The sequence below is a fragment of the Chanodichthys erythropterus genome, chromosome 9 (genome assembly GCF_024489055.1).
Source record: "Chanodichthys erythropterus isolate Z2021 chromosome 9, ASM2448905v1, whole genome shotgun sequence".
Classification (NCBI taxonomy): Eukaryota; Metazoa; Chordata; class Actinopteri; order Cypriniformes; family Xenocyprididae; genus Chanodichthys; species Chanodichthys erythropterus.
The window spans coordinates 33,676,782-33,748,870 of NC_090229.1; the positions used below are offsets into that span (position 1 = coordinate 33,676,782).

At 38.8% G+C, this 72,089-nt stretch overlaps 1 protein-coding gene across 1 annotated transcript; it reads right to left on the minus strand.

The window, feature by feature from the left end:
* Nucleotides 1-17,460: 17,460 nt before the first annotated feature.
* opn7d (opsin 7, group member d) lies at nt 17,461-32,654 on the minus strand. The gene is made up of 6 exons (XM_067394040.1): nt 32,552-32,654; nt 28,427-28,589; nt 27,241-27,368; nt 25,291-25,429; nt 20,986-21,181; nt 17,461-17,958 (listed from the first exon to the last, which is right to left on the minus strand). The coding sequence occupies exons 1-6, from the start codon at nt 32,637-32,639 to the stop codon at nt 17,461-17,463; spliced, it is 1,212 nt and encodes a 403-aa protein (XP_067250141.1). The 5' UTR covers nt 32,640-32,654.
* Between the last annotated feature and the right edge of the window lie 39,435 nt (nt 32,655-72,089).

Below are 72,089 nucleotides of genomic sequence, written 5' to 3' on the forward strand. Positions count from 1 at the left end.
ACAAGAAGCATTTTAAGATATGGATTTATAAATAAATAAATGGCCTATTGATAATTGAATGTATTGCATGTAAAGAAAGACCTCTTTATAAGAGCTTTACAGAAAATCCATTCAGTTCCAAATGTTTGCTAACCGGTGTAGAACATTGGTTCGTTTCACGAGCAGCATGCTGCTAAAGTAAAAGCAAAGCAGCGTGCTGAGCCAAAAGCCCAGAAAAGTGAAGCGGAAACAACTTTAATGAACCCTGAAAAGAAAAAAACTTAGATTGTGTGTAAATGTGAGTTCAAAGTTCAAGTCTTGTATTTACTCTGACATGTGCAATATTTTTGCACTAAATGGGTTTTTTTAATGGGTCAGTTTTTAATGGGTCAGTTTGAAATTTGTCATTAACATTTTCATTTGATTTATAGATGAAGGAGATGAAGATATTATTTGTATTGTGTGTACCAGGATTATTATAGTTAACTAACACTAAAACCGTAAAAAAAAAAAAAAAAACATTTGGCTACTTGAAATAAAATGAATGTTAACTGAAATAACTAAAACTAAATTGAATTAAAATTTAATAAAAAATATAGACATTTAAAAAAACAAAAAACAAGACAAAAACACAACAAAATTACTAAAACTAACCAAAATGACAATGACAAAAATAATACAAACTATAATAGTATCTCAGTGATACTAAAATAACACTGTGTGAACAGAATTAACTTTCATTTCTAAATGTTGCAGCTATATTTTGTATAATAAACTTTTATTTACAAATTGACTAGTGCATTCCAAAGCTTAATCATGATAATAGCCAGTGATTTGATCTTTATTGCAATCTTATTTACACAATATACACAATATATCACAGAATGTCAATGTGACCAGAAATTAAAGAGATAGTTCACCCCAAATTAAAATTCTGTCAACATTTTCAACCTTTCATGTTGTTGCAAAAACTGTCTTTCCGTTTTTCTTGTGTATATAATCATCAACATCAAACTGGCAAAATATGTCTTGTTGTGGCACGGGAGAAGATTTTCAGAAAATAAAATAATTTTTTGGAGCTCGACAGCCCTATTTACTTTCATCACATAAAAACAAGTTGCACAAATATTCTGCACAATATCTAAGTCGTACAGTTTTGGAATGACAAGAGGGTGAGTAAATGATGACAGGACTCTAAAATTTGTTGTAAAACTGTCCTTTTAACAGAAAGACTCAACAGAAAACAGGAAAGCTAAACCTATAGTGACCATGACACATTTTTGTTTAAACACGATATCAGCACAGCAGTGGAGACATGTACAGGTTTGAAATATACCATGCTTGACCCAGAAACGGTTGATCAGTACTGTAAGAGATAAATGTCATTCCGGGGTGATTTTGGGAGCAGATTAGCAATCCAGATGGAATGAGTGATGGGTTAAGGCTAGGTTTATGGACAGGCTTAGCATTTTACAAATATGCCCTCTGAGTAAAGATGACTCCACACATGCCAGTGTGACATTAGTCAGAAATGAAAGCTCACAGCCTGAAAATATACAGGTTTTAAATCAAGGGGCAAAATTCAGTGCAACTGCTGAAGGAGGATTTTCACAGATCCCGCAGGACGTAGCTGTTTTAAACCTGAACCCAGGCTAAGGATTATTCCATACTGAAATAAACAAGGAGTCATTTCAAATACTCGGCAAGGTCACTCTCATTTTCCCAGACACCCTCCAAGCTTGAGGGAATCACATGAGTGAAATCTCACAAAATCGGTCAAGAACATTTCCAGGTCATGTTTCACCCAAACATCAAATTAAATTAGGGATGCTCCGATCAGGATTTTGGCAGCCGATACCGAGTACCGATTTATTGTCATGGTGATCAGCCGATACTGAGTACCGATTTCAATGCTTCACTGATTTGTAAGCTCTTTGATCACCTTTTTTCCAGATAAAAAAATACTATAGATGTTGCCTTTTATTATATTTTTGTTCCATTTTTATGGTAATGTATGTAATGCAACTATAGTTTTAACAGGGCACTAAATCACAACAATTATTCATTATACAGTGAATATTTTAATATGCCTTTAAAATGGTGTTTCTGCACAGAAAAAAACAAACAAACAAAATGAAGCAGTCTGATGCAGCCCACAAGGTTTATTTAAAAATTGTACAATAGTAAAATGTTGATGACAAAATGAACATTTAATCTCCTAAAATGGAGAAGTCTGAATTAACTTAAACATTGTCCAATACCAGTCCTAGCAGGACAACATAACCAAGAAAAATACATTTAAAGTCCTAAAAGAACAAATCGGATAAGTGTGATGCAGCTCATTAGGTTTACTTAAAAACTGTCCCATAGTAAAATGTTGAGGACAAAATAAACATTTAATCTCCTAAAATGGAGTAGTCTGAATTAACTTAAAAACATTTAAACTCCTAAAATAACAAATTGGAGTAGTGTGATGCAGCTCATTGTGTTTACTTAAACATTGTCCAATAAGACTGAAGAGGAAAAAATAAATAGAAACATTTAAACTACTGAAAGAACAAAACGGAGTTTGATGCAACTCATGAGGAACTCAATGTTAAAGATTGTTCAATGTAAGAGTGAGAACAATGTAAAATAGAAACATTTAAACTCCAAAATGGATAAGTCTGATATAACTCATATGATTTTTGTCCACATCTTCCAATATAAGGAAAATTTAATTAATAGAATCATTTAAACTCCAAAAAGAACAAATGGAGTAGTTTGGTACAAAAAAATAACAGGAATATAATTAAGTGATTGTCAAGCTACAGAGTAGTCATTTGTCCCCTTTCTACTAAATTAGGTAAGGCAAGTTTTTTTAATAAATATAAGTTTTTCTGCATTTTGGGAAGACAGTCTATTCCTCTTCTCATTCAAAACGTGTGCGGCTGTGCTGAATAGCCGCTCACTATCGGCACTCGTCGATGGAGCACTAAGGTAGACTCGTGCTGCCTCTGCCAAAGTGGGAAACCGGCCTTTGTTCTTTTCCCAAAACACCAGCGGTTCAGCAGATCTTGGGATGACAGGCTCAGAGAGGTACAGATTCATCTCAGGTGCTGCCGAATCACTTTCGCTGTATGCATCACTGCCACTGGTGTCCTTGAGAATTTCCTCATGCATCTGCTGCAAAGAACTAGATGGAAGAGCTTTTGGTGTGGCCACAGTTCCTCCCATATTCTCTCCAGAGCGATGTCCCCGCCTCACTTGTACATCAAGCGCTTCACCGAGCAGTCTGTGTGCCTCTGGTTTGATTTGATCATCAAAATATCTATCCTTGTACCTGATTTTGAGGGGGAAAATAACCATCATTAGTAAATTATAGCCTTAAATTATACTATATTTAATTTAATACTTTCACATACTATAACACATTTGTCACACTCAAAGCCTTTTTTTTGTTTTAACTTGATGTACAATACCATAATTATATGTAACCCTGCCTGTGTAAACCCAGCTAAAGTCTTTGATTTACTGTTTTCTACATACAATCATCCTATATAATATATCAAAAACATTCTGTGAAAAATAACTTTGATATCTTTAATATTGACTGAGTAAGACCATTTCAAAGATTAAAATCGTAGGGAAATTAATTTAAAAAAAAAACTTTAATGCTGTTATCTCATGTGATCTCATTAGATTGAGATTTTATGATGGATTTCACAGACAGGGTCACATACTATATGAAATATAATCTAATATACATTATATCTACAAAATTAAATAAGACTTACCTAGGATCAAGGACCGTAGCCACAACATATACAGGTTCCCTGTCAATGTTGGAGAACCTTCTTACAACAGCTTCGAGAAGTGTTTGTTTCGACGTTTTTACTCCATGGTCCGAGTCGGAATCTTTCTCAAGGAGACGCTTCAGGGCACTGATGGATGGGATGACGTCAGCCGCGGATGATTTTAATGAGCTAATCTCTTTGGTCAACTCTTCAAAAGGTGCAAGGATGGAAACCATATTTTCAATTAATTTCCATTGTGTTGCATTGAGATTCGGGATGTCATAGTCAGCTGTGTATGCCATCAGAGCATGTTTTTGTTCCAGCAGAGAGTTGAGCATATAGTAAGAACTATTCCATCGTGTGTCGACGTCTTGCTGCAACCTTTTAGGAGACTGACCAAGTTGTTTTTGAATATCTCCTAAACGCGAGTAAGCTTGGGGCGAATGTTTAAAATGCCCAACAATGCGCCGGCCAATCGCCATAGCGTCACGTATAGCCCGCTGTGATAGAACTCCCTCATGAACCACTAAATGGAGAGTATGTGCCATGCACGGCACGCTGCGAAAACTGCAGTCCCTCATGGCCTTTGCTATATTCCTTGCATTATCGCGTAGCACGACATGCACCTTCTCTTCAGGTATGTCCCAAGCTTGCAACATGTCTTTGTATTTAGCGACTAAAGCCTCAGCAGTGTGTGCGCCAGGAAATTCTTGGGAGTGGAGAATCACTTGCTTCTTTTCAAACTCTGCAGTTATCCACTGCGCTGTCAAACTTAGCATTGACATAGGGGATACGCTAGAGCTCCAAATATCAGTTGTGAAACTCACCGCAGTCACATTTTCGTGAAGGAGACTGTGTATGTGGCTGTAGACAATTTGATATAACTCTGGAAGAGCAACGTCGGTAAAATATTTGCGCCGTGGCAGTTGATAATTGGGTTCAAGATGTGCTAAAAGGCGTTTAAACCCAATGTCTTCCGTTACTGACAATGGCTGGTTGTCAATGCAAACAAATTCCATTATCTTCTTGGTTATATCCTTAGCTCTCTTGCTGTCTGGTGTGTAAAGTTCATGTTTTTTCAGAATGTCTGTAATGGATGGCTGAGTGAGAGTCGTATTACTAGTTGTTACCGTTGCCTTTTTTGCAGTTGCCAGTTTTTCATATTCAGCATAAGTCTCGCGGTGGCTTGTTCTCAGGTGCCGAATCAGGTTCGTCGTATTGAACGTTTTGGACAATACTCCTCCACGAGAGATTTCTTTAGAACATACACGGCAAATCGCGAATTTTTCATTGTTTCTCGCAACGTCATAGAAATTCCACACAGGTGACGACATGACTGCAGCGCTATGTTCCCGCGCGTCCTCACACTCACTGACGTCATCAAATTGCGATCGGTTCGTGAGATCGGCCAAGTTAGTGAGTACCGATCGAGTCATAAAATATGATTATCGGCCGATACCGATCTCGGGCCGATCGATCGGAGCATCCCTAAATTAAATGATTAAGAAATTATCTTTTGTTTAAAGAAAATTAATGTGGCAAACAAGGCGAGGCCGAGAGCCATGGGAACGGAGCGAGTTTATTCTTATTTTATTATTAAAGTTATGTTTAATGTTTGCCGGTTCCCATCTCCTTTTTCCCATACCAACAAACCTTGCTACAATGAACATTAATTAAGTACGATGTTTGAAATTGTGATTTCATGACAGTTAAGCACCATACCCTGCCAATTATCATTACTGTAATGGGTAACACTTTATTTCGATGGTCCACTTTAGACATTCAATTAACTAAGTAAGATTGCAACATGAGTATTAGTAGTCCTGTCCTCTTAAAGGAGTAGTTCACTTCAGAATGAAAATTTCCTGATAATTTACTCACCCCCATGTCATCCAAGTTTTTTATGTCTTTCTTTCTTCAGTCGAAAAGAAATTAAGGTTTTTGAGGAAAATATTTCAGGATTTTTCTCCATATAGTGGACTTCAATGGGTACCAACAGGTTGAAGGTCCAAACTGCAGTTTCTATGCAGCTTTAAACGGCTTTAGACGATCCCAGACGAGGAATAAGGGTTTTATCTAGTGAAACAATCAGACATTTTCTTCAAAACATAAAAATTTATATACTTTTTAACCATAAATGCTGATCTTGCACTTCTCTGCGATGTGCCACGCATGACGTGATCACATTGGAAAGGAGAAAAATATGGAGAAAAATCCTGGAATGTTTCTCTCAAAAACCTATATATATATATATATATATATATATATATATATATATATATATATATATATATATATATATATATATTTTTTTTTTTTTTTTTTCAATGTCAAAATTATCAGGATATTTTAATTCTGAAGTGAACTTATCCTTTAATATCTGCTAACACTTTATTTTGATGCTCCCCAACAGATATTCTACTGATAAGTAACTTTGCAACTACATGTCAACATGTCTTCTAACTCTAACCCTAACACCTAACCCTAAACTAAATGTCTACTAACAGTCTAGTAGTCTACTAATACTCTGCTGAGAGTTAGTTGACATGTAATTGCAAAGTTACTTATAGTCTAAAGTTACCACTGATATTACGTCCCTTTATCATATGATTGTCGTATTGTCATGCAGTGTTCTTCCATAAATCAGAAGGAACATATGATTACTTTATAATATGTATAGTATACTGTTTTTGCCATTAACAGTAGATAAGTCTATGGGAGCTGGATTATCTTTTAGTGCAGCCTCATGATTTTTATTCAATTTTCTCAATAAATGTGTGTTTTTCACACATTTCATTTTCATTTCATCTTATCACTTCATTTTATCAGATATAAAATATGTGTCAAATATTTACCCATTGCAAATATAAATTACAAATCAGGCATTCGATTTTAAGAATACATTTTGAAATGCTTTTCAAATGCCGTCAGCTCTGATGGTGATGACAAATTAACCATATTTTGCATATTACATATTTTGCATTATATAAAGCCATTTTGTTTGTAGATTGATGTAGATTATTACTATTCTTAAAATGAGAGAAATTACAAAAAAAAAAAAAAAAAAAAAAAATTTCATTACAGTTTGTGAATTATGAGATATATACACACCGATCAGGCATAACATTATGACCACCTTCCTAATATTGTATTGGTCCCCCTTTTGCTGCCAAAACAGCCCTGACCCGTCGAGGCATGGACTCCACTAGACCCCTGAAGGTGTGCTGTGGTATCTGACACCAAGATGTTAGCAGCAGATCCTTTAAGTCCTGTAAGTTGCGAGGTGGAGCCTCCATGGATCGGACTTGTTTGTTCAGCACATCCCACAAGATTACCATGTGTTCCCCAGGTAAGAGACGCACACACACCCGGCCATCCACGTGATGTAAAAGAAAATGTGATTCTTCAGACTAGGTCACCTTCTTCCATTGTTCTGATGCTCACGTGTCCATTGTTGGCACTTTCGGCGGTGGACAGGGGTCAGCATGGGCACCCTGACTGGTCTGCGGCTATGTAGCCCCATACACAACAAACTGTGATGCACTGTGTATTCTGACACCTTTCTATCAAAACCAGCATTAACTTCTTGAGCAATTTGAGCTTCAGTAGCTCATCTGCTGGATCGGACCAGTCTTCGCTCCCCACGTGCATGAGTGAGCCTAGGATGCCCATGACCCTGTCGCCGGTTCACCACAGAAAAAAATTTTCACTTGCTGCCTAATATATCTGTTGGCGCTGCCATCTCAATTAGAGCTAGGTAACCGGTAACATGACGAAGGATTAACTTACAACTCAGACATTATCTGGCGTTTAGCCTGCACACTCGCACAAGAGAGCAGCGGCCTTTTTATTAATGATTGCACACCTGTGTATATTACTCCTCCCACTTCATTAAAACAGATCACAGTCAATTAAAGAACACATACAATTACATATGTCAACACCCCCATTTGTTCTTAAATTGACAGAATATAACAGTGCATCACATACATACATTTCCAAATTACAATTAATTCTTCACACTCCAAATAAAAAACACACAAATTTATCCATCCTAGCCTTAGACACAGATTTTGTTAAAATGTCTGCCACCATATCAACTGTAGGACAATAATGAAGAATTATTTTGCCGTCATTCAGTACAGATCGAACAAAATGATACCTTATGTCGATATGCTTACACCTTTGTCGACACACCGGATTCTTTGAAAGTGCAATAGCACCCTAATTGTCCTCAAAAATAGTCACTGGTGCATATTCAAGTACATTGTCCATTCCATTGATTAGATTGGTCAGATACAAACTTTCTTGTGCAGTAGCTGATAAAGCCATATATTCAGCTTCACATGAGGATAAAGCAACAGTTTGTTGTTTCTTAGATTTCCAAGAAATAACAGGCCCATTCTTGGACAAACTGAAACAGTAGCCAGTAATACTATGCCTGTCATTCAAATCTGCTGCCCAGTCTGCACGCTATAAGCCACAAGTTTCAGATCTACATCACTTCTCTTATAACATAATTCCAAGTCTGCTGTACCTTTCAAATACCTCAACACATGTTTAGCAGCCACCCAATGTTGTTCTTTTGGTGCCCTTAGATATTGTGACAATTTACTAACAATGAAGCTCAAATCTGAGCGAGTACTTGTCATCATATAGATTAAACTGCCAATCACTTCTCGATACCTCTTTAGGTCAACAGGTTCACCATCATTGTCAAATTTTACTTTGATTTCACATGGGGTTGACCTTGGTTTGCAGTGAGTCATATCAAATCTCTCCAAAATTTTTAAAATGTATCTTTCCTGATTCATTTTTACTTTACCATGTTCTTGCGTAAAGTCAATGCCTAAGAAATGTCGAAGTTTTCCCAGATCTTTAACTTTAAATTTAATTCCCAACATTTCCTTCACATCTCTGAGTATTTGATCATTACTCGCTGCAATGATGAGATCATCAACCCAAATAATCAGTATGACTCTTTTTTTGTCATTTTGTTTACTGTAAACACAATAATCTGCTGAATTTTGAACAAAATCATTTTCAATTAAGAAATCATGCAGCATCTTGTTCCAATTTCGTCCTGATTGTTTCAGACCATACAGTGATTTATTGAGCTTACATACCAATTCTTCTCCTGTTTTTAACTCAACTTCAAATCCTTCAGGTTGCTTCATATAAATTTCACAATCTATAGGAGCATGCAGATATGCAGTTTTAACATCCATCTGATGTAACTTCAAATCATGTTGTGCTGCAAGCTGCATTAACACACGTACTGAAGTTACATCAGCAGTCGGTGAAAATGTCTCGTTATAATCAATACCTGCCACTTGACTATAACCCTTTGCCACATACCTGGCTTTATATATTCTCCCATCAGGATTTTCCTTTATAGCATAAACCCATCTTCCCCCTACTGCCCGTTTACCTTCTGGTAGGGTTGTTAATGTGAAAGTATCATTCTCTTTCAGAGAGTTCATCTCATCTTCCATAGCTTCAACCCACTGCTCTGAATTTAAAGAGCCTAAGGCTTCCTTCAATGTCTGGGGAACATCACATGCAACACGATAGCAATAGTCAATAGTCAATGGCTGATCTACATCATCTTTAACCTCATAATCATAGTCTGCAAAGTACTGGGGGGTCTTCTTTCTCTTTTTGGATATCTAGTACCTAGATCACTCTCTTTTTCACCCTTTGTACTGACTTCACCCTCAACTTTCATTTCTTGTGGAATCACTTTAGACCTATCTAGTTTTGGTACTAAGGTTTCAACCTCCCTCCTGTATTCCAAATATTCATCCACATCCTCCATTGTCTGAGTATCCCTTTCATTTGTACTCTTTGTGACAAACTTCACCAGTCTACTCTTGAGCACTCTCCCTGTGTCTGGATAGAAAACAAGATAAGCAGGGCTATTTTTGTCATAACCAACAAATATACCCTTTTCACATCGCTCATCCAACTTTTCTTGTCATACTTGTATGCATAACACTCTAACCCAAACATTCTCATTTTGGATAGATCAGGTTTTTTTCCAGTTATCAGATAGTATGGAGTTTGTCCCAGACGTCTATTATAACATCGGTTTCTAATTATAGCAGCGGTCTGTACTGCATATGTCCACAATTCTTTTGGTAATTTACTCTCAATTAGCATACATCTTGCCATTTCAAACAAAGTCCTCCAAGCTCTTTCAGCTGTCCCATTTTGATGGGGTGAATAAGGAGCTGAGGTTTCATGTCTAATAGCATTTTTGCTGAGCAATGACTGAAATACAGAAGATGTAAACTCCGTTCCATTATCTGATCTAATACATTTGATTTTACCATATGGTGCAACATCAGCAATGAATTTCTCAGTAGCCTTGGCAGTGTCACTTTTGTTCTTCAAAAAATAGGTAAACACAGCTCCTGAATAGTCATCTGTGAATGCTAAGGCAAATCTGAACCCATCTTTCCCTGCTGGTTCTATAGGACCAGCCAGATCTGCATGAACAAGTGCAAATACTTCTTTTGCTTTCTCATCTAGATCTCTATTTCTGTTCTGAGCAAATTTGCCTTTTACACACACTTCACATTTCAAATTGGATCTGTCAATTTTACCTCTAATTTTCATCCCATCTGTAACATTCTCCAACTTTAACACATCATCATAATTACAATGACCCAGTATTTCATGCCATGTCTGAATATCATAGCAGGCGTTACACTCATCAATCTCATTAGCAACAGTACTCAAATAAAACAGTCTGTCATACATATGAATATCAAAAGTTGTACCATTTTTGTGAATGAGTCGATTCTGTCCCTCTTTGAAGATTACTGTCGCTCCGTGTGAAATTGCCGCTTTGACGGAAAAGATGTCTTGAGAAAATGATGGCACATAAAGTGCCTCCGTCAACATCATGTCCACAATGCGGCCATTGCTATTTCTCAAACGCAATTTAGCGGTACCTTTCTTCAGCGCGATACCACTGGCCCGCTCTCCATCAGCCAGCTCCAAAATGTGGCTCTGAGGCTTGAAACTTAAGTCGAAATCCACGAATTTCTCAATGTCCGTAACGATGTGTTTAGTAGCTCCAGAATCCACCATGAGGCCTTTCATTTCCACTCCATCAATCGGAACTTTATTCACCTGCTCCACCATAAACGCAAATGTGTGATCCTCCTCTTCATCCACCGTTTGCTTTACTTTATCCCGCTTTCTTCGACGACAGTGCACGTCTTTATGTGAGGTGCTTTTACAGAAACTACACCATTGTCTCCGTTCCCCGCGCTCCCCAGCAACCACCGTGCACTCCGCGGCTTTGTGACCTTTCTGGCCACAGTTGTAACAGGTGAGTCTCGTACTCCAATGGTCCCTTCCTTTAACTTTCATTACGCTGTCCTCTCCCGAACCAGCAATGCCAAACTTCTCTGTGCTTTCATAGCTCCTCAGTTTTACTTTAAAGTCGGCAAATGTTAGTTTTTCATCACTCTGCGTAATAAAAATAGAGAATGGTTTGAAAGTATCGGGCAAACCCTTTAGAATCATGGCAGTCAATAAATCATCGCTCAAAGTCTCTCCCGCATTCCGCAATGCTGTGATGGCAGTCTCTGCGCGAATGATATAATCTGTAACGGTTTCATTTACACCTTTCTGAAGAGATGTCAACTCCGTATACAAACTTATCACACGTGGCTTCCCCTTTCCAGCGTAGTGATCTCTCAAAATCTGTAACGCCTTTTTGCCATCATCCGCAGCCTCTCTCATCACAAGCGACATACTCTTATCATCTAATAATTGGATCAGAACTGCATATGCCTCTTCATTTTTACTGTCGTCTTCCTCCTCCGCGCCCTCATCGTCCACGGCAGAGGCTTCACCCAATATGGTGGATTTCAAACCCAGAAGACGCAAATGTGCCAGAAACTTTGTTTCCCACAGTTCATAATTCTTTTCATCTCCGTCGAAACATAAACGGTTCCATCGGTTCCCAAACTCTTTACTGGGCCCATAACCTGTTGGCGCTGCCATCTCAATTAGAGCTAGGTAACCGGTAACATGACGAAGGATTAACTTACAACTCAGACATTATCTGGCGTTTAGCCTGCACACTCGCACAAGAGAGCAGCGGCCTTTTTATTAATGATTGCACACCTGTGTATATTACTCCTCCCACTTCATTAAAACAGATCACAGTCAATTAAAGAACACATACAATTACATATGTCAACAATATCCCACCCACTAACAGGTGCCGTGACGAAAAAACAATCAGTATTATTCACTTCACCTGTCAGTGCTCATAATGTTATGCCTCATAACATTATGATCATCTCTGATTAATTTAACTTGTTATATTTTCAAAACGAATGGCAGATTAGAATCAGTGAGCTAGTTTTGCTGTAGTCTATCATAGCTCACTGTGGTTTACTAATGAAAACAGTGATAAATGCTGCATTGTTACAGAATGTCATGTGATGTAATATTCCCACATCCAGAAATGTCTTTTAGTTCTTGAAATGATCATCTGATTTTTAATTTTTTTTAAAATTATTATTATTTGCAGCTGCTTTTTGAATACTGCATGCAAGTTTTAAATCATGTTTTTTGCATAACTGTTTGTCATTTTTAACAACAATATACACAGAGTATATATAAAAGTGCATTGTGAAACTCACAGATATTTTTGTGAGGATGTTGATGTCAGTACAGTATATAGATGGTCTGAAACCCTCCCCAGGGGGTTTACTCCTCTAGCTGACCTTTGTCTTGCTTTCATCTGCTCATTCTTTCTCCATAGAGAAGTTGGTGTTCTGGAAAAGGTTATAAAGTAAAAGCAAACAAGAATCTCCTCTTCTTCTTTGTCACTGCTTTATTGAAAGATTAATGATTCACCTTCCTCTAATGTCACAAGATCTGATCATAGCTCTGCTATTAGTTAAACAAAGTCAGTCACTGTTTCTTGTTATGTTGGTGATGGTGGCAAAGCCATGGTTAACTAAAACGAGCTAAGAAGAGTTTCACACAAACAAATTTTGCGATCTCTAATGGATTTCAGTGGATAGTAAAATGGAGTAGTTAAACTCTTACGAACCTCAGAATCTCCTGAATTGACCCTTTGCTAAGCTCCGCCCCCTTAGTTACTGTTGCTCTCTCAGACCAATGAGATTTAATATCTGGAGAAAGCTAATCATTAGCATTCCCATTTATCTCAATTACAGTTGCACAGCTGTGCAAGTATGTGATTTAAATTAAGTGATTTTCAGCGAACACTGCTTATAGGCACTCAGTTGTGGATATAAGTTTTTTTTTTTTAGTCACCTGAGCCATAAAAACCATGTGACTAACCGTTCTGGAGCAGCAAGAAGATGATGTCATGAAAATGCTGGTTGGCTGATGACTTCACAGCCTGTGCTGATAATTTGGGTAGGTTTATTATAAGTGAGATGCTCGCATTCACTCAGATTGTTGAGTTGTAAACTCAGCTGTTTACTTATACACATAGCATTACAGCTAAAAGTAATCCCTGTAAGTAGCCTACTTTTATCTGTCGAGACATGCCTTCACTAGCACCCATGTAAGAGCTGGGGCATGTTCAAGCTCAAACTGGTGTGCAGCTTTTTGCTACGGTTTCTGGGTTGAACATTATGTTTCCTAGAAAAGGTGTGCAACGGGTTTGAGATACTTTTTCTCTTGTTTGGTGGGTGTCAGCCCAATCAGTAACAATATTTATATGAACCACGCAGTATTAAAGAGACAGCTCGCACAATGGGTATGAATGTAACATAAAAGTACTATACATATATATTTTGCTATTGTATTTTGGAGGAAAAATAATAAGGTCACAGATCATAACACAGTCTCGGAGGTAAGAAGTGGATTATCCTTCACCTGAAATGTTTGTCTTTTCATCATGAAATGCAAGGCAAATGTTGGAACACAATAATTAGAAGTTTGGGATGTTCTCTTTTATTCTCAGTGTATTTTGCAGTATTAAACACATACAGTAGGTACGGAAAGTATTCAGACCCCCTTACATTTTTCACTCATTGTTATATTGCAGCCATTTGCTAAAATCATTTAAGTTCATTTTTTTCCTCATTAATGTACACACAGCACCCCATATAAACAGAAAAATACAGAATTGTTGACATTTTTGCAGATTTATTAAAAAAGAAAAACTGAAATATCACATGGTCCTAAGTAAGACCCTTTGCTGTGACACTCATATATATTTAACTCAGGTGCTGTCCATTTCTTCTGATCATCCTTGAGATGGTTCTACACCTTCATTTGAGTCCAGCTGTGTTTGATTATACTGATTGGACTTGATTAGGAAAGCCACACACCTGTCTATATAAGACCTTACAGCTCACAGTGCATGTCAGAGCAAATGAGAATCATGAGGTCAAAGGAACTGCTTGAAGAGCTCAGAGACAGAATTGTGGCAAGACACAGATCTGGCCATGGTTACAAAAAAAAAATCTGCTGCACTTAAGGTTCCTAAGAGTACAGTGGCCTCCATAATCCTTAAATGGAAGACGTTTGGGACGACCAGAATTCTTCCTAGAGCTGGATGTCCGGCCAAACTGAGCTATCGGGGGAGAAGAGCCTTGGTGAGAGAGGTAAAGAAGAACCCAAAGATCACTGTGGCTGAGCTCCAGAGATGCAGTCGGGAGATGGGAGAAAGTTGTAGAAAGTCAACCTTCACTGCAGCCCTCCACCAGTCGGGGCTTTATGGCAGAGTGGCCCGACGGAAGCCTCTCCTCAGTGCAAGACACATGAAAGCCTGCATGGAGTTTGCCAAGATGGTGAGAAATAAGATTCTCTGGTCTGATGAGACCAAGATAGAACTTTTTGGCCTTTTTGAAAACCAGGCACTGCTCATCACCTGTCCAATACAGTCCCAACAGTGAAGCATGGTGGTGGCAGCATCATGCTGTGGGGGTGTTTTTCAGCTGCAGGGACAGGACGACTGGTTGCAAATGAGGGAAAGATGAATGTGGCCAAGTACAGGGATATCCTGGATGAAAACCTTCTTCAGAGTGCTCAGGACCTCAGACTGGGCCGTAGGTTTACCTTCCAACAAGAAAATGACCCTAAGCACACAGCTAAAATAACGAAGGAGTGGCTTCATAACAACTCTGTGACTGTTCTTGAATGGCCCAGCCAGAGCCCTGACTTAAACCCAATTGAGCATCTCTGGAGAGACCTAAAAATGGCTGTCCACCAACGTTTACCATCCAACCTGACAGAACTGGAGAGGATCTGCAAGGAGGAATGGCAGAGGATCCCCAAATCCAGGTGTGAAAAACTTGTTGCATCTTTCCCAAAAAGACTCATGGCTGTATTAGATCAAAAGGGTGCTTCTACTAAATACTGAGCAAAGGATCTGAATACTTAGGACCATGCGATATTTTAGTTTTTCTTTTTTAATAAATCTGCAAAAATGTCAACAATTCTGTGTTTTTCTGTCGATATGGGGTGCTGTGTGTACATTAATGAGGAAAAAATGAACTTAAATGATTTTAACTTAAATGCTGAACGCAGCCCTGATGATTGAGTTGCGGGGAGGAGATACACTTGAAAAGGAGATTTGAAAATATGCTTTATTTTTGTAATTCTACTAGATGCCACTAGTTTAAAAGAGACTACTTTTAAGGTGAGGGCAAGAGTGTCAGATTAATCCTTTCTGATTTTATTTTGGGGCACCAGCTTAATAATTTCACCCTAACAGTAAAATACAATCAACAAGGAATGTTGAATAAACAAAAAGTATGTAAATTAAAGGGAATTTGTCAGCTGACTAATCTGAAGGATTTGCGAGAGCCTCTTGCTGTATTTTATTTATTAACAAAAAGATAAACAAGTAATGAACTCAACTACTAAATCCTAGATTGTTCTGTTAAGGTGAAATTCCTTAGCTTGTGCTCCACGATAAAAGGCGGGAAGGCCTGTCTGACACTCTCAAACTCACCTTAAAGGGATAGTTCACTCAAAATGAAATTTCTGTCATTAATTACTCACCCTCATGTCGTTCCACACCCGTAAGACCTTCGTTCATCTTCAGAACACAAATTAAGATCAAATCCGAGGGTTTCTGAACCAACGTCATTGCACCTTTTGAGGTCCAGAAAGGTAGTTAAAAACATCATTAAAATAGACCATGTGAATACAGTGGTTCATCCTTAATGTTATGAAGAATATTTTTTGTCAGCAAAAACAAAACAAAAATAATGACTTTACAATTAATAACAATTTGAACTGTTGTCATACGAGGTCGATGTAGTGAATGTAGTGAATTCCATGTTTATGACCGAACACCGGCTCATTATTGGCCAAAGCTGCACACGTGAGCAGACGCTTGTGTCAGGAGCTGGCCAATAATGAGCCGGAGTTCGGATGTAAACACAGAAGCACTGCACTGTGTTCACTATGTCAACTGTGTATGAAAACAGTTCAAATGTTCTATAGGAAAAAAAATGCTCAGTTTAATCACTGATTCCATCCTGCTTATAATTGCCACTATGACACATCTAGTCTTGACTTATTTTTAGGATTCGATTAATCGATTAATCGCGATTAATCGCATACAAAATAAAAGTTTGAGTTTGCCTAATATATGTGGGTGTACTGTGTGTAATTATTATGTATATATAAATACACACAAATTAATGTATATATTTAAGAGAAATATGTTATTTATGTACAAAATATTTTTATTTATATATAATATAAATTATATAAAAATATAAATAAATACATATACTTGTAAATATTTCTCAAATATATACCCAAATAAATGTGTTTGTATTTATATATACATAATAATAACTTTTACTTTGTATGCGATTAATCGTGATTAATCGTTTGACAGCCCTAATATTTTCACATATCATACGGAATGTTTTTAATCATTTGTAGGGCTTGTGTTGTTTGTTTTATGGATGTCTTGGTTAATCTGGCCAATAAAAGACTATTAAATACAACTCTTTCTTTTTATTATACAAATTTGTAATTTATTATACAAATTAGTTATTATAAGTATATTAAGTTATGATATTTTAAATAAACATTACAATGTCAAAAATATGTTTTAAAACATGAAACACATGCATGGATGGATTATTCACAATAACATAAATTACATGCATTTAGAAAATAGAAAATAAATAGGTGTAGTTTCATTTCATACCGAAATGTGGTTTATTCAACCGTATACTTAACTTTCAACAAATTCTTAATATTTACTATTTAGATGTACTTTCTGAGACAGGTTGATATAACTTAAAATGGAAGTTTGAGTCTACTTTTCAAAAATTAGTTGGCACAGCTATCTACGGAACTTGATAAAACTAAAAAATGCTTTGCTTCTTTTTTATTTCATTTATTTTTTTTATTTTATTTTTTTACAGTGAATGAATTGCAGATTTCTCTGAACAGATTTTCAGTGAAAGAGCTTAAGCTAGTCTTATAAAATGGCAGACGCCAGCAGTTGCTACGGTAGGATTGGTCAGTAACCTTTTTAAGGCGGGACTTAGATCAGGGTCAATTGTTTTGCAGTTCTAATACATGACATCCGTATCAGTGTTTTCTGACCACAGCTTGTCTGACAAGCTTATCTCTAGTGGCCAGAACTTTCATTTTGAGGCTGCCCATCCATCTATTCCTCGCATTCATCCTCATGCTGGCATGAGAAGAGCCTACAGGGCCTTCACAGAAGGTCAGCTTGCATCTTCTCTGGCATCTGACTCACAGTCACCTCGCTGTAGGATGTACCGATCAGCACACAGGCAGTTCTTTGAGGTGTGGTTTGTTGACAACGAGGGTCCGCCTCGATGCAATGAAGACAAGCCCCGTGGCTGTCTGCCAGGCCATTGGAGAGTCGAGTGGAGTTGCTAGCATCCTTGTTGCAGCGTATAGATGTTTGCCGATGAAGATCCTTCTCTCCAGGCACAGGGCTTCCTTTACATGGACTGGAACAAATTCGTCTGCGAATCTGAGCTGTGTCCCTGCTCAGAGATTTACGAAAGTTAGGCTTAAATACCAGGTACACCACAGGGTTGTAGATGGTGGAGGATTTTGCAAAGATAGCTGCCAAAGCAAAGGCAATGGGTGGGACATTATTGGACTCTCCAAATGCAGCCCACATTGCTACAACAGCATAAGGGCTCCACGCAGTCAGAAAACCAATGCATACTGCCACAGAGAGCTAAAAGAGAAACAAAAAATAACTTGTGAGAACATTTCCACATGTTCTGGAGAAAACATCTAAATGGGTCATTCTATATTTGTGGTGACAGATGGTGTCCCTTATCTTTGCTACAGTAGAAATACATTTTAATTGTCAATAAAACATACAGTCAAACATATTTAACATGTCTGTAGTGTTTCCATAATGGAAATTGACACTTTAAGTAAACAGGGAAATATATTTGGAGTACTTCTGACGGTTGCTCTTCTTTCTTAATAATTTCCATATATTTTGCTAGTTTTTTGACAATATCATGTTTCAAACTTTATTACAGTCTGTGGTGCTTGCATATTTGTAATATTTAGAATCAAAATTATGATATAGTATATAATGTTATTAATACTTCCAAAATACCCAATGACCTTGAAACTAGCACAATGGTAGCATCCATTTTATTTACCTTGAAGACAGTAAGACTACAAATAAAAACACTAAAATGATTTGTCAACAGGATTTCATTCAAATTGCTTGAAAATTTAATTGTCATTAAGCTTTTATTTTTGATCTGCCATGTGGAAACTATTTAAAAAAAGCATATCCATAAATTATATTATTATGTAAGAATGACACATAGTTTGACTAATTTCTGCCTCTCATTTGTCACTCCAAATAAAGAACGACCTAATATACACACAGCTTAAAGATCTTCTCTGACTCTGCATGTGTAATGACGTGTGGAATTTTTCCCTACCCTTAAGGTAGGGACCAACGCCAAAGAACTAGCGCTGATGAAAGCCGACTGTGGCGTCGCCTCGCGTCGCCTGTGTCGGGGCAAAAACACTGCACAGACTACAGCTGACGGCCAACTAGCACGTACATTCTGTGCCTGCGTGAGAGGACATGACTCTTCATTACCAGCAGGTTGCAGTAGTCTGTGTTCGGCATTCAAAAAGGGAAACCGGAAGAGCTAGAACTGTGGATTAGAGATGCGTGGATCAGCTCTAACATCACCCAAATCCGCTGTTAAAAATAAATCATTCACCTGCCACCCAACTGAATGTATGGGTGTACTCACATTAGGCGCTCTGAACCGTGCCCGAGCACGTTTGACCCCCAAAGCCTGGTTCTTTTGACAAGTGTGATCACTCCGTTTCGTGCCCGGGTGCAGTTCATTTATCTGGCCCTGGCCCTCCTGGAAGAGGTGGGCCAGAGCACGGTTCGGTTGGGCTCAAGTGCGGTTCGCATGCAGTGTGACAGCTGCTAATTTGTGTGCGTTACTGTCATCATTATGATGGCAAACATCTTTATTACTACTCTGATAGTATACTTATCAGTTCATATAATTAATTATAACGGGTCTGATTCTCACCTATGATGAACAGGAATTGTAGTTTGCGAGTAAAGCTGCAAATTCCTCCATTAATGTCAGCTGCCTTTGTAATCCTCTGATATGTGCAAGAGAAAATCGCTGTGCGGCATAAATGACAATACATTAGGCAGTATCTTAGCGAAAGTGCATTTCTTCCTGTTTTCTTCCATTCAGAAAGTTACATCGTATATGACGTAAGCGTGCTCCGGCCCGAAACGTTAAGGGGAAGTGGGGGCAATCGCGCTCGGGCTCGGATCAAGGCAACCGTGCCTAGTGTGAGTACATCCTATGATTTAGATATCCGCACTCGATTGTCACATTACAATCATTCTAATTCTCTGTGATAAGCATAATGAATAAATATATGAGTAATTTGGATGTAAAATGGACCTTCCAGAAAACTCTCCTACGGATTCAGAAATGCTCCGTAAACATCAGATTTACACAAAAATCCATTCTGCTCATGTTTCATGAATGAGGCCCAGTATTTTTCTTTCCTTCCATTTGTTTTTAATTCTCCTTTTTGAAATTTCTCTAGGATCTGTTTTTCCTCCATTGCTGCTTAATTATGTAACTGCGTAGCTTAATGAGATTCTGCAAATTAAGAAGAAGAAGCTTTAAACTTTAAGCTTTAAACACAATAATATTTCCATCAATATGTTTGAAAACACTTTTAGCAGAATAATTTCTGTTAAGCTTGTGTATATTTTTAGTTAAAGCTGTTAAGTTATTAAGCAATATCTCATGTAGGTTTTTAACTTTGTGGCACGGTTTCACAGACAGGATTAGGCCTTAGTTCAATTAGGGCATTTAAGCAGCTTTTATAAACTTTCACTAGAAGAAAACATTACTGGTGTGCATCTTAAGACAAAACAATGGCACTGTCATATTTTAAGATCTGTCAGTCCAAGTTACTTTCAGTTAAATCAGCTCAAACATGCATTTTAGTCTAGCTTAAGACTTGTCTGTGAAACCGGTGGTGTGTTTTATATAATAACAACTAGGCATATTCTCTAGGCATGTTTTCCTTGATTGATTCTCCCTGAAGATACATTGTTGTTGAAAACGAAATTAAAACGTGAAAGTGAAAATGTTTGTTGCATTTAACTGTGAAATGAGAGTTCCGTGTCTTTATTAAAATCAACACATTATTGATTTATCTCACGTGCGATCTGCCTGTAATTAATTGGAATGTTATTTTTTATTACTTGGGCCGTCTTACCCACAGATTATCTGCAGTGTCCATGGATATAACCGCAATTCGCGCATCACTACTGTGGATATACAAAGCAAGCAGCGCTTTACACCAGTCTTGCTCATAACAGACGGATTCGTATAGCTTTTTCAATTATGTCTGTTAAGTTGTCACTGACATTGTCAGCCCTTGGTTATTATTAAAATAATCCACTGTTCAAATGACAACAATGACAAGTGTCTGTAGTGTGTTCCCTCTTTGCTTTTGTCAGTTCCATTTTTTGATTCGTTAAGCTGAACAGCCAATCTTTCTCATCAATGAGCTTCACCGGCGATTCGACATGCAGAATCGGTGCAGAACACACCAAAAAACCTAAGCCGACCGATGCTCAAACAAGAACTGAGACATTGCCTAACGGCCGACCGTTGGCTTGGTGTGTCCCAGGCTTTTAGTATTGTCCTGTGATGTTTTACCCTCTCACCTTCACGATGAGGATGTGTGCATTTGTTGTCTTGGTCTGTGGTGACACGTGTTGCTGTACTGCCTGCCGTGACCCTCGTACGGTGATGAGGATCAGGATGTAGGAGAGTAGGATGACGGTAAGAGGCAGGGCATAGCAGAAGAGGAACAGGCAGATAATATAGGACATGGACAGAGCGTCCTCGCCTGGTGCATACCTGAAAGTTGAATAGAGAACAGGACATATCATAGTGATGGTAAACAGGTGCACTGCACCCCAACTTTAACCACATTTAACAGTACATTAGCAACATGCTAACGAAAGATTTAGAAAGACAATTTACAAATATCACTAAAAATATCATGATATCATGGATCATGTCAGTTATTATTGCTCCATCTGCCATTTTTTGCTATTCTCCTTGCTCGCTTACCTAGTCTGATGATTCAGCTGTGCACATCCTGATGTCCTGCCCTTGTCTAATGCCTTGAACATGGGCAGGTATATGCAAATATTGGGGGCGTACATATTAATGATCCTGACTGTTATGTTGGTGTTATGTTGAGATTCACCTGTTCTTCGGAGATCTTTTAAATAAATGAGATTTATATAAGGAGGAGGAAACAATGGTGTTTGAGACTCACTATATGTCATTTCCATGTACTGAACTCTTGTTATTCAACTATGCCCAGGTAAATTCAATTTTCCATTCTACGGCACCTTTAAGGTGAGCAGAATGGCACAGTGAAAGAGTGCTAGGCCCATAACCCAGAAATCATCATCTGCTTTGGATCCTTTCTTACAAAGAGGCCCAACCCATAAATATGGAGTGAATTCCATGGTCCAGGCATAAAAAACAAAACCTGGACCTGGAACTTATGCAATACTGCATGAATGTTCTGAGAAGCTGTTCATCTAGATCATATGTGTCAAACTTCACTCCTGGAGGGCCACTGTCCTGCAGATTGTAGCTCCAACCAGCTCCAAAACACCTGCCTGGAAGTTTCTAGTAACACAAAGACCTTGATTAGCTGGTTCATGTGTGTTAAATTAGGGTTGGAGCTAAAGTCTGAAGGACAGTGGTCCTCCAGGAACTGAGTTTGACACTCCTGATCTAGATTATTAAGTTTGTTGGCTTTGTTTAAATGCCTAGCATGTTGGTATCACTAGACCACCAGAACGAGACGGAGAATTATAGGGGTAAAAATAGGCATTATCCTTAAACCAGGGTTCAATTCTTATCTGGGGTGTGTTTAAGCAGTGTTGTGGCCTAATCTATGAAAAGCAGTTAATGTGGGTTCTGAACTCACATGTTGTTTTGAAGACACATGGGAATGGGAGCTTTTGCGGCAAGCAGAATGGAGCAGTGGAAGCATGCTGGAACTATAGGTTGCTTCTCATTTCTTATTTGTGCATCCTCGTTTCCTTTCTTCACGTCTTAGCTCCACCCCCTTAGGGTATGAGGGAAGTATACACCTATGTATCCACACTCATGACTCCTCAGGAAGCTTCCTCGCTCCTTGTCTCCTCACGGTGCAATAAGAGAATTGAGATGCCTCAAGATGCCTGAGTTCGATTGGTTTCCAGGTCACAAGATGGAGGACGTAGGAGCAAGGAAACAAGGAAGCATCAATTTGAGTATTGAGAAGCACCCATAGAGTGCTGCAGGGATGAAGTTTCTAGGCCAACCTTTAAGTTAGCATTACCCTGGTTCCCTTGACAAAAAAAGTATCTGCTTTAAAGTATAAACACAATGGGCCTCATCCCTGAAACACAAATTATGTTTGTGTGGCCGGCAGACGTCCGTGAGGGTATTTGTTTATTTTGAATTAAAGTTATGTTTATTCGCCGGTTCCCGCCTCCTCCTTCCTTTTCTACGAACTTTGTAACATTGGTGCCTAAACCCGGGAGGAAGAAGGGAAATGATGTCGAAGAGCCCTCGCTGCTTAGGGGGATCGCGGTGCTGCAGAGGTCGGGCAGCGCGGGAGTGAAGCCCATGAGTGGCTGCCCGAGGTGGTGGTGCTGGAGCCTAGTGACAGGTGGGACGGAGAGTTCGATGCCGTGCTCCTGGGACGAGGTGGGGTGGCTGCCATTTAGGAGGGAGCAGAGGAGTCGCTGTCGTCCGCCGTGGGCCGGAGCCTGCTACTGTCCGCCATGAAGAGGAAGAGCCTCTCGGCCGGCTGAGGACCGAGCGGCAGTTTGTCTGGGAACCAGACCAAGAATATTTTTTTCTCTCTTTTTCCTTCCTTCCCTTTTTCGTTCTGTCGCTCCCTGTGCTTTCGTCTCCTTTCTCTCGTCTCGTCTGTCCTTACCCCCAGGTGCTGCGGCCACCGAGACAGGCCCCGGGGGGAGTAGAGCGCAGTCTCGGGAGCACCCCCCGGCCTGCGAGGGGCGATGGGGGTATGTGGCAAGCAGGGCGGGCGAGAGCCGTGAGGGAACGGCGCAAGATAATGAGCTCCACCTGCGAGGCGCACCGGCCTTGAGTCTCTCACAGAGGAGCTCCGGAAGCATAAAAGGAGGAGCGCCGACAGTGAAGTACGAGAGAGGACCAGGCCTGGATATTATTTTATGTTTTATTATGTTTGTGTGGCCGAGAGTTCAACTTTAAGTAAAATGCAGCAGTGGTCGTTACTGTCATTTTTTATCCAGCCGTCACAGTCACAATCACAGTGGAGCAGGAGGCGGGACAAATACTACACCGACCAACCAACGAAGTTAATATTGCTGGTTATTTCATTTTTATATTAAGTAATATTCTTCAAAATGAGCATGCCCTAATTACGAATGATTGGAATGTCTCATACACCCTTTGTTGTACCATTTAGCCACTTGTAAGCGACCACCTTTTTCATGACATAAAATTTACATAAAAGTTTACAAAAAATCATACGTTTCTGTTAACCACAGACCTTATTTCAGGCATTAAACCAAAACCTATGAATACAGACCCATTGATTTTGGGATGATGATGGATGAAGGATGAAGTGCAAAAATGCTTACACACTTCCGGATTTTTAGAACTCGTTCTTGCGGCACTCTATTCAACAGTTTAGAAAACACAAAGACTCTTTGTCTTGGAACTATAGCAATACTGCATGAATGTTCTGAGAAGCTGTTGAAGTAGCCATTCACCTAGATGACAAGTTTGCTGGCCTTTTTCGTATGTCTAGCTTGTTGGTTTCACTGGGCCATCTGACCAATTCTGCTCCTGGAGGACCAACATCCTGAAGAGTTTAGCTCCAACCTGACCTAACACACTTGTCTGGAATTTCTAATAATCCTGAAAACATTCATTAGCTGTTTCAGTCATGTTTAATTAGGGTTGAAGCTGAACTCTGCAGGATAGAGTTTATCCAGGAGGAGGTTTGGACATTCCTTCTATAGCCACTGTTTATAGAAGAGGTGCCCAATTCTGTTCCTGGAGTGCTACCTTCCTGTAGAATTCGGTTCCAACCCTACTCCAACACTCCTGTTTGTAATTATCAAGTGTTCCTGACATCTTAATTAGCTGGTTTAGGTGTGTTTGATAGGTCTGGAGCTGAATTTTGCAGGAACCTTCAGATCTCAAGGAACAGCATTGGTATATAGAATTAACGTTCTGAGAAGCTGTTAAACTACTTATTCACTGAGATGACTGTGTTTGTAGGCCTTGTTCAAATGCACAGCATTTGTCACTGCGCCACCTGACTGAGACTTAGAATTATTGGGGACAAATAATACACAGATTGTTTTTCCTGTCTACACTCCACTATCCTATACACAAATGCAACAAAATCTAAAAATAAAATCCTAAAGAAAAAATGTAGTTATTTTGTTAGAGTGCAGCCATGTGAGCTCAATAGAACATGCAGTGCATTAGATTACTTTAATAAGTGTGATATTTTTTGATGTTAAAATACTTTATCCTCTCCCAGTTTAATTTGCAACTATAAATAAGCCATTTGTAGGCTGACTTTCTGTGGCACTATAAAAACTGTCAAAGTGATCACATTTAAATTTTTCCCTTGGCAGATGATAACAGGCAACAACAAAAAAAAATTCAATATACTTGCATTTACAGAGGAACCTGAGCCATAAAAAGAACAGAATATAAGTCTCTAGATAAGAACAGGGCTCTTTTGATTTGGGTAAGTAACCACCCAAACACACCTAAGAAAATACTCAGAACACCTAAATAACTACAATGCCCTTTGCCCAGGCAATTACACAGAACACTTTAGCATTGAGGCAGCAAGTGATGATGCCACTAATTACACACATCACCTTTAGGCTGACTGTTTCTGAGAATCCTTTAGTGTTTCCATTAACATCCTTCCAGGCACTTACCAGTCTATGCAGCATGCTGTCCCATAGGGTTCAGGGCCATATTGACCCCAATTTGCCAAGGGACCTATAGCAAACACCATGGCATAGCACCACACCCCCACAATCATCAGACAGGCATGAGAGTAGGAGAATTTGTTTCCTGTTAAAGGAAAGCAAATACATAGAAGCATTAATTTAGCACAAAGTATCGATCACTTTCAAATGTTTTAATGCTGTGTTGGAGAACATTACAGTACTTTTAATCTATAGATTAGAAACAGAAATCGAAAATTGAAACATTTTGAAACCAAACTTTTAGAATTGCACCACTTCCTGTTGCCCTAATCCATTTATTTCTTACATGCTCTTATGAGGGCATGTATTCTGTAACAAGAAAGCTATGCTTTGGTAAGATGAGTTATCTAACATCAGTCCTCCTTATTCTTGCAATGTTGTCAAAAGTACACAAATAAATTCTTAGAATAACAGTTCTTTTTTATTTTAAATGCTTACCTTTTGGAAAGGAGACCATAGAACATCAAAGTCATAAACAATAGTGGGTAAAACTTTATAATAACTACATGCTATGAAGCATTACTTAAAAGGGACATATAATGCCCCTTTTACAAGATGTAATTAAGTTCTCTGGCATTTTCGCGTGTGTCCCTTTAAATGCAAATGAGCTGCTTTCCAAAAGAGGGCAGCGCTTTAACAGCTCAGGCTTCGGTTGCTCAACAACAACAAAGCTGGAGAATCTCACACAGCCAAAATGAGGATTGTCAGTAACGGTGTTCAGCCTTACATTGTTCAAACTAGAGTTGACACAGATGGAGAGACTCAGACAGATGTTACAGAATGAAACTGGACGTTTCTGAATGGTTAGTGGATACATTTGTAGTTGCTGTAGACTAGCACTAACAACTCTTCCTCTTCTCTAAAGCAGCCCAACATGACCTTGCCCCTTTGTTGCATGTTCTCAGGGGCAGGGTTTATGTAAATTTTAGAAGAAGCTTATTGTAGTCCCTACCAGCCATGTGCTCCAGTCCGAATTCTTTAAAAGAAAATATCTCACTCAAACAGCAGCAAGTTAAAACAAAATCATGATCAACCACCCCGTTAAGCATTATTAAATAGTTAATTCATCATTTATAAAGCATTAATAGGCATTAATAAGCTGTTTATAAATACAGTTATAAATGCTTTGTTCTTGATTTATAAGCATATCCATAATGTTTAATAATTGTATTTTCATACTTTATTAGTGATCAATTTATCATTTCTAAATTAAGTATTATTATCTACAAACCAGTTATTTAGGAGTTGTCAGTGGTTCATAAGATCATTTTGAAAATGTAAGTAAATGATTAATCGAAATGTACATTTATAAGTCTTATTGAGACGAATGGGAATGTGCTACTTGGTTACACCCAACAGTATACTAGCTTATAATACATACTATATTACTCTCTCACATCTCTCAGGTGCAGAGTTAAAGAACCACAACTTATCTGGCAATATGCCCTCTAAAATCTTTCGCTGCATCCCAAATGTGTTTGCTTCTCTTCCACCCATAGAATCCATCTGTTGTCCACCTGCTGTCCTTTTTGCCATCGTAATCTCTGTTCTCAAGCTGCTGATAAACTGCTCAATTTGAATTATCTCCTCTCTCCCACACACACCTTCATCTTTTCAAGTCAATCAAAAGTTGAAACTCTAATGAGGCCAACAGCTCCTGTCCATACGTATTGACCAGAAGTCGAACAAACACTGGGCATCTAGACCCTGATGAAAATGAGAATATCCAGTGAATACACTGGAGAAAGCCATAAGGTAATGAATTTTCCTTTAGGGTGCATCACGGCAGGACAGAAGGGTTGCATGCAGCTGCATCCGATTCTTAATTAAGATACGGAGGAGGGCTAGGGAGGAAGACAAACGTATTCTGGTGTGAAAGGTGTCGAGGAAGAATACCGTAGTTCGGGAAGCAGACTTTGAGGCAGCAGACGGACGACAGAGCAGTGAGATTTGTCAGGCTGGATAAGCCGAAGAGGACGCCACATACAGCATAGCATAAACATGTCAGCTCTCCAAACAACCACCTGAGAGAATGAGAGAGATTTGCATTTACATTTATGCATTTGGCAGACTGAGAGAGGCAAGTAAAAGTACAATGATGATTGTGTTTGCTACGAAGTCCCTAGGGACATGGTGGTGGAAAAAAAATATGAGATGGGAGGAAAAATTATAGGTCAATATGTCAAATGTTTTGCTTTCCCCCAAGAAACTTTGTGTTTGCTCGAAAAATGTTTGAGTTCCCCTGAGAAATCTTTCTTTGAAATCGTTCTTTGAAATATTTTTTCTCCCATCTCATATTTTCCCATCACCATGTCCCTTTAGGGGCTCCTTAGGTTTCACTATAGCCATCTTAACATTAATGTGGCACAGTAACCAAATCTGAAATGGTGTAAAATCTTTACCAGAGAGTTTTGAATGTCACACAGAGACAACATATATGTTAAACAGCTGAGTAACATGGAAAACAATGAATCATATGCACATTGTTATAGGAGCTTGTTAAAAAGGTACTAATTGAAAATTTGAACATTTAATAATTTAAATAATTTAAATTGAATAATTTCATATTTAATAATTGATACTATTTCTTGTCATTTTATTTCTCGAAATTCAATTTATCACACATTGTGACTTCATATCACAATTAAAACAAATTTTTTCTCATAATTTCAAATTGATTTCTTGAAATTGTGTATCTCACAATTACAACTTTATTTCTAAAAATTGCGATTTTGATATGGAAAAAGGTTTTCAAGTATTGCAGATTCTAGTACTAGCACAAAAAAACAAGACATATTCTGATTGTCATGATAACAGCAAAGTCTAGCACTGTGTCTCAACTGTCTGCAACACAATAAAATGACAAGCGAGTCACTGTGCTGTTGGTTATTAGGAGATGTTCCTACTCAACTGCAGTGTCCAACTGTATAAGGTTTGTCATGTTGTGGCACAGTGTTAGGCAGTTCTGCTGCAGCTTTAGACCTGTGTCAATGGAATGGCACATCGTAGCTGCCTTAGACTTTGTCTCTGATACTATGGGGTTGGCATATTTTAGCACAGATTTCTTGAAGCATCTGCCTACTTGTGAGCAAACGCTGATGGAATCGCCAAGGGAAAGAGTGTAACTGTCATTCCAAGGTCACTGATAGATAAATTTATTATGAAGAACTCTGCGGGCTTCAGAGACGATCTCTTACGATACGCAACAAGGAGCAGGATGCCATTTCCCAAAAGCGACAGAATACCTGAAAAGAGAAAGAAATGCATTAAGTAAACAGTCACTACCACAAGCAGTTTGTTTATCCTTGTTCTAACCCCTAGCTTCCTTTTTACTGTTTGCTCTGACAGCTTGGCAAGAAGTAAAACTGCAATGTTTTATTCTTGCACTTTACGATTCGAAGCCGCTCTTTAAACTGCCGATCTCTGAATGATTGATCCTTGATAATTTAATGTTTGCAATACAGTATTGTGAACATGAAAGTATCCTCCCCCTCTTCAAGGTGACTCCTGGTGCCATAACCGTATTATGAGGGTTAGAGTCTTGACCAGCAGAGGGACAGATGTCCAGGGTGAAGCAGATGGAGAAGGACAGACATGTTCACAAGTCCCTAAAGGCCAAGTCCAAGTCAGGTCTCAAAACTTTGAGGTCCAGGGCTGCGTTCCAGTTCGGTTTTTAAATGCCCTTCCCTCGCTAACTTCACTCGGTCTCGTTGACTCGGATGTACGTCATTGCTTACATTGCACGAGTGCCCACTTCTGGCGGAACCTTTGTATGGGCTGAACTGGAACGTCCTAAGCCCTTGATCACTTGGAATCCGCAATGGAGCTGATTTATTATTTATTTGTTCCCCTTACAAAATTGTTTAATACAGCATTCTATATGTATATATGTGTGTTTTAAATGTTTAAAAAATAATTAATATATCACAGAGTTGTTTGTGGTGGGGTTAATTAAACGCGATATGCGGTGACATCACAATCGTGTTGCATTGTGGGTTATGGAGCTGCCTGAAGTGTACATATGAAGTAGACTCGCTCCCTCTGTCAAAATCAAGGGAGCGAGGGTCTGTCCATATAAACTTCCCTCGTCCACTTCACGAAGTGGAACGCACTTCAAAATGGCGGCAGGGATTCCCCCGAGGGGAAGTGTGTAGGGAAGTTCGCGAGTGCGTGTCTAAAACCGAACTGGAACACAGCCCAGGTCAAGTCTCAAGCCTTTGATGTCTAGGTCAAGTCTCAAGTCTTTGAGGTCCAAGTCAATCTCAGGTCTCTGCTCTATTTTTAGTGATAGTTCTTCCAGCACAAGCACAATAAAGTCCACAAAAGTATTACTTAAATCATTAATTTAATTTTTATATTTATATCAATGTTTTTGTCCGGAGACAGGAGTAACAACTGCAGATTATGAGTTACCTGCGGTTAGTCCGACATAATGAATCCACTAACACGATACAGCGTATTCCGGTGGTAAACACTTGTGTTCCAATACTCGTGGCACGAGTTTTGGGAGGCATTCCCCTTGAAAGGAGGGGGAGGTTGTTCTTACGCATGCGCTCATTTCAAAAACTCAGTAACAGTCTTTGGTTTCTCAGTTGACGAAAATATCCTCTTTATCACCTTTAAGTGTGACTCAAGTCCAAGTCGCAGACTTGAGTTTCCACCTCTGGAGCAGGATACCACCAGGATGGAGCATATGGTGCAGGAGACCACCAGGGTGAAGCAGAAGGAGCAGGAGACCACCAGTGCGGAGAAAGAGACCACCAGAGCAGAACAGAAGGAGCAGGAGACCACCAGGGTGGAGCAGAAGGAGCAATAGACCACCAGGGCAGAGCAGAAGGAGCAGGAGACCACCAGGTTGGAGCAGACAGAACAACAGACCACTAGAAAGGATTATGGATCTTGCAGCGGAATTTACTGCCTTCGCCCATGAAGGGCTTCCTGTTTTGGAATATAATGTTCGCTTTTGCCAGCTCACCCAGGGCTCTCATTTTGATGATAAGACTCTCAAATCATTATACTGGGTTGATGCAAATTATTATAACCCGTTGGACTTACCTGAAATTAGTAAAGGAACATGGAGAGAACCCTTACTTAAGTGTCTGGAATGCACGTACCCCCTGTTGATTTTGTCCAATACTGCCAATACTGATAACGAGCCTGATCCCAATGCAGACCAAGAGACCCAGAAAATGTATGCCATGGACCCTGTGCCTGAGCCAGTGCCTGCAATGGAGCCAGAGCCTGCAGCCTCATCCATCCCTGAAACAAAACCTGCTGTCCAGTTTGACCAGGTGTGTGAGCTGGTTTATAATCTCTGTCAGTGGGAGTTTTAGTGGATCTGGATGACGAAGAGTGGCTTATTGACTTGGATTCAGAAGAGCCATTTCCCTCTCTTGTCCCCACCCAAGAACCTCTTCCTCTTCTGGTGATCCAGTTCAGTCTCCAGTCTTCTTCTTCATTGCCGCTGGTCTTGCCAAGCTCCAAGTCTTCTTTCCTTTTAATTCGTCTCCACTGGCCCTGCCCTGCTTCAAGTCTTCATTGTCACTGATGGTCCCACCCAGTCTCCCATTTCCCTCCTCCTCCAAGTAAGCCATCCACTTCTTTGATGTTGGCAATGCTGGTCTCATATGGCTCCTCGGCTCCTCCACTGACCAGACCATTGATGTTACAATGCCTTAAGCCTCCCGGTCTTCAGCTCTGCCGTCGTGTATGGATCCCCTGGCTCCGCCTCAAACCTCCGAGCCCACAGCTCATCGGCAAGTCTGATCCACTTTCGCTCCCTTGGGTCCACCTGGCACCATCATCCTTCTTGCTCCACATGGCTTCCTCATTCCTCCGCCTCCACCTTGGTCAGTCGTTGCTCTACCTCTGCCACAGACTTTAAGGCCATAGGTCAACATCAACATCATTGTCACTATTTTCCTCCTTATCATTGGTTGTCATGGTTATTCAATGATTCATTGATTATCTCACAACTGTTTCATATTCAGTTAATTATCTTGAGTATATATTCTCAGTTCTTTCAGTTCTTTATCTAGTGTTGTTTGTGTTTTACGCATAATGTTTAATTTGTTTCTGTATTGGATATCTTTCTGTTGTTTTATTTAATAATTGTTTATGCTGCTAAAGGTCTGCTATGCCTCACGTCATTATCTTCTTCATCATGTAAGGGTTAGTAGAATAAATTGACATGTACTTGCAAATTTACTTATAGTCATTAGAATGTCTGTTGGGGAGCATCAAATGTGTTAGCAGATATTAAACAGACAGTCTACTAATACTCTAATGACTGGTGCTTGACTACCTAAATAAAGTGTTACCTAAAATTTTAGTTCAATTCCAGAGTTTGAATTCAGGTAGCTGGCAGAATTTACTTTAATAATACTTTAAACTTAAATTTAAGGAAGTTGAATGAAACACAACTGTTTAATTGTGACGTCAATTGCCATGGGTTCCCTAAGAAATTCCATGTGGTTTTTTAGAATAATGGTTTTGGTTTTATGATTTTGATTTATTAATGTGCAGTTCATCAAGCATGTAACCTCACACCCTGGTAGCTGTAATGCTTATTTAGCAATGCTATAATGTGATTAAGCCTCTGTCAATACCTTGGGATGGTTCATGTAATGATTGCATGCTATTTAGATATTTCAAGGTCATCCCCAAGAGCAAATCACAGCTAACCATTCAAGGAATGGCAGTTTAGCAGCAATATGAGAGACCATCAGACTAATGATTAAGGTTATACTTTCAAACCTGAGTGCTATTCTAATGTGAAGAACATTTTGCTTTCTGGGTCAATGGCATTTTTTGTCCTATCTATTAATTTATTCAAACATACATTAAATACATACAGACTGTGTTAAGGTCAATTCTCTTAAAGTATCAGATAAAAAAAAGTAAAAAATGTTTATTTTAATTTATTTCTTTTTAGAATAATGATTAGGATGGCTACACATGCATTCAAATTGTAAGGCAAACATAGTTTTTTACTTTGTGGCAACACCATTTAGAGTCATTATAGAGTCAAACTTTTGTTGAAAATGGTAGCGTTTTTCAAAAACATATGAAACCAATATGAACAAATCATCCCATTATTTCTCTCTCTCCCTCAAATTTCCCGTCATTCCTAACCACTCTATAAACAAAGTCTAAAAAGTCTATAAATAATATAAAAACAGTATCACTTGTAAGTGAGTGGACTCACAAAAAGTTGTGTATAAGGAACCCATGAAGACATCGTGTTCCTTAGGGATTTTGGAAACAAAAAGAGTAGTTTCCGAGGTATTTCCCATCTGCAAAGAAGACAAGACAAGAAGTTTAGATAAACAGTGGAAAAAGGATGAAGCTGAAACCATGGTGTGAGCTGAGGGTTTTCAGGGCTTAATCAGGGGACTTTGTGGTTCAATGAGCGTTTTGGTGAGACCATTACAATTGAGATTAGCAGCTCATCTCTCTGTGAAAAGAGACAGATTCCCACTCACAGCTAATGCCAACACAAAAATGTCCAGTCCTTTTGTTTTATGGAACATGTAAAGGAGGGAAAGGGATTCTTAATACTGTAGCTTTGAGTACTTTTAGAAAATAAACTCTCCTAAAACACAATGTTTTCACATAAAGTAAGAAGGCTTTGAATTATGCACTCAAAATATATGGACTACATTTATAATTCAACTTTTTTTTTATTGTTCAACAGTCAAAAATTCCAAAGAAAAATCACCACAGCATTCAATAATCATCTTTGCAATAACACATTCAGCCACTAGTCACCATCAGTAGAATACAATCATTTCAAAATCACATGGAAATTAAACAGTTATTAATCAGTCCTACTTATTAAAACCATTTTTATATGTTGCCAAAAATGATCCCATGTTTTTATCATTTTCCCCTCACTATGCAGTCTCATAGACGTGGTTCCACAGGTAAATTAGATCCCATCCACTCTTCCATTACTCACAGAATTTTGCACCAGAATGGGTGAACTAAGGAACATTCCCAAATTATATGTAAATAAGTACCCTCTTCTTCCTTACATTTCCAGCATAGATTATTTCTAGCTATACCCATTCTGTAAAGCCTAAATGGTGTATATAATAATATCTATGTACTACTTTGTAATGAATGAATTTCCCCCTAGTTTCCCTTATATTCTTACCCATATTAGAAATTATGTACAGCCAGTCGTTTTCATGGATATCTATCCCCAAATCCTTCTGCCATATAGTTTTCAGGTTATTACAGGTATCTCCAACTACATTAAGCATTGATTTGTAACACATAGAAGCAGTCTGAGCTTCATGTGGCAACTGAAGATAGGCATAAACAGGGTTATCACTTGCACTGAATTTGTTAATATTACATGTTATAAACCTGATGTGACTGCCTATGTACAATACAAATTAATCTCATGTTATCGTGCATGTAATCAAATACGTTGGGTGACTGCCCTCTATTGGGCAATGGCATATTAAACCATTATGTACATTTATTCATATTTAACAAATGACATTTGAACATTTCAAACACCAAAACTACCTTCTGCAAAATTCCAGCAAAAAAATAACAAACTATAAAACCCCCTACCCAAAACTTAACAACAGAAAAAATAAGAACAAGTAACAACAAAAAAGAACGGTCATACCAAACAAAGAGGACCGTCTTAGTTCAAACACCTCAAAATTGCGATCCGTGAAGTGCCAAATCAGCTATCCAGCCTTGCCTTGGCTGTCAAAACTGTTCCGAGACAGCACAGTTATCCAACTCACCTGCCCACCCACCGCACCTGACCCATATGCTCCACTTTGGCGATCTTGCAAAGAATTTTTGGTCCCGTCATTCTGTTGCCCCGCAATGTTCTTTGATGAACTGCTCTGCATCCGCACTCTATGTACTCTTCCCTTGCCATGTAAAATGAAGTGAGGCTGGATATGCCAGCGTTGATTTCACATTGACGCTTCTCAGCATCCTCCGCGAAGCGGTGAATTCCCTCCGTTTTCTGGCCAAGTCTCTTGACATGTCGGGGAAGAAGGAAATCCTACATCCCTCCCAATCGGTCATTCTCTTTTCTCTGGGCGACTGTAATACTTTCCTCTGGCTGCTTGTAATACTTTCCTCCTGGCTGACAAATGCAGAAACTTGATCAAAGCTATTCTCGGTGGCTGATCTGCACTGGGCCTGGCAGTGAGAGAGCAATGTGCCCTCTCAATCTTGAACTTTCCATCCGGATCAATACCCAGTCATTTTGATAAGATTTTATACACGCACTTGATCATTCCACCTGCCTCCAGCCCTTCTCTCAGACCGATCATCCTCATGTTGTTGTGGCGGCTCCTGTTTTCTAAAGCTTCGATTCGGTTCCACATAACTTCCAGGCGTTTATCATGCCGCTCGCCATCACTGACGAGCTTTGAGGTGACATCTTCCATATTAGAGACGCGGCCCTCTGCTACGTCCAGCCTTTCTTGGATTGCATTTATCGAGTTTTTAAGGTCAGTAACAACCTCTTTTATTGATGACACATCCGTCACTACTCCTTGTAAGGTACACAGCAAAATCAACTCTGCTCAGAGAACATTTGGTCCCTCTCTACATAGAGTTAAAATAACACTGAAGCAGAGTTAAATTTATTGAGATAGCATGCTGTTTGTGGAGTTGTTTAATCAGATCTTGAGAGATTTTATGTCTTTTATCTTCAGTTGATTTCATCTAAGGCTGTGGCTGAAGTCAGTTGTAGTTCTTGTGTTTCTCTTCAGTGATTGTGCTTGTTAACATCAGGTGTTCATCACTAATGCTCAATCATATCTTAATAAATCGCTTAATTATCTCATTAACTTTAACTCTGTTTCAGTGTTACTTTAACACTAAGTAGAGAAGGACCATATGTAATCTGAGCAGAGCTGATTTAACTCTGGGGATTTTGCTGTGTAGAGCTCATTTTGCTTATTTTGGATAATAAGTTTTCCATCTCTGAACCTTGTTCAGTCGGCTGGGATGATGGCATCTCTTGTGCTGGTGAAGTCTGTCTGGTTGCCATGCAGCTCGTCGTTGTCCCCTTAAAATATTTAGATATGGAGGTCAACATTTGTGATCTATATCACTTTTTTTGTTCCACAAGTGTTTAATCTCACCAGGGACACTAGTTTTGAGAGATGAATGTGGAGTAAATATGCTCGGCTACATTGAAAATATTGGTGGGCCTACGGAGCTACATAACTATGCTACCATCTTCCTCGGCGGTCCCACGTGACTCCTGGACTACATTTACGATTTTTCCCTAAATAAACTCCTAATTTACTGCTTATTAATAGTTAGTAAGTTAGTTGTTGGCTGGCTCTTTTCAAGTTTATGTATTGGGTAAGATTAATAATGTAGAACAAGGTCATGCAGAATAAGGCATTAATATGTTAATATTAAGTACTAATAAATAGCCAATATTCAAGAAATATGAATGCTAATAAGCAACTAGCTAAAAGACCCTAAAATAAAGTGTTACCATAATAAATAAATAACAATAATAGTTTGACAACCACTGCCTTGCAAAAGCTAATACATTTAGAAAGTAGCTCAGTACTACAGTACTATTATTATTATTATTATTATTAACCTTTATTTAACCAGGTGAGTCAATTGAGAACCAGTTCTCATTTACAATGATGACCTGGCCAAGAGGCAGCATAAAAAGCCAGTACAATACGAAAAACATAAGAGATACAAGTAACACATAAACAGTGACATATAAAAACAAACAAAAAACTAAAAACAAGTACAATGACCCTGAATTATTGACTGAACTGAATTTTTAAAGGAAGAAAGTGATATTAATGAGCTAAGCTTTAGAGTCTGCTGCAGATGATTCCAACCATATGCAGCAGAAAACTGAAAAGAGCAACGACTAAAGGAGGTACGGACTTTGTATGCAGAGAGTAAAGAAACTGCTAGAGTGCAGATAACGACTTGTATTATAAACAGTTAAAAGGGACTGTAAGTATAATGGAGTTTTACCAATAAGAGTTTTATAAATAAACAGAAGCCAATGAATTTGTCTACACGAATGGAGAGAAGACCAATTCAGTAAAGAATACAGATGGCAATGGTGAGTGTTAAATGAGGCTCCAGTCACAAAGCGGATTGCAGCATGGTAAATAACATCCAATTTATGAAGGAGAGTTTTTGAAGCAGACCTGTAAACTATATCACCATAATCCAAAATCGGAAGCACTGTCGTTTTAACCAAGACCTGTTTAAAAGAACGTGTAAGATTTATTATGATAAAGAAAACCAATGCGAGATTTAACCTTGCCGAGCAGTACATTTATGTGCGTTTCGAATGATAACTTGCTGTCAAGCCAGATACCAAGGTACAAACCCGATTCCAAAAAAGTTGGGACATGCATTAATGCACAAAGGAATGCATTAATTTACAAATCTCATAAAGTTATATTTGATTCACAATAAAATATAGATAACATATCAAATGTTGAAAGTGAGACATTTTGAAATGTCATGCCAAATATTGGCTCGTTTTGGATTTCATGAGAGCTACACATTCCAAAAAAATAGCAATAAGACAGGTAGCAATAAGAGGCCGGAAAAGTTAAATGTACATATAAGAAACAGCTGGAGGACCAATTTGCAACTTATTAGGTCAATTGGCAACATGATTGGGTATAAAAAGAGCCTCTCAGAGTGGCAGTGTCTCTCAGAAGTCAAGATGGGCAGAGTATCACCAATTCCCCCAATGCTGCAGCGAAAAATAGTGGAGAAATATCAGAAAGGAGTTTCTCAGAGAAAAATTGCAAAGAGTTTGAAGTTATCATCATCTACAGTGCATAATATCATCCAAAGATTCAGAGAATCTGGAACAATCTCTTTGCGTAAGGGTCAAGGCCGGAAAACCATACTGGATGCCCGTGATCTTCGGGCCCTTAGACGGCACTGCATCACATACAGGAATGCTACTGTAATAGAAATCACAACATGGGCTCAGGAATACTTCCAGAAAACATTGTCGGTGAACACAATCCACCGTGCCATTCGCCGTTGCCAGCTAAAACTCTATAGGTCAAAAAAGAAGCCATATCTGTAACGAAGCGGGACTGAGGCAGAGATCCATTCGCAAGCTTTTATTCAAGTGAGAGTGGTCGTACAGGCAGGGTCAATCAGGAGCGAACAGGAACAGCAAGGAACAGGCAGAATCGTGGTTAGGGAACAGGCAATGATCAGGACAGGCAGATATCACTCACAGGTCGGTATACAAAGCAAGGGTCAGGACAGGCAGCAAATGGTCAATAAACAGGAAACAGGCAGGATCGGTAACAATTAACAGACAGGCAATAAACACAGGGAAACGCTCGGAATTGTCACACAGGGTAAACAAGACTTCGCCAACTGGTGGTGTGAGTGAGTCCTTTATAGTCCTGATAATGAGCTGCAGCTGAGTGTGGTGATCAGTATGGTGTGCTAGGGTGGATGTGGCAACAGGTGATTGGTGGAGTGAGTGCATGTGATTGACAGGGGGGGGGGTGATGGGAAATGTAGTCCGGAACTAACAGGATTCGTGACAGAATGTCCCCCTCCCGGAAGGCGCGTCCTCGCGCCGTAGATGGCACAACTGGGGAGGGGGGGTGGGTGCCCTGGAGACCTACAGGCAGGAGATACTGGATGTGCAGGCGGGTATGGAGGTCTCCAGGGCAGGTCCAGGAACTCAAGTGGCCACGGTGGGTCATGAGCCTCGGGCGGCCACGGCGGGTCAGGAGCCTCGGGCGGCCACGGCGGTTCAGGAGCCTCGGGTGGCAACGGCGGGTCAGGCGGCTCGGGCGGCTACGGCGGGTCAGGCGCCACGGGTAACCATGGCGGGTCAGGTGTTACGGGCAGCCAGTGCAGGTCAGGAGTACCATAACTCCACGGCGGGTCAGGTGCTACGGGCAGCCAGTGCAGGTCAGGAGTACCATAACTCCTCGGCGGGTCAGGTGGTTCGGGCAACCACGGCGGGTCAGGGGGTTCGGGCAACCACAGCAGGTCAGGTGGCTTGGGTAACCACGGCAGGTTAGGGTCCATAAATGGCCATAATTGTTCAAAGGCCAATGACGGCAGTGGCCAGGCAGGGTGCCCACCCACAAGCTCCCCACCTGCAAGCTCCCCACCCTCATGTATACTGCCCCCCCCAAAAAAATTCTTGGGGATTTCAACAGGGTCTGTTGCGGCCTCGTGGGCAAGGAGTTTGGGTGGTTCCCACAGGACCAGATGCCTGGGTGGCGCCGGCAGGGCAAGGCACTTGGGCGGAGCAGGAGAGACCTCTGGAATAGTCTCCAGGCCCACAGCGGCCTCTTAAGGGGGGCAGGTGTCTTGAGGAGAGGAGGACGCCTTCTTCCTCCTCCTCCTCCTCCTCCTCTTCTGAGGGTGAGGTGATGGTTCACTGGTTGGATCGGGTTCTGGAGCGGACTCAGTGGCTGGAACGCCCCCTGCATCCTTACGCACCGCAGGGGCGGCCATCTTGCCCGTGGGCACTTGCAAAGCAGCCCTTTTGTCCATCGCGTCCAGGGCGTTTGAGTGCGTCGCAACCGGTGAACTAGAGAGCGTTCCAATAGACGAACTAGAGAGCGTTGCAATAGACGGACTTGAGAGCGTTGAAACAGATGAAGTTGAGAGCGAAGCGGCCACCGGGCCTGAGAGCGAAGCGGCCACCGGGCCTGAGTGCGAAGCGGCCGGCTGACTTGAGAGCGAAGCGGCTGGTGGATGCTTGGGAATACCAGCCGCTCGTGTTGAAATCAGCGGTGGATCAGCCACACTGGAACGGAATCCTAGCCGCTTTCTGACTGATCCAGAGACGTGACGATGCTCTGGGCAATCAGCGAAGGCGTGACGTGGCTCTGGGCGATCAGCGGAGATGTGACTTGGCTCTGGGCGATCAGCGGAGACGTTACTTGGTTCAAGGTAATCAGTGCTGACCTGACTTGGTGTTGTTATTGTGGTGACCGCCATTTTGTGAGTGTCATCTGGCGCGGCGGCCATTACACAACCAGACAAGGAATCGCGTTCCTCCGCAACACCCACCGTAAACGGAAAGCCAACAGTCAATAGAGCATAATCCAGAAAATGACTAAGTGAAGAACGGGGTCCCTCACAAATCAACTGTGACTTGAGTGGCTGATTAACGCCTTCACAGAAAAAGTCTATGAGCACACAGTCCGGCAGGTCTGAACAAAATGCAATGTCCAAGTACTCCTCAATGTAATTCTCCAGCGATCGTGAGCCCTGCTTGAGCTCTAACAACAAAAATGCAAAGTTCCTACCAGACCAGTGTTCATCAGAAAAGCTGCTGGATTGTTGTTGCGGCGAAGTCTTCAGCAACGGGTCAATAAACAGGAAACAGGCAGGATTGGTAACAATTAACAGACAGGCAATAAACACAGGGAAACGCTCGGAATTGTCACACAGGGTAAACAAGACTTCACCAACTGGTGGTGTGAGTGAGTCCTATATGAGCTGCAGCTGGGTGTGGTGATCAGTGTGGTGTGCTAGGGTGGATGTGGCAACAGGTGATAGGTGAGTGAGTGCATGTGATTGACAGGGGGGGATGATGGGAAATGTACTCCGGAACTGACAGGATTTGTGACAATATCTAAACATGATCTAGAAGCACAGGCGTTTTCTCTGGGCTAAGGCTTATTTAAAATGGACTGTGGTAAAGTGGAAAACTGTTCTGTGGTCATACGAATCAAAATTTGAAGTTCTTTTTGGAAAACTGGGATGCCATGTCATCCGGACTAAAGAGGACAAGGACAAACCAAGTTGTTATCAGCGCTCAGTTCAGAAGCCTGCATCTTTGATGGTATGGGGTTGCATGAGTGCGTGTGGCATGGGCAGCTTACACATCTGGAAAGGCACCATCAATGCTGAAAAGTATATCCAAGTTCTAGAACAACATATGCTCCCATCCAGACGTCGTCTCTTTCAGGGAAGACCTTGCATTTTCCAACATGAAAATGCCAGACCTCATACTGCATCAATTACAACATCATGGCTGCGTAGAAGAAGGATCCGGGTACTGAAATGGCCAGCCTGCAGTCCAGATCTTTCACCCATAGAAAACATTTGGCGCATCATAAAGAGGAAGATGCGACAAAGAAGACCTAAGACAGTTGAGCAACTAGAAGCCTGTATTGTACAAGAATGGGACAACATTCCTATTCCTAAACTTGAGTAACTTGTCTCCTCAGTCCCCAGACGTTTGCAGACTGTTATAAAAAGAAGAGGGGATGCCACACAGTGGTAAACATGGCCTTTTCCCAACTTTTTTGAGATGTGTTGATGCCATTAAATTTAAAATCAACTTATTTTTCCCTTGATACATTTTCTCAGTTTAAACATTTGATATGTCATCTATGTTGTACTCTGAATAAAATATTGAAATTTGAAACTTCCACATTATTGCATTCTGTTTTTATTCACAATTTGTACAGTGTCCCAACTTTTTTGGAATCGGGTTTGTATTTGTAGCAATCAACATAATCAATTTCAGAACCATCCAATGAAAGAATTTTAGGCAGATGTTCAACATTTGGTAAATTTCTATTAAAAACAATACATTTTGTTTTATTTGTGTTTAAAACTAGATGAAGACTAGAGAAAGCATGTTAGATGCGAGTAAAACTGGCCTGCAGTAAAGACAGTGCAATAGTCAAGGAAGAATTAAATGAATAAATAATAGTGTCATCAGCATATAAATCTACGTGAGAATTGCCTGCAGCAAAAGCGATATCGTTAACATAAATATTAAAAAGTATAGGCCCCAGTACGCTTCCTTGTGGGACCCCTTTAAATAGAGGCAGGGGATCTGACCAAAACCCCTCCACCCTTACTGACTGTGAGCGACCAGTGCAGTAACTCTTGAACCAAGTTAGACAGCTCTCGGAGAGTCCAATACCTCGTAGTTTATCCAGCAATATTTCATGGTCTACGGAGCCTTTGCCAGGTCAATGAATGCAGCTACACAATATTCCTTGTTGTCAATGGCACATAGTTTATCACCATAATACATTATACATTTGAAAGTAGTATAAATTAATTATGAAGGTATTGTAAAAAGTTGGCAAGTCAGTTTATTATATAAAATGCAGTAACTTTTGTGTAACAAAAACAAAAGTTTTATTAGTTAATATTTAATTTGTTCTTATAAAAATCAACCCCTGAGACATGAATACCAATAGATAAATACTGAAATAGGGAAAAGCATGAAACTAAAAACAGCAAATAGGAAACTGTTTGCCTGGGGAAATAGTTAATGCGGTTTAGTGGTCATAAAACCAAACATTTGACCGCGGAATACCACAATTGTCCAATCAGAATAAAGTATGAGCTCCACTGAGCTGCCTTTTTCTTCTCAAAAGATAACACATTGTTTTGCTTCTGCTGCCTTTTTTCAACTCGAAGCTCACAAACACTTTCTTTGTCTCCTGTCCTTAAATTCTCCATAAAACACACACATGCAAGCCATTTGTGTGTGTGAATAGTTTATTCAGGATAGAGACATAAAGATGTTCGTACACTGATATCCCCGGAAAGCCTCTTATACTATCTATACACAACTGGAGGAGTCAATGACCAAATTGTGCAAATGGCCTACTTTCTGGAGGCTGATAGATGTCAGCTCAGCTGTTATGAAAGAGTGATGCTTCAGCCTGTGCCTGAGGTTTAGGAACACAGCTTGCCTCTCTGTCTGTATAATGAGTCATCTTTATACAACTGCCATACAATACAGATACAAATAACAACCACAGTGCAATCAGCATGAAATATATAATCAGAGATGGGAAGTAACGAAGTACAAATACTATTACAGTTTTTTTTTATTCGCTTTGGTGCAGTTTTCACAAGCAACTGGTAAATTTTCAAAACTCTTAGAACTAATGTCATAACAGATCATCAAAAGTGCACTTTTTTCAAACATTTCAGCATATTTTCAATTGTGTTAGTACAATGCACAAAATCAGAAAGTATCGTTTTTCACTTCTCAAAATATAATAATGTTTCATTCACAGTAACTGCCTTTCATAATGCTATTACTATCAAACTTTTGATTTGCATCTCTTCTCATTCAGTTTAAAACATTTATCTATTATTTAACTGGACTTAATGGTTAATCAATGAATCATTTGGTACACCTATAGATTTCTATACATATTGATTCTGTAGGCATAGTTGCTATAGAACTTGTTTGCATTTTCCGATATGGATAACTAAATGTAATGAATTCTTTTTACATTATATCCAATTTATATTAAACGATGACCACAATTGTCAGAGTGAGTGTGTGGGGTCATGGTAAACCCAGCGCTGTGAACCAAATGTCCCCACTGGTTCTAAATTTACTGGTATTACCATCCTTTTGGTTTGAACATTTGGTTCACAACGCAGGGTGTACAATGACTTTTTTTTTTTTTGGTCCCCATGAGGAAAACAGCTTATAAATCATACAAAATTATATTTTTATAAAATGTAAAAATGCAGAATTTGAGAACAGAGCAGGATAGAGTGACTGTATAACTGACTGTAAGGATTAAATGTATAACTTCAGACTTACAGTTTTTTTTTAAATTATTATTATTCACTTTGATACTATTTTCACAAGTAAGGTGTACATTTTCAAAACTCTTAGTACAAAAATCCAAACTGATCACACTTGTAACACAGCTAGTCATTCTTTCAAAACTTGATCTCATGCTTTCATTCTAGCTGTTTCATTTTACATAATCACTGTTTCAAACATAAGATCATTGTAATATGTAATGAGAACATAATCAGTTAATTCAATAGCAAACAATGCAAGATACATGTTTCAAATCGCCCTTATTGCTGAAACATTTACACAGGCTACAGATGCCACAATTAGAAAATACACTTACATTACCTAAATTACATAATTGACAGAAAATCCTTAAAGTTTGTAATAGTAAGCCTATCTATTCAGTGTGTTATCAAAAGGTGTGAAGTATGACACAGTCATGAGGTTTTATGCAGAACAGTGTTTGCTGCCAATACAGATGTTCTCACTGTACCATATGACTGAATCTATAACTGATCTTATAGACATTATATTGGTATATGTGGTTTACGGGAACTCTCCATAGGCGTAATGGTTTTTATACTGTACAAACTGTATATTCTATCCCCTACACTAACCCTAGCCCTAAACGTACCTATCACAGAAAACTTTCTGCATTTTTACATTTTATAAAAATATAATTTCATTTGATTTATAAGCTGTTTTCCTCATGGGGACAAAAAAAAAAAAAGTTCAAACAAGGTCTAAAATTACTGGTATTACCATCCTTGTTGGGATATTTGGTTCACAATGCAGTGTTGCAGGACCACACACTCACTTTGAAAATTGTGGTCATCATCTAAGATAAATTGCTTATAAATAATTATATTTTATTATCCATATCCAAAAAAAAAAAAATTCTATATAAACTATGCCTATAGAATCAATATCTATTGATATCTATAGGTGTACCAAATGATCCATTGATTAACCATAAAGTTCAGTTGGATTAAATAATAGACAGATGTATTAAACTGAACGAGAAGAGATGCAAATCACAAGTTTTATAGTAATAGCATTATGAAAGGCAGTTACTGCGAATGAAACATTTATATAGATGAAACACTTATTCTGTGTAGTGAAAAGGATACTTTGTGATTTTGTGTATTGTACTAAAACAATTGAAAATATGCTGAAATGTTTGAAAAAAGTGCACTTTTGATGATCTGTTGTGATATTAGTACTAAGAGTTTTGAAAATGTACACCTTAGATGTGAAAATAGTACCAAAGCGAATAAAAAAAAACTATATTTATAATATTTATTTGGCATTTGGTTTATGTCATTTACATTATATATTTGATAGTTATGTATACATTTTTGTATTTGAAATGGTAGAAAAACCTGTTTCTGAGCTCAAAATAAAGCACTTTTCCTCTGTACATGATTGTGGGGATGAGCACTTCTGTGGCGCTTGGAATTGTTTTTCAAGTGTAATATTTCTGTAAAGTCTAGGGACAGAAAAGTGGATGTTTCTGTAGAATGACCCTACTGTACACAGTAGCCTAAGTAGATTTTTCTGGTATCAGTAGCTAACGTTACTTTAAAGTAGGCCTACTTCACTATTTATTTTTCTGACAGCTTTTTACTTTCACTCCATACAAATATCTGTACTTTCTACTTCTTACATTTTCAAACCAGACTTGTTACTTTAGTTTTAATCTGTATGTGATAACAAATGTCTGATACATTTTAATCTGAATTTCTGTATTTTAATCTGTATTCGATAACAAATGTCTAATAAATCATGACTCGGTTAGTCTTGACTGGCAACGCGGATCGCGCGCGCTCCGCCCCTCCGCCAAACGGTTTCGATCAGAGTAACTTACTCGAGAATGGAGTGAAAGCGCACAAGTGGAGCAGAGAGGCAAAACTACTGACCTGTTCAGGACTTTAAGTGCAGGTCAGTTTCATCTGTAAATAGGCTATTGTAGTTTTGTCTTTGTTCACTAAAGCATTAAACTGCTATAAACTGTTAGCATAGCAGCCCATTAGCCTACTATCTTCAAAATACTGTATGCTAAAGGACATCATTATTATCTATTGCAGACTTTTATTACCGATGTGAAGTCCCTTACGAAAATTAACGATGGTTTTACTACAAATAAAACCAAAAACCATGGTACTATAGTTAAACTTTGGTAACCCTACTACGGGTGGAGCCATCATTTCAGAAGTGGGGGACAGAAATTATTTTTTTTTTTATCTATATGTCTCTTCTATTCCCCAAGGCTGGATTTATTTAATAAAAAAATGCAGTAAAAACAGTAATATTGCGAAATAGTATTACAATTTCAAAAGATCAGGGGCCGTATTCACAATTAATTTTATCTTACCACTAAGAGTTCTCCTAAATAGCAGTAAAAATTCTTAGCTAAGAGTTTTCTCTTAAAACCTATTCACAAAGCTGCTGAAACAAACTTTTACTAAGGAATAGGGAGAAGTCTTAAGCTAAAAGTAAGGGCGGGGTTGACCTCATTGCTATGGAGTATACACACAGTGATTGGTTGATGGGGAGGAGTCATCGATTTAATCATAGAAATATTGTAGAATGAGGTGTCATGTTTCCATATTAAAATAAATGTTTTAAAATACAAATGTTGCCCTATTCAAATAAATATTGTATAAAAAAACATTTGCTGAACTAACCGTGCAATTTTAGTTTGTTTCTATAAGTCTTCAAGCTCTTTTACACATATCCATATCGCAAGTGCTATTCTGTACCAGGTGAGCTGCTGAGCTGCAAGTTTAGTATGTCTGAAAAGCCATAAATATGGAACTAGTTATGTGATGTAAACATCAAAATGTATTAGTTTACAAATTATGCACTAAGTGTTTGAGGTCATAGCATCATATTGTGCAAGGAACTGCGCAAAAATAACTTTTTATTAATAGACAATATGTCCAATAATTTGTGTTAAAAGTAATAGAAGTGGTTGCCATTTTACTACTGCTAGTGATCATTTCAAATGGAAACTGCAGTGAAATGTTTGAACAGGTAAGTTTTTGCAGTTTTGTCATGTATTTTCAATGAGCCTGGTTTATAAAAAAGCCCTGTATGCTGGATAATGTAGTTATGCCTTATCCATATATGGTCTGTTAAGGAATACTAACCATCATATGGTTGTTTGCTTTGGAAATTAAAAAATAAGTAGAACTCCTGCATGCTCATCTCATATGATTCCCCCTTTCTGGCAGTGAGAAGACTCATTACCACTACCACCTCACTCCAAGCATCTCTCTCCACCTGTATTCAATTCCTGAATGAGTAATTCCATCAAAAAGCTGTCACAATGCCAAAAATCAGTTTCCTGCTCAAGACCCGAATAGAATATAATGAGTACTATAGCCTAATAAGCAGAAAAAACAGATGAGCCCTGGCATGAGACACATAGATTGGTTAGAAATAACACAACTAGGCATTAAAACTATTCAGAAACATGCATTGATATTTTGCTAGAGAAACATGAAAACATATGAAGCAAACATCTGTTTGTGTTTAGCGTTTGAGTGATTATTAATTAACATTTCAGCATCTGTAGTCTAGTCAGGACATGATGTGCTTGCATCAACATGAAATTATTAAAGCTAAAAAAAGAAAAGGAAAATGTGACATTTAAAAATGTATTTTGTAAATGCATGTTATAGATCTTATTGTGAACAATTCATTTATGCATATGCTTAAAGGTGCCATCGAATTGAAAATTGAATTTACCTCAGCATAGTTGAATAACAAGAGTTCAGTACATGGAAATGACATACAGTGAGTCTCAAACTCCATTGTTTCCTCCTTCTTATATAAATCTCATTTGTTTAAAAGACCTCCGAAGAACAGGCGAATCTCAACACCGACTGTTGCGTAACAGTCGGGGTGGATGCCCTCAATATTTGCATATGCCAGCCCATGTTCCCAACATTATGAAAGGAATTACACAAGGGCAGGCAGTATTAACGTCTGGATTTGCACAGCCGAATCATCAGACTAGGTAAGCAAGCAAGGACAATAGCGAAAAATGTCAGATGGAGTGATAATAAATGACATGATCCATGATATCATGATATTTTTAGTGATATTTGTAAATTGTCTTTCTAAATGTTTCTTTAGCATGTTGCTAATGTACTATTAAATGTGGTTAAAGTTACCATCGTTTCTTACTGTATTCACGGAGACAAGAGCTGTCATTCACGGAGACAAGAGTGTTCATTATTAAACACTTGCAGTCTGTATAATGCATAAACACAACTTCTTTTTAAATCTCTCCAACAGTGTAGCATTAGCCGTTAGCCACGGAGCACTATCAAACTCTTTCAGAATCAAATGTAAACATCCAAATAAACACTGTACGTTACTTGCGCGATTAGACATGTTGCATGACGAACACTTTGTTAAGATCCATTTTGAGGGTTATAGCTGTGTAAACTTTGTTTATGCAGTGACAGAGTCGAGAACTCTGGGGGGGGCAGAGAGCTTGAGCAATTAATGGGGCAGCAGCCCTGAATCGGCGCATTTGTAATTATGCCCCAAAATAGGCAGTTAAAAAAAAATATTTTAAAAAAATCAATGGGGCATTTTGAGCTGAAACTTCACAGACACATTCAGGGGACACCTTAGACTTATATTACATCTTGTAAATAGTGTTGTCAAAAGTACCGACTTCGGTACCTAATCGGTACTGAAATTTTAAAAACGTGACGCTTTGAGCGCTGTTGTGCACTACTTGTAAAAAAAACGTTCAATGACACCTTTAATTTTTTTGACCTCATAATGTATAATCAAAATATTATGTCTGTATCTTCCAGTGAAAATACTAGACTTCTATCTTTTGATGTACGTCCGATTCTACAATCCATTTAGTCCGCTTATAACCACCCCTGCAAATAGATGTTCATCTGGCTGCACTTTTGAGTGCCACGCCCACATCTCAACATCCATTCAACAACCGATGCATTGAACCAAGTCCCCGCTCTACATTTTTTTCTTGTTCAATAATCCGTAACACTTGGATGTCCATCAAAATATGGAAGAAAAGATCTGTTGCTACTTCCATTTCATCACAACTTTAAACATCATAAAAGTATTCCATACAACTTGCGTGCTATATCTGGAGCCATAAAACTGGTTTGTGTGAGCAACAGAGAAATTTAAGTCACTATTCACAGTCTTTCTTGGCAGCCCTTGGTGGCCATTCATTCCATTATATGGAAAAAAAAAACTTGAACATTCTGCTAAATGTCTCTTTCCATAGAAGAAAGAAAAGCATAAGTTTTGGAATGAGATGAATGTGTGTAGTTAAAGACAGAATTTCCATTTTTGGGTGAACTATAGCTTTAAGATAAAGATTTTACATTTCTACACATTGGCTACCCTTACAAAAAAAGAGGTTTATTCAAGTGTGCAATTAGTATACTTCTTTTAAACTAAAAATAAAAAAGTATACTTTCAGTCTAATGTTTATGTAGCCTACTTCTATGAAATATGCTTTATGTACTTTTCAGAAATATACTTAAAATTGCACTCATGTATACTTGACATACTGACAGAAATGTCTAGGTAAATTTGGACTATACATGTACTCAATCTTTTGATCGAGATTAAAAATATAATTAAGTATATTTGGCTTGTAGTTGTTTAAACTTTTGATTGAGTAGCCTAATAATTTTTTCACATAGTTTTACATACTGTCTTATAAATTTACATTGTTTGAAAATATTGATTTATAAAGAAAATGTCTCGGGTTACTTGACTGTAACCTGTTTCCCAAAAAAGCAGGAACGAGATGCTGCGCGAAGAGCGCTATGGGGAAAACTCCTTTATTTGACTGGCTGTTAACGCGTATGGCAAACACGCCAAAGAATTTGGCTTAAATAACCTCTGATGATGATGTTATCAGAATGCGTACATCAGAGGCTATAAATGGATGCATGAAAGGTGCGCTCATCAGGTAACTTTATCTGAAGAATGTCCTGAACACACCCCCAGTGAAGTGCAGCATCTCGTTCCCACTTTTCAGGGAACAGGGTTGGGGTCAAGTAACCTGAGATATTCCCTTTCAAAAGCTACATTCAATGCTGTGCAAAGATTGCTATGGGGAATGAGAATACCAACACCGCTGTACTGAGAAGTGTCTGGAACCCTCAAGGTTGTGTAGTGTGCGCACAAACACAAGAAGGGCCTCAGACATGAGCTTTGGATGTAGACTCAAGGACATGTGAGCCCGGAGTAACATGATCATCCAAACTATAGAATCTAATAAATGTGTGCAGAGAGGACCAGCCTGCCGCATCACATACCTGCTGAAAGGGGGCGCCTCTTGCTAAAGCCCTGGAGGATGCAACCCCCTTGGTAGAATGAGCCCTAACACCCAGAAGCGAAGCTTGCCTGCATGCCTCATAGGTTAGGGCAATAGCGTCCCTCACCCAATGCAACATAGTCTGCTTTGTGGTGGCCGCCCATAACAAATGAACAGCTACTTGGACTTACGCTACTGGCTAGTGCCTTGGACATAAATCTAAAGAGCCCGAAGTGGACACAGTAAGTGGAGTCTCTCCTGCTCCGGCGAAGTGAAAGGCAGAGGACAGAAGGCTTCAAGGATGACCAGATGTACGGTTGAAAATTTAACTTTTGGAAGATAGTTGGGGTGAGGGTGCAAAATTGCCTTAACCAGTACAGGACCAGTACAAGTCTAAGCAGGATGACAAAACCGACAGAGCCTGTAAATGCCTAATTCTCTTTAATGACGAAATAGCCATTAGGAAAACCAATGCACCATCTTTTGAAAAGGCGCCACATAAGGGTGTACATTCGTCTGGTGGATTGAGCCCTTGCACTCAGAATGGTCTCTATTACCCGTTTTCCACCAAGGCCATTTGAGTGCTGGTTCAGAGCCAGAGCCTAGTTCCAAAATGGTTCTTTGTCTTTTGACACCCAAAGCTCCAGCTCTGAACCAGGAAAAGCATTACATTTTTTCGCTTATTCCCAGCCAGCTATGTATTTCTTAGCTGTTTAGCAAAGTACTAAATTCTCATATCAGGGTTCGCAATATTGCTAGCTAGGCTAGCTAGGATTGTAGTATCTGTGATTTCATTCTATAAAGTATCACAGAACATTGTATGTGTAGTAGACAAGAATGATTTTAAAGCACTGTCATCTTGTTTTTGTTTATAGAATTGTCTGCCATCAACGACGGTGATGACAATGCCAAGTTACTGCCACCACTGGGCTGCAGCTCTCCCGCATCATTGTGTAGCAGCTCAGGAGATACATGTCCTGCATCTTCAGAACAGGACAAATGGGGTAAGACTTGCTGTGTAAATAGTGGTCACAGCACATACTATGCAAACATTGAGATATATGTATATTACTATCGGGTACTGAAATAATTTCATATTTCAAAAAGTTTTTCCTCATCTAACTTAATGAAAAGCAGTTCAAATTGCTTTGATATGTAACACTGAATACATTAGATTACACTACCTGAAGCAAAGCAACAGTATAGAAAAAGCAGAAAGCTTCTGAACTGGTTCGGACACACATTCTCTGCTTGGACTCATGATTTCAAATAAATCACACCACAGTATTTTTTTTTCTTATGTAAAATTTTTATTTTATACAACTATTTACAATTTGCACTTTATATTTTGCAAAGTTTTATACATATTTGTATTGGGGTTTTTTATTTTTATTTTTTTATACTTTTTTTTAGATTTAAATAAAGTTTTATCTAAACAAATGTGTGGTTCAGTTTCTTTAATCAATGGAGGAGAATATAATACAATTTATGACTGTCCTCAAACACAAACGGCAGAGTTACAAAAATGTGGCATTGGTGTGTTCTAAAATAATTTAAAAAACCACTCATTCCTGCTGTTAAAATGCATCATTAATGCAGCTCTGATATAAGCCCCTTCTGTGTTAGCATGCTCAGGTAATGTCTGAACAGGAGGCTGAATGTTTACAGTCCTGTCTGGGTGCTCTTCAGTGAAATTATCACCATGTTCCCCACGAATGTTATGGAGCACACATCAGGTCAGTGCCATTTCCTTGTTCGGCTCCAGTTTGCAGTTGTTTCTTTTTAGGAGGCACCTCCATCGCCCTTTTAATCGCCCAAAAGACATCTCCACAACCGATCGTGCACGGCTCAGCCTGTAATTGTAGGTGTGTTGTTTAGGGGTCAGTCTGCATGGGGTACGCCGGATCACCTATTAGGTAATATCCCACCTCTGCCTTGCCTTCAGCGACAAAATTGCTTGTAAAGATAAAAATAGGGTGTGTATTTTAATTTATTAGCAATAGGGGGGCTGTATATTTCCTATCAAGCATACAGTGCAGTATAAATACTATAAAAAACAGTTGAGATGTAGCCGTGATGTGTTTAATTAATCTATATACAAGTACCACTTAATAGGCAGGGCTTTTCTTATGCGGATTATGCGGGTTGTCTTTTCAGATATTCATACATTGTCTTTTTAGATTGTCCATTGAAAACCATGTATAAATCTACATTTGGTCATTTATAATATAAATAGAATGTGATTTGTTGCTGTTGTTTGAAATACCCAACAGTGTATAAAGTAAAATTAGCAACAATCAGCATTGACCTACAGCAGTACAATGCAACACAGGCTACAAATTAAAGCAGCAGTAATATTAATTAAAAAACGTAATATAGAATAGTATAACACTGACAGTGGACACATTTTTCTGCAGATTAACTACATTTGGTTTTAATACCGTAAGTGGTTTTTGCTTATAATATAAGCACACTTTTACTAAGGTAGTACTACTAGTGGACTTTTTTCACAATACGGTTTCTGAATACTTCTTCCACCAACGTTTAATACATTTTTATTTAACCGCAATGTGATCGATTATCCGAAGGGTAGCTACATGCTGAGGCTAATGTTGACATCTTATTGTTCGATGTTAATAATAAAAAAATGTTACGCACTTACCGTTATTCTCGCTTGTAATCACCATCTGTACAAATTATGGCGAGCCACACAAACACATTGGATTCACTGTGTTTGGATGCCGATGTAGATTCGCAAAGCCATGAACAATGCAATGCAATGCAACGTCCACCATTGTGGATGGTGTGTTTGTGTTTCGCGTTACCGTGCTAGCTTTGTTGGGAAAGATGAGATGTATACAGTGACGTAAGACCTAAATCTGTGCTGGCTCTCTAGCCTGTGGAAAAGCAAACCGGTTTTTAGAAGGCTCATCAGTTGAACCAACTCCGAACCGGCAATAGCACTAGCTCTGAACTAGAACCCGGGTCATGCTGGTGGAAAAGGGTTATATTACATCCGCTAGAAGTTCAGTGACTCTTAACCAGTCCCCTTCAGGGGCCAAACAGGAAGGCTCCATAGTTCGGCCAGGGATGGAGTATCGTCCCCCGCTCCTGAAACAGGAGATCCCTCCTGTTCGGTATTGACCAGGGCGAGCCGTTGAGGAGAGAGATTATTTCTGAGAACCAGACCCTGGTCGGCCAACAAGGTGCTGTCAGCAAGAGGCATGACCCTTGTTGATGGACCTTGGCCAGGACTCCCGGGAGCAGAGTGATCGGTGAAAACCCTAACCCTGTCTAGACAATATATCTGCTCTGACATTCATTTTCCCAGGAATGTAAACCGCCCTGAGGGACAGGAACTGTCTGCCCTGGTGGTTTATATAAGTGACTTCCGCCGTGTTGTCCACCCACACTAAAACATGGTAGAAATGTAGCCATCAAATCGAGGCAATCAAGATGACGGCCTCTTCAGACCCCTTGTGCTGGACGGCCATCTAAGACAGCTCCCCACATAGAAAGGATATGAAACCTGTGCCGCGTAACTCTTGTTCGTCTTTGGGGTTTGGCCCTTGGATAAAATCCCCTGGCCTTGAGCCACAACTGAAATGGTCTCATATGCAGAAGACCCAAAGGTATCACCATGAACACAGGTGCCATAACACAGAGAATTCTCTGAAAGTGATGGAGTGTAATCTCCTGACCTAGCCTGATGTTGTTTAGGGTATTTAAGATGGACTCGACACGTGCCATGGACTCGAAGAGACAACCTTGCCTGCATGGTGACCGAGTCCCATACAGTCCTTAAGTACAATGTTCTCTGGGCCGGAGAGAGAATGCTTTTCTTGACGTTGAGTCTCAACCCTAGAGTCGAAGATGAGCTAGGAAGATATCTGTTGTATGTTGTAGCACAAGCTCTCGAGACTGGGCCAGTATCAGCCAGTTGTCTATGCAATTCAAAATGTGGATGCCCTGGAGTCGCAACAGAGCCAGCGCTGCATCCATTAATTTTGTATATGCAGGGTGACAAGGCTAGGCCGATTGGAAGAACCTGATATTGGTAGGCTTCGTCCCCAAAAGCGAACCTCAGTAACTTCCTGTGTTGTGGCAGAATTTCTATGTGAAAATATGCATCCTTGAGGTTGATCGTGACAAACAAATCTTTATATTGAATTTGACACAATAATTTTGACCATCAACTTTTTGAACTTTAGCTTTGTGAGTGAGCATTTCAGACTGTGACGGTCCAGAATTGGAAGAAACCCTCCATCTTTTTTGAGAACCAAAAAAATAACTGCTGTAATAACCTGACTGTTTGTCTGGGAGAGGAACATGTTCTATGGCCCCTGTGTCCAGCAGAATTTGTAGTTCCTGCTTCAGCAAGAGCACCTGTTCTGGTTTCACGGTAGTGGAGACCATGCCATTGAAGCGCAGAGGGCGGCACTGAAACTCTATTCTTAGCCTTTTTATACAGTTCTCAGCACCCAAGGATTTTGCAGTAGCTTCCATGCTGCCAACCTCTCTGAAAGGGATACTAGTTTTGACGCAATGACGAGTGATGCAGTGGTCTGTGGAATGGCAAGAAGCAACTGAATATTTAACATTTCGCTGGAAACCGCTGTCCCTCGAAACACCTGAGGTGACAAGGATGGAACAGCGGTGTGGGGGTGTCGGGAAAGAGCTTTATTTAGTTGTATTTTTACACACCCCGATCAACAAAACATGGATGTCTTTTAATTGTGCTTTGAGTGTCTGCAGCATTTGCCATGTCTTTGGTTCTATTGGACCATTTCCATGTTGAAATGATTAATGTAATCTTTTAGGCAATTTACATGAGCGTTCAGAAGAGTTATTATCTCTAATGAAATGCCAGAGCTGGACAGAGATGTTACGGACATTTTGGTCATTTTGGTGATATTTCATTCTGCTGTGACTGACTGCATTATCATGGGCGGAGGCATAAAATCAGATGCTAAGGCAGGCACCACTGTTATTATTTCTAATAGGATTAGGGATTTGAACAATCCCCTTGTCATGTTCTGCCTGTTTACTTTCATTTTCCTGGACTTTTAGTTTGTTTTTCTCATGTACCTGCTTTACTTTGTTCAGTTTTCCCGCTCTTTATTTGTACAGTGGTTTTTGATTAATTATTATTTGTCACCTGTTCGTCATTGAGTTCATTCACCCTGTGTATTTAAGTTCCTCATTTCATTCAGTTCTTTGTCTAGTATTGGTCATGTTATTGTGTGGTACACTCTATTATGTTGTATTCATACCTGTGGATTACCTGAGTTTGTTTTATTTAATAAATGCTTTTGTTTTGGAACCCTTTTGCATCTTAATCGGACATAAAACGTTACACCGTTATCCCTAAGTATTAATCTTCTGCACATAACTCAATCCCATACTGTTTCTGCTGCAGGCATGAATTATACCTCAACTCATGCAGCTTGTTGACTAGAAGTGTGCTATAATATTTCTAAGGGATCAGATTTATGATGGTTGATGAAATGGATGTAAGAATCCTTTAGATTTACAACAAGGGATCTGTGTTATATCTAGAGACAAAAATATCAGCGAGTTAGGGGTGGGCTCTTTTGACTTGGGGCAGACTGAAAAGCAATGCACAACTAAAAAGCAATGCTCTAAAAACCACTCAGCCCTGCCCACCATCCACAACACTTTTGCATTGTGTCATTAACTTTTGTACTGGACCACAAAACTCAAATTTTCTTCTGAAAATGTAAAAATTTAGTTTAAAATATATACAAAAACCAAATGTTTGGTCACATTAACTCACTTTTAATTATGATTATTTTCCACATTTTTTTAATAAATCATCAAAACTATGAAATAACATAACAGTTAACTCCATCCAGGTGGGGAACTCACTTATACGCCTTTTCCACCAAGGCAGTTAGAGTGATGGTTCGGAGCCAGAGCCTAGTTTCAAATCAATTCTTTGTGTTTCGACACCCAAAGCACCAGCTCCGAACCAGAAAAAGTGGTTCGTAAGTAGCACCAAAACATTGCTGGGCTAGAAGTAAGAACCGCTTGCGTCAGGGGCTGGGGGCGGTGTTACCGTGTCCAACAAGACACCTGTGACCGCCATTAGCAGCTAATCGAGCTAATAGCAGCTCGATTGTAATCTCCGTCTATATACAAATTACGGCGAGCCGTTTTTGGATGCTGATGTAGGTTCGCAAAGCCATTAGCATCAACAGTACTGAAACTGATTGTTGATAGAAGGCTTGGACAAGATGCATCGGAGCAGCACGGACTGCACCACCAGCATGAACCGGGTGCTAGTTCAGAGCTAGTGCTAGTGCCAGTTCGGAGTTGGTTCAACTGATGAGCCTTCTAAGAACCGGTTTGCTTTTCCACAGCTAGAGAGCCACCACAGAGGAAATTGAGCTGCAAGTTAGACATTGAGGTTGTAGAACATCAGAAAGGTGTTAGGTGTCGTCCAGCCCGTAGCTGGCCTCCAAAACAGGCAAAAAGCTGATCTGAGCTTCTAAAGCTCTGCGTGCAGTCCAAGTAAATGTGCAGGGCCCAAACGGGACACAGTAATGCAAGGGATTGCTCTGCCTCCTCCAGCCTTTCCTGCTGGAAGGAAAGCACAGAGCTGATCGGGCATTTCCGGGGGTCTCCTTGGTGGGAAGAACACCAATGCACGAAAAGACAACACTTCAAGACATAAGCTCGTCTCGTAAAGGGGGCTCTGGCTTGAGTGATAGTGACTACCATTGCCAGTGGTCTGCTGCGTCCCATCCAGAAGCCACACGTGGAGGTTTCAGTAGTCTGGATGTGGGTGTCATATGGTATCCCATCCCTGAGAAAGGAAGTCTTTCCTCAGGGGTATCCACCAGGGAGGGACTGTCATAAGGAGCATGAGGTCTGAGAACCAGGTCCGGGTGGACCCGTAAGACGCAACCAACAAAAGCTTCTCCCGTTCCATCCTGACCTTGCACAGTGTCTGTACCAGCAGGCTTAATGGAGGAAACGCATATTTGCATAGGCCCCGGGCTATAAAGTCAATTGCAAGAGAAATTTCTAATTGTGAGAAAAAAGTCAGAATTAGGAGTTTATATTGTAAAATTCATTTTGAGAATTTAAGTTTACCCAGTAAAACTTTTACAATATTTATCACAAGTACATTTAAAGAATCTTGTATAATTGTTGAAAGTTGAATCTGTATCTGCCATGGAATTGCCTGTCAAGCTGATATGGCAGTGAATTCAAGTACAACCAACCAACCATGAAATAACACATAAAATTTTATTGACATCTGTGTATTCACTCTATTCAGCCAATTTCATGATGTGCATCCTAGGTTTCTTTTTAAACAAAATTGAACAGGTATTAAACAGCCAAAAGGCTATTTTTTTTTTTTCTCTAAATGATTTATTATTGACATAATGGACCCCTCAAAACACACATAATGTTTATTTTAGGTAAAAATGCAGAACTGTACTGGAATGTCTTGTAGCAGATAGATGGTGGCCATGAAAATGTGGGACAAGAAGAGTGAACAAATTGTCCAAATGCTCAACTCGACATTCAATTCTCAGCCGATTAGTGCTCTTTTATGTTGGTCCGGAGTATGTCAGAGTGGGCAGCTATAGCATAGCACAGCCTGGCTTCATTTCTGCCCAAGGGTAGCCGCTCTGCCTGTCCTTCACTAATCCGCTGGCTAAGGCAGAAGGACAAAATGTTTCGCTGCGATAACATCAGGAAGGCTATACTCAACCGCCTTATTACTGGGTGGCAAAGTGTTTGTTTTGATCTGATCATGGGAATGTGAAGTGTCGTGTATTATTGTGGATGTTTAGCGTCTGTGCCCTTTGGCAAAAATCATTGATGCATGACATAGAAGTCATTGCATTAGAGTCCAGAACATTTCATACTAAAATTTCAGAAGTCCCACTTCTGTGTCATCACTGCACATTGCAGCTGTTTTGGGCTATTTCTTCAAGTACAGGCAGTTTTATGTTGATTTTTAATAAAAGTATCATGCTATCATTGTGGCTTATTGCTTAACAATTGCGTTTTATGTAGAAAAAAAATGTATTGCTTAAAATATGAAAATCCACCATTACATATTACACTTTCAACTATTATGAATATAAAAACAGTGTGAAATAAACATTAATACACTAAACCATTTAATATTTATTTTGGAGGTGCGATGACACACTATTTATATCACTTTTTTGCACAAATCAGCATCATTTTCACTACAACCTATAATTTTCTGTACAAAATTGTTGTTCTTTGATACAGTGGAGACAACAGTGTCAGTAAAGAGAATGTTTAAGATGAATATATGATGTGTGGAAAAAATCTAAGTAAATTATTATGCTTTATGGTTTTAGCCACTGGAATGTAAGCTTCATGAGAAGTCTTGTGGAACTGCAGTGACATGCGCTGGGTTTCTGCCACATGTACCATGCAGTGTGTGATCTTTCACAGACCACTGGCCAATCAGCAGGCTTGAGCAATAGATATTCAGGCTGGGTTAGTATTGTGATGACTTACTCAAGTGTGAAGTTATGGACATTGTAGATATGCTGGACCTGTGCAGTTCATGTTTTTTGTATATACTTTTGGAGATTTCAATTTACTGTATGTTACAATGTCAAACTAAATATTTCATTTAAAGTTTGAGTATCACTGGTGCGTCTGTCTAAAAGAAACTGTCTAATTATCTGAGCTGTTTTACTGACAGTAAATGTATAGCGCTTCACTCGAACTGTAAAATTAGTCTCATCTGTGTCTCATATATATGGTATTTATTTAATTTTAGTAGAAACACCTGAGCCAAAGTTACTCATATAAAAGCCTACTGTATCATATTTGATACACAGCAGTATCAAAGGCCTCTAATTTTTGATCAAACATGATCAAAACTTCGCTGACAAAACTGTTGCACGCAACCAACGACATGCCTTCTGTCGTCTGATTGATAGTTTATACTTTTCGATAATTGTAAAAACATCCCACTTCAGGTCGTGGTTCACATGTCTTTTTGCTTTGAAATCTTTACAGATTTTTATAAAGTGAACATAAGAATAATTTTTGAATTGTTAGCAATATTTCAAGATGAACATTTACTGGAGTGAAGCAACTTAGATTTACTTGAGTATCCATATATCATGAAATATTCATATATCCATAAATCATGTAAAAGAGTATCAAATATGATCTTCAGCCATCTCACAATCATCATTGTATTGCATTGCATTATATGTTTTTCCCCTTACAATAAAAACTACAGAGCTTTGAGCATAAAACTAAGCATTTAAATATCATCTCACTGAGACATTACTTGGAGATATAGAATGACAGCTGATATTTCTTTGCATTCTATGTAGTAGCCTGCTAAACTGTTATAAAGATCTCACTGATTTACATTACAATCTATCAGAATTGCATATTTTGGGCCTTTAAAGTGTTCTTTTTTTTTTTTTTTTAACTCCTTGAGTCTGAGCTCCATATTCTCACTAATATACTGATCAGGCATAACATTATGACCATCTTCCTAATATTGTGTTGGTCCCCCTTTTGTTGCCAAAACTGCCCTGACCCAGGGCTGTTAGCAGCAGATCCTTTAAGTCCTGTAAGTTGATAGGTGGAGCCTCCATGAATCGGACTTGTTTGTTCAGCACATCCCACAGATGCTCGATTGGGGAATTTGGAGGCCAAGTCAACACCTCAAACTCGTTGTTGTGCTCCTCAAACCATTCCTGGATCGTTTTTGCTTTGTGGCAGGAGCATTATCCTGCTGAAAGAGGCCACAGCCACCAGGGAATACCGGTTTTCATGAAAGGGTGTACATGGTCTGCAACAATGCTTAGGTAGGTGGTACGTGTCAAAGTAATGGCAGGACCCAAGGTTTCCCAGCAGAACATTGCCCAAAGCATCACACTGCCTCTGCTGACTTGCCTTCTTCCCATAGTGCATCCTGGTGTAATGTGTTCCCCAGGTAAGCGACGCACACACACCCCGCCATCCACGTGATGTAAAAGAAAATGTGATGATTCAACACGCTGATTTATAACGCTCCGGAGCTTCCTGAAGCAGTATTTTGAAATCAGCCATCACTATATAAGTGTTGGGGTGTTTTTTTGTTGTTTTTTTGGCGCACCAAAAATATTCACGTCGCTTTATAATATTAATATTGAACCACTGTACTCACATGAACTGATTTAAATATGTTTTTAGTACCTTTATGGATCTTGAGAGAGGAAATGTCATTGCTCCCTATGCAGGCCTCACAGAGCCATCGGATTTCGACAAAAATATCTTAATTTGCATTCCGAAGGTCTTAAGGGTGTGGAACGGCATGAGGTTAATGAGTAATGAGTAATTAATGACAGAATTTTCATTTTTGGGTGAACTAACCCTTTAAATCTCCTGAGCTGTGAAAGAACACCCAATTTGTGAAAGAGCCATTGAGCAATACAATATTCCTCAGGGGTTTACAAAAACTGTATTTTTCAATTCGATCACAGCTTGGAAATACCTATAGAACTGTTAAAAGCAGCAGTGCCACATTTAAAAAAGATTTAAAAGGAGAGAGAATAGATATGGAGTTACAACTATATCAGCATAATCATTAATGCTCTGAGAGAGCAGAACACATGTAACGAGGAGGATGGGGAGGCAGTAAAGGGAAAAGAGTCTGTGCAGATGTCTAGACAGGTGCTGCTGTTAGGAGGTGGGCTGTAATTAGGGAACTGTGCCATTCTATAAACACACTGTGCAGGCAATCCTGACCATTCACTGTCAGCCCAGATAATGGGTTTGTCTTTCATTTGTACTGTTACTACAGTATCTTGTTTGACTTAATATAATTTTTTTGTCATATTTCATGGCTGATATGAAATGTTATTAAACTGTGACTCTGACCAACAGATTTTGAGATTTCAATCTCTCACCATTCAAGTACATGCATTAATGGAAACAGCTGTCCTGACAACACTGATTGGCTGATTCATCAAATTACATAGCTACTTTTCAATGGCAGTCAATGGAGAAAGGTGCTCTTTGTAGCCAGATTGTGTAGTTATGGCATCAACTGGATAGGACTGACTGGAACATGTGAACCTGCCAAACCTTGAAACTTCGGTGGTCTGTGCCACAGGGACGATCAAACTCTAGAAATGCCTCTGATTTTAAAGCTGTAGTACGTAAGTTTTGTCTCTTTGACGCCATCTCTGTTTGAAACCTGCAATTGCAGTTATTTGCAGAATTATTATCGTTACATGGGTTGTGCAATGGCACAGCTCCTAAGTTCGGATGAATCTAATGTTTGCTGTCTGTCACCACAGCGGATATGTGGATACTGAACTTCGGAATCACAGATTCTACGTCTAGAAAGCATGACCAAAATAAGAATTTTCACTAGAAAATATCATCTGAACAAGTATCATGTCTGCCACTTTTGTTCTGACCAACTGAGAAAAAAGCATTAGCCTACAATAAATTGCGCTGCAAATGGTGATTAAATCTAACGATCGCTTAGCTCAGATCACGTCAAACCGTGCAAATTATTATTATCGTTATACTTTGTTCTCAAATCGTTAATGTTAACAACATCAGCATTACTATGACTATGTGTATATTAGCGTTACCTGTAGATTTCAATTTCTGTAGCCACTCTGCAGTCTGAAGTCTTGTTTTTGACTACGGGTGAATCTCCAGTTGTCACTGATGATTGTCATTTGGATTGTCATTGAATCCGCCATCAAAATAAGTTCAATTGTTGCAGCTGCTGTGAGAACAGATTATAAATGATCTGCCATATGTGATTTTGCCTACTAGTTTCTCTTTCTTTATGTAAGCAGACATGACATAATGACGCAAAGACGAACGGCTACATGCTCGAATTTCCCACGGAAACCCGCCAGTACCACCTGAATTCTAAAACTTTATTACAAGCTTATCATTGTGAATCGGGCTATGGTAAGGAGATAGTTTAGAACACTGGCTGGTTATGTACTTGTTAAAAAATTGATTTTGGATCATTTTTAACCAAAAAGTTACGGACTGCAGCTTTAAGTATGCTAAAGTCTACTACTTTTTTGCATGGCGAGTTGCTATATGCATACCAAGTCTTATTAAACATAACAATGAACTGTTCTATCTATGATAGATCTTATCACAGATTCCTTTTTATTTAACAGTATTTACTTTATTGATGAATTGATGAAAGCTTCAGAATGCTAGAGCTAATATCGGATTTATTAATCAGTCAAGAATCTCTAGTTTATTGATCAGAATGAATGATTTTCAAAGGACAAATGAACTCGGACAATTCAGGATATATTTCCAAATAGGTTTAGTTAAGGCATAGACATGAGCTTGTGATAGTTGTGTAATAATATTTTCAAAATGCATTTATTCAAATTAAAGTTAATTTTGAAAGTGATTAAATTTAATAATTTCAAAAGTATGAACATGGTTTAAATTTGGCTAGCTTTTGAATTAACTGGTTTTAATTATGATAAATATATAAACCTGGTTAGTGAATTTTTAAAACGCATTTAGTGTTTTGGTACTAATACAGAAATATCATTCTTGTTATATATATGCAAAATGCATCACATAAAGTTTATTTGTTTATGTTAAAACGGTGTAACCCAAATGAATGGAATTTTTATATGAAATTAAATTACATTAACATTACATTTAGGTCTAAATATATACAGTATATATTTTTAAATGTTTAGTTTCACATTTTTTCTTGCAGTTTTTCCTTCATGCCATTCTTTCCTTGCCCTTCTCCATTTAATATGCTCAATCAGCATGGTTACATAATTTCAAATCTTTGTAGCTTGATTAATTACTTAACCCCACCACTCCTTTGCAGTCTGAATGCTAACAGAAACCACAATGGTACATAGTAAACTGCCATCCCATGCTTAAAAAAAAAGCCACATTTTTTATTTTCCCCTTTTTCCTTTGCACTTTAATCTAAATTTTCCATGCGCCATAATCGGCTTTTGAGCCATTAGCATTTGAACTTAACGGTCAACAGCCTCACTGTTGCAAAACGCATATCAAATGAATGGGATGCTTTGATGTGCTCTTATCCACAGAGGGAAGTGAAGACAAATTATTCTTAAATAAGAAAAGTGTCTGTGGCACTCTTCAGCTGTTTTGCAAGCATGGCGAATATGTACTGTAATGAGCGCTGCTACATAAACCTCTCAAATTAACTGATATGATCCATTGACAAGTCAACATTTACATGAACTCTTAACACCACTCTAAAAATTAATGAGGTTTAGAGGTTCATCATTTTCATTTATTTTTCATGTAAATGTAATTTTCATGAGGAGAGGCATGACATTTACTTCAAAATTATTCTACATGGAATGAAACCCAAATCCCAAAATGTAGCTGTAACCTGGTTAATTCAACTGGATTCAGTCAGATTTGAATAGAAGGTTTTTGTGTGCCTGTTCCTATCTGTGGAACTAGGTTTATTTTTTTAAATTATCGATGAGTACATTCTCAAACAAAAGAAGTTCACTGGTGTTCAGTATAGAACCCTCAGGTTCTTGACTCAATTTTAAAGAGCTCTTTGCCAAAATGGTTCTATATAAGGAGAAATGTCTTAAATGATTACATAATACTTTTATGATTAATGGATTATTTCATTTTTTTTTTTTTTTTTTTTTTTTAGGGATGGAACGTAAGCAGAATAATGGTGAACAGTGTTGGAAATAGTACTAAAAAAATTGTACGTAAGTAAAAGTATTGCTACTCAAGAAATAATTTACTTGAGTAGAAGTGGAAGTACTGAAAAATAATATGACTCAAGAGTAAATAAGTAGTGCTAAACACTCTCATGTAATTTTTGTTTCATTCATATTGGAAGCCAGAAAGTGCACTTGCGCATAAAGTCCACAAGTGAGATTCATAGAAGTATTAAACTTATGACGTTCTAGGAAATCCCTTATATGGACATCAGATATCACTACAGCTGAATAAACAGGAAGACAATAAACACATGATTGCAATGATATATCTGTGTTTTTCTGTATTCTTCAAGCCATCTCCAGTATTTTTATGAGAATGATGTATATCTATAATGCAACATTAATCGACATGGCCTGTATCACAGTATAGAATTTTATTATATAATATATTTTCTGCCTCATTCTGTGTTAAGAAGCAACATGGGACCACAGAAAAAAGTTTTCGTTACTATAGCAACAGTGGACATTTTCAGTACAATGAAAAAACAAATGTTAACTTTATTTTTTTTACTGGCACTTTTCTATTCATACTGTTTTAAGCCCTCATTTCTTTGATCAGACCTCTCACTTACCCTTCTTTGCTTTTGCCCTTCTCAAAAAAGAAAACAAAACAAAAAAAACATGATCTTTTGTAGACTAAAATTAGTAATAAAACAATTGCTCTTGGCAACAGGGATAGCTAGTATGTTTACTTAGCATAGCGTCAAACAAGACCATTTATGATGTTAATGTTTTGTTCCAAAATCACTATATACAGTCATTTTTGAAATCTACACTTTCATGTGCATCTGATTGACTAAACTGTGCACTCTTATTTCACTGTTGTTTTTATTGTTGAGTTTATTTCAGCTTCATACAAAAGTTTTTAAGTTATGACCCCTTTCAGGAGCTGCTAAGATGACAATTTAAAATCAGAATATGAGCATAGCTCACTTACACTGAATGTAGGGGTGTCGCAATATACCGGTAATGGCGATAATCGTGATATTCAAAGCATGAAGTATCGATATTGTGTTAATTTAGGGTGTGACAATATACCGGTATTGGTGATAAGCACAATTTTTAAAATGAATAGGATGCTTATGATATCATGACATGTAAATACTCCAGCGCCAGTTGACCTGTCAGGTGGCAGTATTGCAAACAATGAGAACCATATCATCCAAGCGGGGGAGCGAGAGGCTCTGTCCACACCCGAAAAAAGTAAAGTAAGCTCGACAGTATGGGAGTTTTCCGGCTTCCAAGAAAACAGCTCCTTAGACAGCCCAATCTATAGAATTTGCCTAGCTACAATCAGTGCATAGGGTGGCAACACCACCAACCTTTTTTACAAACCTCCTTGTCCATCACCCTGCGGATTACGCCATTTTACAGAGAGTAAGTCGTGATTATATTACTTGTCATGGATTGGGAAATGTTATATTAACCTGTTAACAGCGATTTTCTGTGTTTATATATTTAAATATAGGGTTATTCTCTTAATAAGTACCTTCATTTTCCTTACTCGTCTTACTTAGCGTGAGGTAGCCATGCATGCAGTTATTTGCCCTCAAAATTCAAGATACACAGGCATTTTTGCCCAGACGAGTTTTTGTCATTATATCAAATGATAAGATGTAGTTGTCTTACAATATCACATGAGCAAAAGTGACGTTTTCCCCAAATCAGCACAAATGCAATGTTCATTTAATGTTAGATGAACAATGTGAGTTACATTTTAGACTCAGTATTGTTAATATTGTTTGTTTTTTCTTTATTTCAGCAATGAAATTTCAAAATTATGAACAGAAGAACAGAGCCCCCGTGCAACAGACAGAAATGGTTTTGTTATACTGACTGAATCCGCATTTAGAACGAATCAGTTTAATTATTAAATGACCCATTCAATAAAGACGGTCACTTGCTTGCTTCCTGAATGAATCAGTCATTTTAACAGATTGGTTGAATAAATGACTCACTCATTAAGACAGTGACTTGCTGCCACCTACTGGCACTGACACATTTTCTATAGATATCGTGATATATCGATATTGTGAATTCTTTTGGCCACAAAAAAAAAATAAAAATAAAAAATCTAATATCATGACAGTTATTGATTATTATTGTATTATTGTGTACAGTTATGTATTATTATTGATGGTATTATTGGTATAACTTCCCTTTCTCTCAGACCTGCACACTGAGGTGTCACGTTCATGGAGACATCCCTATATACTCTGTACATGTGGTCCTTTCAGCTTCAAATTATTTGAATGTAGAAGGGCTGAGCGAGCAGGGTTACGGGTGGATGCCTCGGGTGGAAAGGAATTTAGTGAATTACCTTTCCCTTGGGACATCCTCATTCCGAAGGCTCCTGTTTTGCCCTGTAAACCATGTCACACGACATCCAGGTTGGTGGGTAGAGCGTATGTGGTGGTTGGGCAGACTGATGGAGCTCTGCACACTATGGCAGTACTGCAAACTTATCAGGCAGATCTTCTCAAAGACCTGGATCAGGGGGAGGGTTTATCTCCTGAGGCTGTCTCTGAACTGCATATGGCCACAGATCTAGCTCTCCGTGCCACCAAGCAGGCAGCCCACTCAATTGGCCGGTTCATGGCTGCAATGGTTGCGACAGAGAGACATCTCTGGCTTAATTTTGTCAGGGATCAAGGAGTCAGATAAAGCCGTCCTCCTTGATGCCCCTGTCATGCCCTCAGGGCTGTTTGGCACTGCTGTTGAGAGGGTGGTGGACAGGTTTAGAGAGGCATGTACACAGTCTGCTGCCTTCGCATACCCTCCTTCTATGCCAAGGGTATGCGAGTTCGGTCCTAGAGAGCCGCTGTCCTGCTGAGTTTATCTCCAACCTTAATCAAACACACATGAACAAGCTAATCAAGCTCTTCAGGATTACTAAGGCTATAGGCAGCTGAAGGTTTTTTTTCAGGGTTGGAGCTAAATAGGACCGAACTTGCCTACCCCTGGTCTATGCCTTTTCCAGGAACAAGTTCCTGGGGAGAAGAGCAGAAGACGAGTGCTGTTACCTGGCCTCCCCTCCGAGGAAGAAAAAAGGAGAAAGCCATACACAGATCTGGGAGCTGTGGGATTGGTGAAGAAAGAGGAGAATGGTTGGAACCTGAGGAACCGGGCCGAGGTGAAGCGAATCAAGTTACACACATGGTCTAAGCCTGCCACCTTTTCATTTTTTACCTTCTTCCTTTCTTTTAGTCTCCCGCCTCTCTTCCCTCTACCACCGAGAATGGTGTTGGGGTACAAGAGGTTGTTTTTAGAGGGTAAAGAAGGGTTTGGAAGCCTGCCTCTTGTGGCTGTTAGTTGGACTGGGGCGGTCTAAACTGAGGTTGGGCCCACTCCTCACCTGAAGTGTGAGCTATAATTACCAGAGTAAGAAGGGTCGCCCGCTGACATGCTAATGGCCCGGGGCTGAGGCCTCTGAGCTTTAGTGCTTAGATTGTTAGTTCAAGAACAACAAGCAGGCATTTGTCAGAATTGCTTAGTTGGTATGTCCCAATAGCGTTCAGCAGATGATGCAGCATAGAAGTTCCTGAACATGTAGGGTTATACATGTATCCCCTGGTTCCCTGAGAAAGGGAATGAGGCTTTGAGCATGCCTTCAATGCTTCCTTCAGACAATACAAATTTGATGACGTATTCTCATGCGTCCTTTTTATTGCAGTGGTTTCCATGAGGACGTGTCCCCATAGCGTCAGTAGCTGATACAGCGTCTTATTCACTTTCTCAGGGAACCGGGGTTACATAAACAACACTAGACATTTTCTTTCTGTATAAAATAACACTCCCTGAACTGCTGGGGTTGGAAATTTGGAAAAATAAGAAGCGGCATGATTATGATTTACATGTAGATTTCTGCTCTTAGAGGGGGCAGCTGTTTGAATGTCAGTAGATTTATTGGTTCCCTGTGTAGTAACAGAATAACATCCGTAGCCAACAGCCTGAGCATGTGCACTCTATTACAGCAGCATATACCACAGATAAAAGCTTGATTCAATTCATTGTAGGTTGTTTTGGTATACTGGTCCAAACGTTTTTAGAAACTTAAGATGTTTATTTTGTAGAAAGGTTAGATCTTTAAAATTAACCCAAAATTGGTTGTAAAATAAAATCACTTCAACACACATAGAATGATTACATTAACAACACAGGCTACAGTAATAATCAAAAGGTGAAACTGATTGATAAGCAAGAACAGATAGAATTGGATAAAAACATAGGCAAAAGTTCACAGAGAATTGTTGAATAAATATTGAATAACTGATGTTTGAGACCAGATAATTTTTTCTTTCACCAATGAAAATAGTCCCACTATGGCCAAAGCCTAAGGCTTTGAGTGCCACCAAGAAACACATGGACTCAAAGCTTGTAATAAACACTGAAAGTTGGGAATATACAGCGTATTATAGCGAATCAACAAGATTAAAGTTTTTTTAATCACTCCACTCAAGAGCCATTCCAGCTTTTTCAGTTCCCGCTAATCAGTCACTGCTCAATTTTGTTGTGACAGAAAATACTCTTACTTAAAAGAATATGTTCCTCACTGCAGTCCATTTCAAAGTACTCTCTCTGCTTTGATTGGTTTTCTTGAAAAGCGAAAATATAGCTAGGCAAAAAGGCACTGGCACTCAGAAAATTATTTGAACTCAAATCTCATTTCTCAACCCAGCGCTGTTGGGTTACTGATTACAAACAATTATCAAAACAGATTGAGTCAAACCAACCCAGGTTCCTTACCTAGCAGTCTCAATCCAGGCATTTATATAACGCTTTCGTATGTACTACTGCACACCCAAAGTGCTTTACAGTCATCAAGGAGTCTCCCCCCAACCACCACCAGTGTGCAGCATTCACTTGGATGATGCCACAGAACAATGAGTGCTTTCCACATACCAACTATAGGTGAAGAGGAGAGAGTGATAGAGCAAGTTCAATGGATGGGGATTATTGGGAGGTCATGATTGATAAAGGCCAATGGAGGGAATTTGGCCAGGACACCGGGGTTACACCTCCACTCTTTACAAGAAATGCCATTGACTTTTTAAAGGGTCATGAAACCCCAAAACACTTTTTTTGAGATGTAATCAGATATGTATAGGCTGCACATCATTGAAAAACACTAAAGGTACTCATTAATGTTATTCATAAGTGAAAAATAGTTATTTTTGCATTTTTCAGAGTGATTTCTGTCTTCCAGTTTGACAAGCTGAGTCAGAGCAACGTCACAAAATCTGACGTAATTGTGTACTTTTGGCCCAAGTATGGGCATGGTCGAACATGCTGATGTAGACCGCTTCGACATATATTCATGAGATAAAGCTCATTTAATCCAAGTGCGGCTCATTCACCTCTGCCTGCTCTAGCTGCGTTCAAACATGCGAGCCGTGTGTATGTTTCCCCCAGCAGCACATGTGTTGTTTGTATTTTGCTCGCGAAACTGGAGTTTGAATACGAACACATGAAAAAAAATTTCTTCGACTACCTTGTGAAGTGACATAGGTCTAAATTATCACTGTTAAAGCATGAATTACATACCATATGTGTTATCTGGGTTAACCTACTTTTAATTATTGAAAATAATATTGTCTATATTTGTATGTTTTCTAATTTTCCAGATAATTTACTCACCCCCATCTCATCCAAGATGTTCATGTCTTTCTTTCTTCAGTTGAAAAGAAATGAAAAGTGCTTCCGCCAAAAACGCACTTTCGTATTCTTCAAAAAGCTTAAGCTGTATGTCCTACCCCTTCCCTATTCTACTTACGGAACGAACGCAGCGCCAGTTCCAATTTTTTCCGTAAGTAGAATATGGAAGGCGAAGGAAGTACAGCGTAAGCTTTTTAAAGAATACGAAAGTGCGGTTTTGGTGGAAGCACTCGCAAGGCGATCATTTGTTTATATAAAGCATATACATTTACATTTTTTTCAAAAATGGCCGATCGTTTCGCTAGATAAGACTCTTATTCCTCGTCTGGTATCATTTAAAACCCCTTTGAAGCTGCACTGAAACTGTCATTTTGACCTTCAACCATCTGGAGGCAATTGAAGTCCACTATAAGGAGAATAATCCTGGAATGTTTTCATCAAAAATCTTAATTTCTTTTTGACTGAAGAAAGAAGGACATGGACATCTTGGATAACATCGGGGTGAGTAAATTATCAGGAAAATTTAATTTGAAAGTGAACCAATCCTTTAATTCAATAAATCTTTTTATTGATTTTTTTTTTTTAAATCTTGCTATTACTGCAAATTTTAGTAGATGTTTTCCTGTTTGCTGCACTCTTTTTGATTTACAGATTGTGACAGTCGCTAGTGAAGGGTAGGATGGCCCTTATTTTTGGACGTTTGAAATCTTCTGCTCTCACCCACCCAATCAACTCACCTTCATGAGAAATGGAAACAAAACAAATTTTGCTGAAATTGGACTACATTTGAGGTGTGCTCAACAAAATTCTGCCTTAATGTCCATAACAGCACGCAATTAATAATTGTACAAGAAAATTAGTAAACGGTGAATTATGTTAAAAACAAGAACACATAACAGTGTTGTTAGTCTTAAAATGTTACATTTCAATGCTGATGAAGAGAACTGATATTTGTAAAATTGATCTGGGCCCATATGTATAAAGCCGCTCAGAGTAATATTTTAGTCTTAAGTGTGTCAAAATTCTAAGAATGGCATCATTTTACTCTTATTCTTACATTTAAGAATAAGTATGATTCATAAAGATTCCTAAGTGTCAAGACTAGGTCTTTGCTTTTAAATTATTTAGGACAGCTGGAGAGGTCTCCTAACCTAGTTAGGAGTAACAAGATGACAGCAAAGAAGAGGAGACACACGCTCTCCAATAAAGATATGATGTATTGGAGTTGACATGGAGTTGATGAAATTATATAAACTTTTATTGTCAATTTGTTTGTAATACATTTGATAAATATTACTTAAACAATAATTAAGTTTAATGCATTTTAATACATTTAATGACTTTGAATAAACTTTTTATAACTTTAAATGTAACAACTTCTCCCAGACAAGAATGTAATTAGCTGATTGGTAACTGTAAAACAATAAACTAAGCAAAATTTTGGGCAAAAAAAAAAAAAGAAAAGAAAAACCTACAGCTACAGGTTTCAGAAAAACAAAACAAAAAAGCTCAGAAAAAAGTACACATTGACAACATCATAATCAGGTTTTAATATTTCATTGGTTCTCTTTTGTTTTTGCATGTGTTCATAATTTCTTTGCATGACAAGCCTGGCCAAAAATAATTTGAAATAATTTGAAATTTCATTTCATTATCACATATAGAACAGTTGACTCCAAGCACAGCTACACAATATGCTGAAATCTTATAACACATTTTTAAAAAAATATTTGAATTAAGATTGAAGATGTTAATTTTTATATGGCTGGACATCACATTTGGTGACTAATCTATGATAGTTAATTGATTTTCCAACTGACCATCAAACCGTGCGGCAAAAGCAAGCCACTTTTATGTTGATAGTGGGCTTCCCTGGAGTTGTTGGAACCATTGATGTAGCTTGTGTTCACATCATTGCTCTAACTGTAAATGAGGAGACATATCAATAGAAAAAAATTCCACACCATCAATACTAATTTGTGATCATTTTGCACAATGCAAAGCTATTTTTAAAAATAAATTAAAATATTAAAACTTTTCAGTGTTAAAAGTTTCAAATTATTATTATTTTTTATAATAACATTAAATTATTGGTGTTGTGCTGCTGTGACTTCACCTTTGCAGGCTCTCTATTGGCTGATTCAGAGGTTGAGGGCGGCCATTTTGAGATGACACCTTTGTAGTCCTTAGTTCACAACACTTAAGTCAGCACTTAAGAATCAGTCTTATACTTTACTAAAAGTTGCTTTTAGCTTCTTTATAAACGTCTCCTACTCTTAGAAAAGTCCTATTCTTTACTAAGATTTTTTTTACACTTAAAGGTGCCCTAGAATTGAAAATTGAATTTACCTTGGCATAGTTAAATAATTAGAGTTCTGTACATGGAAATTACATACAGTGAGTCTCAAACACCATTGTTTCCTCCTTCTTATGTAAATTTTCATTTTTGCAAAAGACCTCTGAAGAACAGGCGAATCTCAACATAACACCGACTGTGACGCAACAGTCAGGATCATTAATATGTACGACCCCAATATTTGCATATGCCAGCCCATGTTCATGGCATTAGACAAGCCAGTATTAACATTTGGAAATGTTTCATTAGCATGTTGCTAATGTACTGTTAAATGCGGTTAAAGTTACCATTGTTTCTTTGGAGACCAAAGCCATGTCGTTATTTTCATTATTAAACACTTGCAGTCTGTATAATTCATAAACACAACTTCATTCTTTATAAATCTCTCCAACAGTGTGTAATGTTAGCTTTAGCCCCGTTAGCCATGGAGCACTATCAAACTCATTCAGAATCAAATGTAAACATCCAAATAAATACTAACATAATCTGATATGCTGCATGATGAACACATTGTAAAGATCCATTTTGAGGGTTATATTAGCTGTGTGAACTTTGTTTATGCAATGTATTATAGAGTTGCGAGCTTGGGGGCGGGGAGCGTGAGCATTTAAAGGGGACACGCACAGAATTGGCGCATTTCTAATTATGCCCCAAAATAGGCAGATTGAATAATAAAAAAATCTATGGGGTATTTTGTGCTGAAACTTCACAGACACATTCAGGGGACAACTTAGACTTATATTACATCTTGTGAAAAAAGGGTTCTAGGGCACCTTTAAGTCAAAACTTATTCTTAAGAGCATTTGTGATAAGTTTTATACATACGGGCCCTGATCTAGATATTTATGACGATCCAACATTCTTCACTCTTCTGTTATGTTTCACCCAGTCACCCCATGTTATTCTTCAAGGCCTCCCATTTTCCTACAAGGTCTAAGAGCTTCTTTACAGGCCTTATGGGAATGCATGCCTTTTCCCAGATGTCTTGGACACTCCTTCATGGTCTGTACTGCTTCATGCTTCACTGTACCTTATTTCCCATTCAGTTCAGATATACTCGAAGAGCATTGCCAA

Excerpts from the sequence above, each read along its gene's own strand:
- opn7d (XM_067394040.1), bottom strand. The coding sequence starts at position 32,639 with ATGGGAAATACCTCGGAAACTACTCTTTTTGTTTCCAAAATCCCTAAG. Across the intron at positions 28,590-32,551 it reads TTCCTTATACACAACTTTTT|GTATTCTGTCGCTTTTGGGA; the intron begins GTGAGTCCACTC and ends TTCTCTTTTCAG. Across the intron at positions 17,959-20,985 it reads CACACATCCTCATCGTGAAG|CTCTCTGTGGCAGTATGCAT; the intron begins GTGAGAGGGTAA and ends TTTCTCTTTTAG.